At 39.5% G+C, this 67,498-nt stretch overlaps 2 protein-coding genes across 2 annotated transcripts in view; both read left to right on the top strand.

Annotated features, from left to right (window-relative positions):
• The first annotated feature begins 7,496 nt into the window (after positions 1 to 7,496).
• On the top strand, positions 7,497 to 39,463 carry stat3 (signal transducer and activator of transcription 3 (acute-phase response factor)). Its single transcript, XM_046866037.1, is given in 25 exon segments — positions 7,497 to 7,743; positions 17,696 to 17,829; positions 19,488 to 19,731; positions 22,317 to 22,409; positions 23,307 to 23,388; positions 23,517 to 23,617; positions 23,727 to 23,878; positions 25,269 to 25,427; positions 25,565 to 25,657; positions 25,764 to 25,823; positions 25,913 to 25,942; positions 26,139 to 26,232; positions 26,823 to 26,870; positions 26,980 to 27,063; positions 28,437 to 28,535; positions 28,646 to 28,781; positions 28,979 to 29,031; positions 29,175 to 29,269; positions 29,736 to 29,875; positions 29,985 to 30,113; positions 30,116 to 30,202; positions 32,912 to 32,954; positions 33,830 to 33,889; positions 36,475 to 36,578; positions 38,155 to 39,463. Coding segments are annotated over 24 exon segments (2,367 nt in total). The 5' UTR covers positions 7,497 to 7,743; positions 17,696 to 17,701; the 3' UTR covers positions 38,208 to 39,463.
• A 9,598-nt stretch (positions 39,464 to 49,061) lies between these two features.
• Positions 49,062 to 67,498, top strand: part of stat5a (signal transducer and activator of transcription 5a) — a 95,177-nt gene continuing 76,740 nt past the window's right edge. The window contains 1 exon segment of the mRNA XM_046866036.1: positions 49,062 to 49,450. The gene's annotated coding sequence lies outside the window, so the exon portion shown is untranslated.

Genomic DNA, 67,498 nt, shown 5'->3' with positions numbered 1-67,498 from the left:
GAAAATCTAATGATATGGCCTCCTTGTTCACCTGATCTGAACCCCATTGAGAACCTGTGGTCCATCATCAAATGTGCGATTTACAAGGAGGAAAACAGTACACCTCTCTGAACAGTGTCTGGGAGGCTGTGGTTGCTGCTGCATAATGTTGATGGTGAACAGATCAAAACACTGACAGAATCCATGGATGGCAGGCTTTTGAGTGTCCTTGCAAAGAAAGGTGGCTATATTGGTCACTGATTTGTTTTGTTTGGTTTTGAATGTCAGAAATGTATATTTGTGAATGTTGAGATGTTATATTGGTTTCACTGGTAAAATAAATAATGCTCTGAACATTGCTATACAGTAATCTTCCGTTTATCTCAGTGGTTACTTTCCAAAACTGCCCACGATAAACGGAATATCGCGATAAACGGCCGCCACCCCGAAAATGCTTATTTTTATTGTTTAAGCCGTAAATCATCGTCCCACACACTTTAAATACACACAGAAAACAATTGCAAGAATATAGCAAGATGAATTGTGGGTAAATTCGTAGAAATACAGTACACTGTATCACATTTATAGTGAGTACATGTACTGTATAGTATACAGTTCTGCAGTAGTCTATGCATTGTTTCTCTGCTTGTTTATTGGTTAAAGTGTCCTATGACATCAAAAAAGGGGCTGAGTTAAAGATATACGTCACCGCATTCTTTACTTTCTGTACTTTACTGTATTAACATGATACTACATTTTATGATTAATAATAATATTTTTATTAAGAAATGTCATTATTTCAACCTAAAACTCCATAAAAAAACAATTCCCTATACGTTTTTTGGTCTATCGTGCTATCCGCGAGAGACTGGGAAAATCAGCCAAACTAATTAGTTATGTGGCAAATGCACTTCCGTGATAAACCAGGGGTGCGAGATTCGAACCGCGGTAAAGCGGGTGATTACTGTATTTTATACACAATGAGGAATGGAAATATATCATTTGAAATGAAAAAGAAAACTTGACATGAATATGAGGAACAATATTTCAGAAAGGTTAAGACAGGGTGTCCATCAGGACTCAAATTACATTTCATAGTACATTTCATCCTTAGTAACTGCCGGGTCAGGGATATGAACCTGGTCAGGTTTAGATTTTTAACCACTTTTTTGCTCTCCTCGCAAAAAACTTTACAGTTTAGACCAAAGCCACCCACATACAGTATACAAATATTTGGAGCAACACATTGTTACACACACACACATCTGCTCTTTCTATCAGGCACTATCAGAAACTTTGCACAACACATACACACATACACAGAAGGAGGAAGGAAAACACACATAGCTTAAAACGTCTTTTGAATTTCTCTTGTGTGAAACAAAGCGCAAACACTTGTACACTCTCACAATTTACTGTATATTACATTTTCAGGATATTATCAAGAATGTAATTTATTATATTATGTACTATATAAATAAAGCAGGCACCAAAATTGAGCAACTGGAAATGCAATGGCTTGTTTTTTGGTTTTTGCTTTGCATAAACATGACTTCCAACAGTAAAGTGATAATGTCCTGAGAGTTTATTTTTCTCCCAGAACTCTGCAAGACACGACTTTTGTAAAAGCCCAAATACTGATCAGGGATGAGGTAAACATGTTTAGCAGTTGAAGTGAATTGGTGATTAGATGGTTCGTTCTCTTTTTATCAATTCTAAAAGACATAGACCCAATGTTTTTTTTTCTATTTAACATTTTAACACAACAGAAGTTCATTTGTTTTTACTCCTTGTATCTAGCTGACATCAATGTCCATTAACCACAAACAGCAACCACTCCCACACAGATTTGCATCATCGAACATCAGAGTTTAGTTTTGATGCTGAAACTACTTCGTGTGTGTGTGTGTGTGTGTGTGTGTGTGTGTGTGTTTGTGTGTGTGGGGGGGTGGGGGGTAGGTGGGGTCGGCTTGTCAGTGCTCAGAACATACGGTGCACAAGGCAACAAGTCTTTTGCATGGCCGTTGTCCGAGAAGGAAGCTACACAGGAAAGCAGACTAAATTACCGATTACATTTTCTCATTTAAGTTAAAGTAAAAAAGTTTGGACTTTGACATGTACTTAATTAAAGAGTAGCCATTACCACTACCTGTTTTAGTGTCATGCTGGTAACTGGACCTCACATCATATTAATATATTATTACAAAGGAATTTCACATTTTGCTATCTAATGAATGTATCCAGCCTGAACAACCACCATCTAGAACACAAAGATGATGATGATCAGGAATGTCTCTGGTCTGGTTAATGTTGCCTTCTGCCTTGCTCATTGTTAGCATTCTTAGGCTGGCCTACATCTGTGTTGTGTGAGAGCCAGAACATGATAAACCAGTGGTAGGTTGAAAAAGCCACGCATTTACAAGTAATAGTTTGATCGGCTGAAAATTTGAAGGGAATAAAACATTGGGCATGTCACCAAATAGATTAAAACTAAAGTATTGAGCCTGGTTTGAAAATGTAAGAAGTAGAAAGTACAGATATTTGTGTAAAAAAATATAATGAGTGAAAGTAAAAAGTTGTAAATAGTGATATAAAGTACTGATACCAGAAAAATCTACTTAAGTGCATTAACAAAGTTTTTGTACTTCATTAATTCCCATCTTTGCTGAAATTGTGAGGGGTGTACTCATGCTTGTGAGATGTATACATACTCTATTCCATCTCAGTACTAATAGATCTTACTTATGTTACTTATTGCTAGAAATTCAACTTATTGTCAGAAACGTGACTGGTGTCTTTGCAACTAACATTCATTAGAATTCATTTTCTCTATCACCACTATACTGTATCTGCTGTCACCTGAGACTAATTTCATACCTGCACCTGACATCCCTGCAGTATTCAAGTGACTGTTCTGCTCAAACTTGCTTACTTATTATGTTAATGTGTATATGGAGTCAACCAACACGTTTATGGCATTAAATATAGTTGAGGATTGGAAATATAGAACATGGTTCAAATTTATTCTGAAGGGATCAAATGTTGCTGCTGCTAAGATGAAAGACCTCAGAGTTGAATTATATATTAATATCTAATACATGTACTGGTCGTATCCTACATCAGCCGTCCCCAACCTTTTTTGCACCATGGTTTAATGTCAGACAATATTTTCACAGACCGGCCTTTAAATTGTGGTAATAAAAACAACAAAATTAAATGATATGACCGCCATAAAAACTGGTATTTTATACATAAACGTGAATCCACTGTGTTGTTTTTTGTTCATTTTGCTAGCTTGGGGGTTTCAATTTAGCGGTAATGTATTATGTGTTAGCGGCCGGAGCCCCTTTAAGAAGGTAACGGATGGAGGTTAGACATGTGACCGAGGCATCATGACGTGCATCAAGAGACAGATGTGGCGAAGAGAATCCGGTAATTTTCCAAAATAAAACATTGTTCATAATCAGATAATAAATAAAGCGGAAAAAATGTAAGTTATGTATTCTTTCTGTGTGGCCCGGTACCAATTGACCCACAGACCGGTGCCCGGGGGTTGGGGACCACTGCCCTACATTGTCAAATGTTTGCTGACACCTGGTCATAAATTTGAGCAGCGCATTCCACATTTAGTCCCAGTTTACTCTTATCATTCCCTCCACTCTTCTGGGAAGATGTTCCACTAGATTTTGGAGTGAGTTTGTAGAGATTTGTGATTATTTAAACACAAGGGTGTTTGTAAAGTCTGGTACTAATGTAGGTGAGGTGAGAAGTCCTGGAGTGCAGTGAGTGTTCCAATTAACCCCAAAGGGGTTCAAGAACTTTGAGGTCAGAGCTCTATAGCAGGAGATCTTTCACCCTAACTCATGCGAAGTATATCTTCATGAAGTTTGCTTCATACAGGTTTCGATCTCCTGGTTCAAGGGAAATTTCATTCTACTGCATCCAAAGACATCATATACAATTGTGTGCCTTCAGCTTCACGATAGTTTGAGAAAGAACCAGATGGCTGGGAAAGTCATGTTTTCCAATACATTTGTCCATATAATGTATATCCTTGCCACAGTCACCTCAGGCTTGCTCATAGGGGATAAATACATTTGCAAGTTTTAAATATAAGTGAATTTATTCTGTAATTCTTACTTTCTGGGAAGCTGCTTTGAGACATGTGTCTTTTGTCCACCTAATTGGCAGATTTCACACTTTTGTACTGCAAGTTTGATAACAATCATACACTAGCACCCAGACATTATCGTAGCCTGCCCAGTTTTTTTTAGTATTTTTTTTTATTACAGATTCAATGCACTGTTAACACACATTAAAACACTGTGCACTTTACTGGAGGCATTAAATAGCAATGACTTCCACAGTAGGAATTGCCTGCTCTTGTCTGTATGATTTAATATGTTTGAGCCCCCATTTGATTTAATAATGTTTCTCAAATGGTACTGCGTACCAGTGTAGATTTATTCATTGCTAGAGACTCAAAGCACTTTTGTATGTCGCTCTGGATAAGGGCGTCTGCTAAATGCTGCAAATGTAAAATAACAGTCAAACACATTTTTATTTCTCTATTTTTTTTTTTTTACTTTTGCCACCAGCTGGTGCAAAGTACTGAAACTAGAAACTTCTCAACAGAAACTCCTCACAGAAACATCCCCCATATCACCAATTACAATTTGTATGTGAAACATCTGCCATCAGAAGTCCCTGTGACTTAACAAAAGCACATTAATATAAAATGGTGAGTTTTCTTGCAATCTTTCCTCTGAGGTGCTGTTGTTGAAAATTCATTAACACTTTCTAACAAATGCGAGGCATCAGTACAACACGATTAAACAGTATATAAAAGCTTAATTATGGCATTTTATCTTTTCTATTCAGTTTGTAGATTCTATTTCGATTCATTTCAAGTTTGGACACTAAGTATGAAAGACAGTGCTATCAGACACCTTTGCGTTGTACTGTTGTAGTTTTTGCATTATACAAAGACCATGTGATATTTACATTTGCCTTTCTGAAAGAGAGTGAGTAAAATATGGATTTCATAATTTAGCTTTCAAATGATTTTTTCGTTACTAATATACACAACTGTGTTTATTAACACATTACACTAAGTGTAGTGTGAAAACAATCACATACTAACAGGAATATGTTTAAAAGAAACCATATGGCCAATTCCCATTTAGGGTTCAATTAGCTCATAAAATAGGGCCAAACGCTTATACCTTCACTTCAGAAATGAAGACAGCTTAAGTGGTTAACTTTGATATAGCAAGCACTGTACCTTTTATTAGCTGTTGGAATAAAGCTTTAAACATCCATAAATGGTCTTGAAGATCCATTTATGTGTCTCAAAGGTGAAGACACATTAAAGACATACCCTCAATGGTAAAATCCCAGCCACAAAGAAGTCACAGAGGATATTTTATGAACTCATTACCATCCATGGTTACACAAGTTATGGTCCTGTCACATCCTGTTTCTTCAATTCAGGGAAACAAGGAAGGATCTGTCTGTTTATTTAGTCTGTTATCGTCTCCAGTAACTTCAACGTCCATTGTACATTAATACTGAAGAAATCCAAGCTATGAAAGATTATGTCTGGAAAGTATGTAGCAAACAGAAATTTGTTCAACAATGCAGAATGTTTTATATTTTAGTATGTCCAAATTAGATACATTTAGCTTTGATGACAAAATGTTAAACTAATGGAATTCTTTCTTCAGATTTTTGAGGTAGTTACCTGGAATGGTTTTCAGTTCACCAGTTTTGTGCAGAGGAAAGGGTGTATACAGTCAATAGCCCTATTAGTGCTACTACAAATCTATATTGTACAACTACTGTACAAATTCTTTAGTAAAGAAAAGCGACAGTCCATCATTACTTTAAGAAATGAAGGTCAGTCAATTTGAAAAAACTCAAGAACTTTAAATGTATCCCCAAGTGCAGTCTCCAATACCATCAAGACCAAATGGGATCATCAATTGTTGTCAAATAGGACAATGACTCCAAACACATCACTAGGTTAAATAAGAGTTTTTGGTTTAAGAAGGAGAGTGATGGAGTCTGCATCAGATGGCCTGGCCTTCCCAATGCCCATATTTAAATCCAGTTGGGGTGATTTAGGATGACTTAGACCGGAGAGTGAAGGAAAAGCAGCCCACAAGCACTCAACACCCCTGCAAACCCCTCAAGATTTTCAAACTTCAAACCTTTCGAGCTGACTACCTCTGACTAAGAAAATGCCAAGAGTGTGCTAAGCTGTCATCAAATCAAATGTTGGCTACTTTTAATTAGAAATATAAAACATTATGGGTTGTTTAACACGTTTTTATTTACTACATAAAACCATACATGTTTTTTCAGTTTGCTTTATTAATAATGTACTATGTTGAAAATTATAAAAATAAAGAAAAACTACTCAAAGAGAAGGTATACGCACACTATATTGCTAAAAGTATAGCTTTCCTGCTATATGTGGTCCTTTTCCAAACTGTTACCACAAAGCTGGAGGCACTCACTTGTACAGGACGTCTTTAGATGCGCTTTAATAGAATTTTGCATTCACTTGAACTTGGAAACCCAAACCTGTTCCAGCATGGCAATGCCCCTGTGCACAAAGTGAGCTCCTTGAAGATATGGTTTACATGCTTTGAAGAGAAAGATCTTGAGTGTCCTGCTATAGAGCTTTGATCTCATCCCTACTGAACACTTTTGGAATGAATTGGAACAGACCCCAGGTCTCCTCACTTTAAGAACATCAGCACCTGCCTTGTGACTGATGAACACATCCATAAGGGCACTCTAAAATCTAGTAAAACATCTTCCCAGAAGAGTCTAGGAAAATATAAGAGCAAATTGAGACTAAATGTGGAATGCAATGCTCAAAAATCACATACTTATGACCAGGTGACCCAATACTTTTGGCAATATTGTGTGTGTGTATATATGTATGTATTTAAACAATAAGTATGTCAATAATTAGGTCCTCATGAGAACGTGTTCATTGTGTGGGCGTTTAGTCAAAAAGAGGATGTTCTCCATGCACTCACACTGCACACGACAGCAACAAGACATTCAACTTCGTTTTATTTTATTACGTAACCATCTACACTGTGTCCTTGCGCCATTAAAACGTCTCTCCATAAAGAATAAACTGCATCCTAACGCGAACCTGTCCAAATCTCTCACATTCACTGAGCTGAACCTGTGATGACGCAAACACTGCCAGTAATTCAGATGACTTCCAGCTGGGCTGTTCCGGGAACTTCCCCGCGCACCCTCCGCTCAACCTATTCAATTGCACAACCCTGAGGCGGGAGGAGACACGTTCGGAACAGCCACGCGACTCAGGGCCATAAACACAGGCGCTTACAACCGTGCTGGTTTGAAATCCTGCCTCTTGAAACATTTCAGCGATTTTGATTGGACAGATTTCAGCTCTCGCACGGTGATTGCTCAAAGACCTGTCAATCATCGAGGGAGTTCGGACGGCCCTGCCCCTTACAGACAGCACGCTGCAGACTACAGTGCTACTGCTGGTGCTGCTGCTGTAAAGTTAGGAGAAGTCTGGTGTCGTTTAGTTCGCTCTGTCCGTCCGTCCGTCTTTAATTTACACACTTACACGCACACAATATACAAAAGAGCAAGTTTACACGAGATTTTTCCAACAGAAGGAGTCCGCGGAGGAGTCGCCGTACTTTAACCGGGTTTTTTTTTCGCCCCCTTTCACATTTTTTTCCCTTCACGCCACATCCATAGAGGGTAAGTAGCGACAACCGAGAAACCACCTCTGTTCACTCAGCCTTCTTCTCACACTTCTCACTTTTATTATCTATAAAATGTACACATACACAGAATAATTGGCGTGTTTACACCTTATAAAGTGTCTTTAAAATCGAGCTACGTTGAATTGAATTCAAGTCGTGTGTATTTACAGGGTAAAAGTTGGACTGATGGCAGTGTAACAGTGATTAAATATACTATGTTTTATATCTAAATATAACATTTATCAAATGGTTTGCGATCTGAAACGCTTTGTAAACACCCAGGCATGTTTCTTTTCCTGTTTGTTTATTTACTATTATGTTTGTCGTTTTGTATTATGGCTCCAGTATCATGCAGTACATTTATGATGTACATATCTATACAGTAGGGGTGTGTGTGTGTGTGTGTGTGTGTGTGTGTGTGTGTGTGTATATAAAACGAGAGAGAGAATATAATTTTTTTTTTTCACACTTTTTTATTGACATCATACCAAAATCCCAATATTCTATTTATAGTTTTGTTTGTTGTTGTTTTTCTGATAAAACAAAAACAACAACAACTTAATCACGCATTTCTTTGTACCAAAATATATATAAAAAGAACCCCAATAGCACATGTCTTAATTGCTTCATCAATAATGCACATCTTTATAAATATTTCCTGACATGTGCTGGAAGGACAGCAGAAGCGCGTGCTTTTTCGTCTGCGTTCACCAGGGGGGGTAGTCCCTCGTTAAACACACACACACACACACACACACACACACACACACACACACACACACACACACACACACATACACACACACACACACATATGTACCTCCTACATTACGTCATCCTTCCAGGATTCGGACCGAGGGAATCCTCTGTCTGTTACGCACGCGCGCGCACGCGCTCTTGTCTTCATGGCACCGGGTCTTCTCGCGTTCACGTGTTCGGTTTCCGGTTTTGGTCGCTTTAGGGATGAATTGATTGGTTGATTGACTGATTTACAGTCATGCAGTACAGTAGCTTAATCTGGTAGAGTAGAGTGAGAGAGAGGGGGATTTTTTAAGTTTGTCGTCATCATGATGCTCTCACGTGCTACAAAGTTGGTGGGAGTGTGTGTTGTGTTCATCAGTAGTGTTTTGCCGTATCCAGTCATCATTTTCGGTGATCTAGAGTTCCAGCTTATGTTAAAATAAACATGTGTGAGTGATGTTAACCCCAGGGCTTATCATAGCAGCACTGATCATAGCGCCTAGGCTTGTGTTTTATGTGTTGTATTGTATTTATCATTCGTAATTCAGACTTTAAGTTGTACCTGACATTTATTTGAAGCCTACATGTGTCTGTAGGTTACAGTGAGAATCCCAAAGCCTGGAAACTTTAGGAAAACGGCGAGGCATAACACGCTTACTTGGTGCATTAAATGCGGCATGTGCATCTTACAGGACAGCTTTTAAAGGCGATGTGAAAATTAATCCATGTAGGCAGATTGCAAGTTCAAAAGATTACAATAAAAATGAGAAAATAGAAATAAATGTACATATTAAGGTGGTATATATGAAGTGAAACGAAATGTGTCGCAGCATGAAATGGACGTTGTAGCAGCAGTGAAAAACAGATGGCGGAAAAGTCACACTACAATTAATAGTTATAAAAGATATTGCACATGTAACTGATTTATTATTATTGCACTGAGAACAGGACGCTGCATCCCAGTAATGTCCTGTAACATTGGACAGCGACTTGCTGACTTTTTGTGGAGATCTAAAAGTGGGATAGATAGATAGATAGATAGATAGATAGATAGATAGATAGATAGATAGATAGATAGATAGATAGAGGTAAAATAAGAGGAAGAGGCAAATGACCAGGCTTGATTCATGATCATTCTCCACTCACAATAGTTTTTGAAGCTGCTTCTTGTAACAATGAGGATGTCTCAAATTAGAAAGTGTTTTTATTCAAGAAACCAAACCAGTTTTCTCACAAATGGGAAGTGGACTTCAAAGGTGCGAGTGCTTTTGCCGTTCTGGTTTTGTAACCCGCCAACACGAACTCGACACTTCAGAGATTATAGATTAGACAAAAAGTAACAATCGAGTGTGTTGCAGACGAGCGAGATGGCAGAACTGTAACATGACCCACAGGAACAGATTAGTAACAAACAAGTTTATTTAAGACTTTTGATCAAATCTCCGTAATGCTCCGTAATCTCTGCCTATATTCATGGTTCTCTTCCTCTTTGGTCACAGAAACAACAAATTAAAATATCTTTTAACATGATATGCATTTCACGCTCGCCTGGAAAGAGAAGAACGAGGAAGCACTTAGGGGGAAAAAGAACACTCCTGGACAACGACACTGACAAAACTGTAATTATAGTCGTACAACTGGATTCGCTTATAAATGGAAATTTCACAAAAAGGTCAGGTGACAAATGAAAAAGGGAATAACTGGTTGCTTGATTATGCTTTACGCGGTGGAGTGGGAAGGGTGGAGCGGATTATATTGCTCCGTGCACTCCTAATTAGCTATCATCAATAACCTCAAGGGGTGTGGTCTTATCGTCATCCGACTCCGCCCACATCAAGCAGATTTTAATCATTAGCTTGTAATCCAATTGCACAGTTCAGAGCGACGTATTAGACACTTTAAGGAAACTCTTGTAGGGAAAATAGTGTTTGTGTTTTATGAGATTTGTTTTAGTCTTCATGATGATGTTGCCTACATGTAATTGCTTTATAAGAAATAATTAGAAATTGGTAATTGGTAAAAAATAGAAAGGCACTGAATCACTGACTAGCAGGTATTCGTGTGACACGGCAACACACCCATACAGCTTTTCTTACATAATATCGCACGAGGATCAGGACCAGGCGGCAGCTTTGATCTCAACCTCGCTGAACGAGAAGATGAAACTTGCCAGTCATTTCACGGTGGTTTTTAAACAAGCTCACGAGTTCATGAGAGCTAGAACGAAAGAACATCGTGTACTTAACACGTCTGTGCGGTTGTGCACAGCCTCGCCAGCAGACCTCACATCTGTGGCTCACTAATGAACACTTCATTCCTGCTGAACAAACCCCGAGAAGCATCCGATTCCGATTGCAGGTAACTTTTCTGCAAAGACTTTGGAATTTTTTTCAAAGGTTCACAAGCTTTTTCCAGACGTCTTCCTAGGTATTTTGTAACCGTAGATCGAATAATAAAACGGATGATTTCCTCGCATGAGGCACCTGAGAGTAACACTCATTCTGCGTATTTGGCCTTTGTAACTATAAGAAGTGCCATTCTTCCGGGTAGGCTACACCGTGTTTTGAGTGGCTGTGCAGATTAGTGAGATCAGGAGCTGGTGGTAGGCGAGCAGGGCTTGGGTTCAGTCAGTGTTCTGGTGAGATCAGGGCTCTGGGTGTACAGGGAGCAGGTTTGGGTCTCTAGAGTTTCACTGAAAAATTCACTTTGTGGCAACTGATTGAAATTGAATTTTACACTCTTCATCTGCTTGAAAAGAATAAAGTTCTGAATGATCAGCTTTATCCTCAGAACCTCTGGGACATTTCTCTCCTGGATGAGGGTCTGAAGGTTTCCTGAATCATTTACAATAGATGAGAATATCGCAAAATTTTTACTAGACACAAGGAGGTGGATAGATGGATGGATGGACACGGAGATGGATGAATGGATGGATTGACATGGAGATGGATGGATGGATTGACACTGAGATGGATGGATGGACACAGGGAAATGGATGGATGGATGGATGGACGGACGGACACAGGGGGATGGATGGATGGATGGATGGAGGAACACGGGGATGGATGCATGGACACGGAATGGATGGATGGATGGATGGATGGATGGATGGATGGACACAGGGAGATGGATGGATAGATGGATGGACACAGATGGATTGATAGATGGATGAATGGATGGAAACAGGAGATGGATGGATGGATGGACACAAGGAGATGGATGGATGGATGGATGGATGGATGGATGGACACAGGGAGATGGATGGATGGATGGATGGACAGGGAGATGGATGGATGGATGGACACAGGAGATGGGTGGATGGATGGACACAGGGAGATGGATGGGTCGATGGATGGACACAGGGAGATGGATGGATGGATGGACACAGGAGATGGATGGATAGATGGATGGACACAGGAGATGGATGGATAGATGGATGGACACAGATAGATTGATGGATGGATGAATGGACACGGAGATGGATGGATGGATGGATGGACACAGGGAGATGGACGGATGGATGGATGGACACGGATGGATTGATGGATGGATGAATGGACACGGATGGATGGATGGATGGATGGATGGATGGATAGATGGATGGACATGGAGATGGATAGATGGATGGACACGGAGATGGATGGATGGATGGATGAATGGACACAGGGAGATGGATGGATGGATGGACACAGGGAAATGGATGGATGGATGGATGGATGGATGGATTGATGGACACAGGGAGATGGATGGATGGACACAGGGAAATGGATGGATGGATGGATGGATGGATGGATGGATGGGCTGGCAGACACCGGGAGATTGATGGATGGATGGATACAGGAAGGAAGGAAGGAAAAGAAAGACAGGCAGGCAGGCATGTGCAGGGAGATGGATGGATGGATGGATAGATGGGTATCTACCAGATATCTAGATGGGTAATAATGGCAAGTGTGCAGATAAATATGCACTTATATGTACAGCATCTAATATATAAGTGGATAAATGTACATCAAATAAATATAAAGGCTCTTACAGTGTAAAGTGTGCAGAAGCTGTTTAATACACTGAGATATATATATATATATATATATATATATATATATATATATATATATATATATATATATATATATATATATATACACACACACACACACACACACACACACACACACACACACAACTTTTGTAAGAAGTTGTATTAGTGCAGGATGTCTAAGGTCCAATATCTGTAGAGAGCGTGGGATATAAAAATGTACAATACAGAATATGTACACTGTACAAAGGTTATACACAGTGTATATACAGGTGATATAGATATGACTATAATCAAGGAATTCATCAGATGAATTCTTGTAAAATGTAAAAAACATGCATTATATTTTTTTTTTATTTATTTATTTATTTTTAATGAAAAGTAAAAAATCCACTCCAGAGTGTTTATCCACTCTGTGCTCGAGTTTCATGTAACCTCAATCTCTGTCACAATGAGAGAAATGCTGCCACACCTCTTATATAAACCCTGCTGTGACTTCTCACTAATAACACAAAAAAAACAGGTGTGAATGTTATATAATGCCTCCTACAGTTGCAAATTCACAAGAATTCCTGCGTAAAACAGCAAAAGTTATGGTTAAGGCGTCAGTGTGGTTTTTTTTTTTTGCGTTTTCATATGAAAATCCTTTCTTGCTCATTGGGGATTGTACAGAAACAACAGTGATGAAAGAAAGGTGTGAGAATTACTCAGTTATATCAGAGAGAGAGAGAGAGAGAGAGTGTGCTGTTTAGTATTTATTGGTTATAGGTAGGGCATCATAATGACTTAATACGAGAGTTTGCGTGTCTTTGTACAGCAGTTATTATTACAGAACAGCTGGGATGACTCTTGATTAGTCAGTGTCAAGGTGTTAATGCTAGTGATGATGAGAACTCGTCTCAAGGGCGTTCTACAATGTTATATGTAACTATAAATGAATGCAAAATGTGGTTCTTGGAATTGCTGTAGTGGACTGAAGAGTTTGGGACATGGTTTTATTGTAGAACGGTCAACTTTACTGATTGTTGTGATTTTATTCTTCACAAAGCAACTGCTGTTATAATGGAGATTTTTTTTTTAATGGCGCAAACAGGCGTACAGACTTTCCCGAACTTCTGCGGCTGCAATAATTACAGCATGAACTTTGCAGACTTTAGTTTATATCAAAAGGTTTCGAGACTGGCTCTCTTTTTACAAGAAAGTACTTTATTTATCTACGTATACACACCATCACATTAAAAAAAAAAGTCCCCTTGCACAGCAAGACAGCGCTCCCGGCGTTCCTGCCACTTCTGGAACGTGTTCTGGAAATCTTTTTTCCGACGATTCGCGCCGAATCTCCGCAACGGTGTCATTTGTTGAGCTGGATCTCTTCGTTTTTGGGAAGAGGGAGAAGTCCGCGAGAGCCGAATCTGGCGAGGGGGTGGGTGCGGACGTGAGATCGTGTTATTCCTGGCGGGAATCGCACGTGCACAAGTTGTCAGAACATCACCACAGCTCCCGATGTTCACAGGACGATGTCTTTCGACACACTGACTTATGAAGGTCGGCGCTCCCTATGACTGTGCATGCAGCCTTGTGCTGCCATCTGTTGGCGTGTTACGAAATTACTCATACTTTTTGATACCACCTCGTACTAGGAGTAAAACAAGGTTTGCGAAAACCAATGAAAACTAAAATGGAGGCAAATTTATAAGTTAAAATCGTTTCAGTAAAGTTCGTACGTCAAATGAAACGGTATGAAAATTCCGATCACGTGTAAAAAACATCTTGTATGTAGCTTTTCATCATTTAGTTTTAGCCATGGAGATACTGATGCAGAAATAGCATCCATGCTTCACCTATTGCCATTTTTTCAAATCAGTGTGACGCTTTGCCAAATATGCAAATGAGTGAGTGATGGAGCAGAAAAACCTGTTAGCCATTTTGTATGCACCGTTAACATACATTCAGTGCAGTGGAACGGAGGTTCCTTTCTCACCTCCTCCAAACACCATAACCTTAATAGAGTTTGAACGGGAAGTAAAGAAGGCTCAGGCTAAAGTATTTAAAGAGCCAACCACTTTAGAGATACGAGAGCCGACCTTCTTGTAGGTTCTTGTGCTCTTATGAAACTTCATGAAACCATAAGTCCTGGCTATCAGCTGTAATTTTTACGACGGTTGCGCCGATGCGTCGCTTTTGCTTCTTGCCGAAACTAAATAAACTCCGTGTGCGCTGATGTGGAAGGTTTCTATTTTGTTTCGTCAGTTCCTTGTTGAATCTTCCAAGCCAACCATTAATATTCATAGTTTTTAAAACATGAAAGATGATCCTTGTTGTTGTTGTTGTTGTTGTTGTTTTTGCCGACTATTTGATTTGTACAAATACTGATTAAAAAATATCTAATAATGATGGGGATCTGTTAATATTAATTCATATATGAATCATGAAGATTCATATGAAAGATTTTTCCGCAGTAACAGGGTTTTATTCCAATTGTTCCAGACACCTTTTGTTTAATTTACAGATACAGTGTTATGGGAGTTTTTGTGAAACAAGATTCTTCTTATCACTTTGTTGAAGCAGCTGTAAACGGTCATTTTCAGAAACTGCCAATTTGAGAAAATCCACGTTGGAAATGGTGCAATGAAGAAACCCCAGTGTAATAAATGGGTTTTAATTGCTGACTACCATTATGGACTAAAGAAGGGGAACAAGTGTGTGTGTGGGAGGGTTAGAAGTGGGGCATCAAGATCCAATTGTGTCTACAGAGTAGGAGGTGAGAGACAAAGCGGTGAGGTCACATAGGTTGTGATACCAAGTCAGGTGTCTGTGACAGAAACGAAAGCATGCCAGAGGTCAGCCCAGTGAGGGTGTGTGTGTAGGGGGGAATTTAGGGGAATATGGATGGATGGATAGATGGATAGATGTGTATATATATATTCTACCGATGAAATTGCATAGAAGAATAACCGAAACTAAACCCATTTAATGCATTTAATCGCCAAATGATATTCTCCATGTTCCTCCATTTTTCATTCTGCAGCGTCTTCTGTGTTTCCTGTCCAGAGCGTTCCTGAGTTAAGTGGGTGGTGCGTCAGCAATAATAGTCCGTGGGGGGGGACACAGTGCTCCGTGTGTAGTTAAATGGATTAAACGGGCAAATAATTTGTATTTGCATTAATCAAGTTACTCAAAGAATCGTTTCATCACCGTGTGTGTGTGTGTATATTATTGATTGATTTATTATTGATTATTTATTGATCTTGATCTGAACTGAGCCATTTGAGGCCGAGAGTTAAGGTTTTAAATAAACGTCAGGCAAAACTTGTACAGCCGAGTGATTTCAGTAGTGCAGCAGTGCAGTCATCTGTTCTCACCACCTCTGTGCTTTGGTTTTGCGGTTGCTTAACGATCATAGCCGTGGCAGCTGAATCTGCTAATACTGTTCCCAACCCAAACTGCCACTCAACTGGCACTCAAATTGCTCCTCGGGAGTGTTTTCTCCATCCACCCTGTCTCTCTGCTTTGCTCTAGTTTACCCTACTCCCACGAGGTCAGCAGAAAAAGCACTTTCATGTCACGGCCCGATTGATTTCTGTCTCTCCCTTTCACCTACATCGAGTTACATAACTGACTTTCTGAAACGCGAATCCGGGTCTCGTCTGAAACCGAGTCTCTGAGCAATCCAACAAGGGTTTAAGGTTCATTACAATCCCCCTCCGTTGTTCTCCTGAAGAAAGAACATTATCTTCCTGCTTGTGTTTCAGCCTTTGCTTTTGGTCGTAATATCAACCGACGACCAAAGGTCAAAAATAAAGATGATTCATCGAAGTTGTTTATATCAGAAAACCTGCAAAAGTTTTTTTTTTTTTTTTTTCTTCCTGTCATTAAAGAGAAGCAGACCTAAATAAGGCCACATCTGATAGTGATCATACTTAACCTCCTTCTTGTAACACGACACAGGGTTCCCGGCAGACCATTGCTCCATGAGTTCCTTAATCTGGATCTAGGACCGAGATGCCAAAAAAGAGCTTAAAGCATTTCTACAGCATGTGCTAGAGAACCAGGCTCTCAGAGGGCCTAGCGAAAGTGCTCTCAGAGCCCCAGAGTGGTTCGGCATTGCAGAAAATACGTGCTAGTGCGTTCTGATTTGTGAGCGTGTTTTTGTGTGGGAGGATGAGCAAACCTGCGAGCGCTGAACAGGATGTGTGTGTGTTGATGAGCACAGGATGAGGCAGACTCTCTCTGCCTTTGGGTTTCGAGGTTTTCCTCTGAGAGCGGATGCCATCGCTGCTGTCTGATAGATTGGTGCTCTGGTGGCGCTCGAGTGGTGTGGATATAGTTCTCTTTCTGCGCAGGCTGTCATCGTTTCCTCTCAGCACTGCCGGCGAGGGTTCAGCATCATGCCACAAACGGCAGCGTGCTAGAACGAGCTGACTAATCAATTTCCCTTAATAATGAGCATGAAGAAAAAAAAACGCACCGCTTTAAGCGGACCCTCGGCTCACATGCGAAAGTTGCCAAAAATGTGATTTCTTGTGATCGACACGAGTAGAAGTAGAATTTGGTCGTCCTGCTTCACATCACAGTGCAATTTCAGATCTTCTCCATGTTATTGGCTTGATGATTACCCTGGATATGTTGCACACCCTTGGGCTTTGAAATAAAGTTTATTTAGTTCACTTAACTTTAATTCAGTTTAGTGTAGTTTACATTCATATAATTCAGTGCAATTAATGGGAAGCAGTTGAGGGTTAGGGGCCTTGCTCAAGGGCCCAGTCGAGGTAGCTCAATAGTACTAATTCAACATCTTAGCCACTGAGCCACCACTTCCCTTTTCCCTTTAACAATAGCTTGATTCAGTTCTATTCATTTGAACTCCTTTCAGTTTGTTTTAGTTCTTCAGCTTAGTTCACTTGAATCGCATTTGATTCAGTGCAGCTGAATACATTTAAATTGAGTTAAAGCTCAGTCCTGTTCACATCAGTTTAACACGGTTTATTTCTGGGGGTTTGGATCATCATCCTTAAACGATAGCTGAATGGTGACATCCCCCCATTTACCTCAATTCACTTTTCAGAATTCTTCTATGACTTAACTTTACTCTAGTTAATTGCTACTATTTTGATGGTTTCCTCTCGTCCATCTCACTGCTTTCTGTCTCCTTATGTTCTCTTTCCTACAGGTCAGCATGGCCCAGTGGAACCAGTTGCAGCAGTTGGAGACGCGCTACCTGGAGCAGCTGTACCACCTGTACAGCGACAGCTTCCCCATGGAGCTCCGTCAGTTTCTCGCCCCCTGGATAGAGAGTCAGGACTGGTGCGTAACCGACTGCCTGAACGCCCTCGTCCAATTCAATACACAATTAGAAATTGTAATTGTAATTAGAAATACATAATTCGAAATTTTCGGAAGTTTCTATAAACTGTGCCATATGCAATCATAAATTGAAACATTATATTAGTATATTAGTATCATTTGTAATTTTTTTTTTGCACATGATCTTTTACACAGCACAAGGAAGTGTTAAACGTAAATGTGTTATATTTGTGATTTACGTGAATACTTTTTGAAATCATTGTGCCAGAATTTACTTCCTCGTTCTTCAAATGTTGCCACGCAGCTAAATTCGTACCGCCCGTCACACGTACGCGGAACAGTGCCCGGGAGGGAAAAAACAACCCTGGTGATTAGATTGCATAATAGTACATTAGGCATTCAGGCATTCAATGTTATGTATCTCAGGTCCCTATAAAACGCAGGTAGGAAGTGATCCAGAATAGGTGTGGACCAAAGTATCTTGTATCATTAAATGTGTGCAATACCCGTGATATCGTTTAGAAGTGTATTATGACCTAAATGATCAGGATTACAGATATCATATCGCCCAGTTTGGAAATCGTAGCATTATGTGTATTGAGAAACTGACTTACAGTTAGGATTAAATTAGCACAATTCCGGGAATTTTTCAAGACTGGCAACTTTTCCATGGGAATTAATGGGAATAAACTGGGAATTTATAAAAAATTGCACATTAACAGGTAAGTAAACTGTAGATTCAATGCGATTACAGTTAAATTTCCACCCTGCACATTCATCATTCACATGCACACAGCACACTTACTGCACCCTGCGCATTCCTCAGTAACAAAACACTGAACGTTTCTTGAATCTTGTGCACAAAATAACGTCACAAATTTCCATCTTTGTGAGTATTCACGTAAATCTCATAAGTATTACATACATTTGTTTAAAACTTCCTTGTGCTGTGTGTAAGATATTGTACAATAAAATCAAAATGTTATTAGTTTGCATGCAAGTCAGCTTATGACCAAACAAAACAATTTATATAAACTTATTTATTCCCATAAATTCCTGGTAAGTTTCACACTTGGAATATTTCCCAAATTCTTCAGGTGAAGTTCCTATAGAAAGTTTCCGGGAAATTTCTCGGGAAGTGTTCCGCCTCTTTGCATCCCCTAGTTAGGATACCACTCTTCTACAGAACAAGTACGTTTCTATGATCGTTAAAGGATGAATGTAACCGGACACGAGCAGAGCGGTGGTTTCACACGTAAGTTTTCACACGTCTGCTGGGCGGATGACGTGTCGGCGCCTGGGGCTGAGGTTTTCTGTGGGGTCTAACGAACACCGAAAAGCTATTTCTGAAGAACGATTCATTTCTGCTAAACAAGGTGCGTTGCAGAAGCACAATCTGGGAAAGCGTTAATGCGAAGTGAACTTCGATACGGCGCGTGAAGTCCTCCCGTTACGAGGTTTTCTCGGGGGAAGTCTGATGATGGATCCTGCATTCTTTTAAATTGACGTGTTTGTGGGCAGAGATGTGCATCGTTAGCGGGCAGCTGTGCACCTTGGACACACCGATGTTAACCGTGTATTAGTTAATTAGGGGGCGGATGGAAATGTCTTAAATAGAGTTTTCCTGTCTTTTACTCAAATGCCCATTTCCTTGGCAGGGCGTATGCGGCCAATAAGGAGTCTCACGCCACGCTGGTGTTCCATAACCTGCTGGGAGAGATCGACCAACAGTACAGCCGCTTCCTGCAGGAGAACAACGTCCTGTACCAGCACAACCTGCGGCGTATCAAACAGCACCTGCAGAGCAAGTACCTGGAGAAGCCCATGGAGATCGCTCGCATCGTCGCGCGCTGTCTGTGGGAGGAGCAGAGACTGCTGCAGACCGCTACGACTGCTCAGCAAGTACATACTCTCTTTCTCTCTCACACACACACGCACACACACACACACACACGCGGATCGACACACTTTGATACACGGTAAGAATCTTACGTTCCGATCGGGTCGCGAAACGATGTAATGTGTTCAGTAGTTATTGTTCAGTTACTTATGTCTGTCATGTATATCTGATACTGAAGACAAATTCAGGATGTACAAGATAGTTTGCACACCCTGATGGTTTCTTGGTGGAAAAAATAGCAAAAAAGCTCATCAGGACGATCACACGGCAAATATCTGAAAGAACAGACCCCTTTTTCACAGGCACAAATCAGATTTTCTGTCAGCTTCATTTTTCAAGGGTATACAAACTTTTTCACAGTACACAATCCCCGAGTCACGATTTTTTTTTGACTTACGATAGCGATACGACAAAACTGTACAAATGTTTTCTACAGTGCGGTATTGTATATTGCTCTGTTTTGCTAAATTATGTACGTAATTTGTAAATTATTAGTAGTATACTACCCCATAACGCTAGGCCACGTCTCAAATTCATTTTTAATTTTCAATCAATCACAATTCGAGCAATAAGTGAACTTCGGTTTGCTGATTAAATCACAATATAATAATGTTGGGAAAAAAAAAAACTTTTTTTCCTACAACAAATTCAGTAATTTTGTGTGACTTTAATCTCTACAAAACTGAGTTACATAACAGAGATCCCCCAACCACTGGGATTTGGTCAGACAGAAGAATAAAAAAATTACTTTTTATTTTATTTCCATTTTATTACCTCTTGCATATTTTGACTAATGAATTCCGCCAATACCAATTTCCTGCACTTGCTCCACGTTTTTTTTATTTTTGTATTTTATTTTTTTTCCTTTATGCACCAATAAATTAAAGCCCCCACTGATCCTGTATTATGGTGAGTTGTTACTATTTCGTATTTGTAACTGACAAATCATGTGTGTATATATGTGTGTATATATGTGTGTATATATGTGTGTGTGTGTGTGTGTGTGTGTGTGTGTGTGTGTGTGTGTGTGTATATATGTATATGTATGTATGTATGTATGTATGTATGTATGTATATATATATATATATATATATATATATATATATATATATATATATATATATATACATATATTTGCATAATAGTAATATTATAAGCAGTGGTGGACAGTAACGAAGTAAATTTATTTCGTTTATGTACTTGAGTAGCTTTTTTGTGTCTGCACTAAAAGTATTTCCATTTGTGGAGACTTTAACTTCACTACATTTCAAAGTCAAATATTTTACTCAACTACATTTTGAAGAATCAGTTGTACCTTGTAGCGGATAAAAGCTGAACTGGTCAAACACTAACGCCAATCCACCAATCAGGGTCTTGTTTTGATTGGCGCTTGGTGGAATTTACTGATCACCAACATACAGTTCAGCATCAGTTTAACAGCAAGCAGAACATTTAGAGAGGAATAAATGATGACTCGAACTCTCCACAACACCCGCGGCCTTATTTACATAATTGTATTGAAGTAGTTGAAAAGATCATTTTAGGTTCATGATAATTTTATTAGATATCAGTGTTTAACTCATTCATATCATTATATTAATAGAGCGATTTGCTCAAACAGAGTCTTTTCACATAAAGTGAGTTGATTAAGCAAAGAGTCTTTCCTTTGCTTTAGGAACATTATAGTCATAATAAATCATAGTACATTGGATGCTAAAGTGCATCTAAAGGCAAATACTTTTGTACTTTTTCCTCAAGTGAAAGTTTAAAGGGAGCACTTTAATATTATACCTACTGTGTATCTACTTTAACTCAAGTACATGCTTTGTGTGTTTCATCCACCACTAGTTATATGCACATTATTGTGTTTCGTTATATATGGTGGAAAAACTCTTGTTTGAAACGGGTCCACTGTTGTAACAATAAAAAGGAGGTCAAATAAAGGGATTGAGGCACAAATTCACTGAGAGCTTGAAAGTGCGAAACTCGTGAAAATGGTGTTGCGACACCTGCAAATGGAATTAGGTAAAACAAAAGAGAGAGAGAGAGAGAGAACTTTTATGACCTTGTCTTCCTCATAACATCTAAGGGAGTTTTTCTTTGCCACAGTCGCCTTGCTCATCAGGGATAAATGCACACCATTTACCTTGACTGTTGATTTCTGTAAAGCTGCTTTGAGACAATGTCTGTTGTGAAAAGCGCTATACAAATAAACTTGACTTGACCTTTAGTACACTGTTCAAATCAGGAAAGGAAAATAGTTCAAGTTGATTCTTCCTTGTGCGTTTCTCAATTTTGTCCTCGGTTAGACGAGCAGAGGAACTGGTGTTTTGAGACATGCTGCGTCACAACACCAATGATGTCTCTTGATATTAGCCAGTTTTGGATGAATTGATAATTAAAAAATGCTGAGGCATTTTATTCGGTTAATATGTGACGCACGCAATTCATTGATACATCGGATAGTCATTTTTTCCGTAAGCGCTATTGAATCAGTTTCAAATGTTATTTCCAAAGGAGTGGATCATCACTAAGCAGCATGGGTTTTTCTTTTTCTTTTTTTTTTCTTTATTTTCTCCTCCACAGGACGGCCAGGCTGCTCAGCACAGCGGGACAGTGGTGACGGAGAAACAGCAGCTGCTGGAGCACAGACTGCAGGACATCAGGAAGAAAGTTCAGGTGTGTCACTGTGAGACTTCTCCCTAGCAACCAGGTTTAGGATGTGCAAGTCACCTTATGATACGCCTACACTAATCCGGATAAATTTGAAAACGACGTTTCCCCCCCAAAAAAACCCCTAAAACGCTTACATCCCTGTTCTGCAAAACCTAAGACGCCGTGTTGTTGCAAGTAACAGGAGTATAAAGTTGCGAGAACGTAGACTGGGAGACGCGCCAAAGCAAATACTGGACCGCTTCATGGAACATTATCCTGCTAAGAATCTCGCTTCCCTTCCACAGTAAGGATGTGCTCACAAAACTCGGAATTTCTGTGCAACATCGTGCACCATCTTAGCTGAGTGTCACAGAAACGTCGTGGAAACAATAAAAAAAATCTAAGTTTCTTCGACTAAAATGGCGTCTCAGTGTGGTGAAAACAGAGAGAAGATGCGTTTTCAAATGAAAGTGTATTAGTGTGAACGTGGCCCTAGTAACTTCTGCAGATGTGAGACCATGTGTTCAAATAATTACTGTAGGTGTTCATTGTTGATGTTTCTGAGGGGAAAAAATCAATGTTGTGGTTTACTCTTAATAATCAAATAAAAAAAGAAGACACTTCAAATCTAGAATTATTTGAAAACTTTTTGAATAAAAAGCAGAAATCCTGAAATTGGAATTAAGACTGCAGATATAAAACACACAATCAGTTGAAAAAGCCTGAAAACAAACAGACCAATTAAAAAGTTTCAATTAAATATGCGGAACTTGTTACATTTTTGTGGGAAAAGTTTTTCGGTGCTCTTGATTGTTTATTTAATATGAAAAACCCAAGTGAGAAACGTGTTCCTCTAAAACGTGGCTTTGCAGGATCGTATCGTTTTCTGGCGCATCAGGTTTTTACACGATTGTATTTCAGGATATGGAGCAGAAAATGAAGATGCTGGAGAACCTACAGGACGACTTTGATTTTAACTACAAGACCCTGAAAAGTGCCGGAGGTAAGAATCAGACGGTTTGTTCTTCAGGCGTTGATTTTCCTCATCGCACATGCAGATTGTTTAATGCGATGATCCGCTTTTGTTCAAGCGCTATAAACACGCTCATGCCAATTTAATTATGAACTCAGAGCTGTCTCAGGACCTGAATGGGAACAGCCAGGCTACAGCTACCAGACAGAAGATGGCCCAGCTGGAGCAGATGCTGAGTGCCCTGGATCAGCTCAGAAGGGTGAGATGCACTCACTATCAGACGTTGTGTTGCACTGCATTGTAGATGCGCTTAGGTTTTGTGATTCATCTCCAGATGTCTTTGGTTTTTGTTTTGTTTGATCTTGCAGCAAATTGTGACCGATATGGCAGGGCTGCTGCAAGCCATGGACTTTGTGCAGAAGAATCTGACTGATGAGGAGCTGGCTGATTGGAAGAGGAGACAGCAGATCGCCTGCATCGGAGGACCTCCCAACATTTGCCTGGACCGGCTAGAGACATGGTACACACTGAGAAAATATACTACAAACTCTGCCCTAGCATGAATATCGGTCATCTAACCGAAAAGAAAAAAATCGGAATCATAATTACGAGCAGAACAAGAAATTCGGGACTTTTTGTCTCCCCCCCCCTCTTTTAGCCTTAAGGATAAATCACTGTTGGTACTTTGTATCCACTTATGGTTACATTTAGATGTTGTGGAAAATCCTCAAAACAGTTGCCAAGAAACTCAAATTGGTTGCCAAGAAACTGGGAAATGCAGCTTCCTCTTTCCTCAATATAGCTTGCTACGCTTTTACTTTTGAATGTTATAAAGAATCGACACTTGATTACTTCCATAATCCATATAAAGTAATCCCTCGGCTATCTGGAAAAAAAAAACACGATAACATGACAGGGCCCCCTATAATGTACCATATACCTAAACTTTACTTTATAAACCTAAAATTAACCGGAATCGCACACTGATGCCCAGAGAAAAATGATATAAAATATTTGTATTTCGTACTTTTGTAACATTTTTTTGAAGCTGGTTGAGTCCTGATTTCTGGTTCTTTCTTAAAACCATAGAGTTCCCTGCTCTCATTCGCCTGTAATGGCAGCCAAAAGCAGCACAACTCTTGCCACTGCGAAGCACATCCAGAAGTTCACTCTCTTCTTGATCTCTCTTATCTGCCACCTAGTTTCGTTACCAGACGCTGTTTATGGTGCTCTTTTTACTCTACAGTACAGATACTGTATAAATTCACGACAGTAAAGGTTCCGCTAAACAACACGTTATATCCGCAATAGTCCGAACCATGTTCCATATGAGAACCCGCGATATTGCTGATGCGCGAGGTCCGATCCGGGATATACCGAGGGATTACTGTGTAGCATTTGCGTATTAAAATTGGTTAGATTGAGATGCCTGTGACTGAGCTGTTGGAGATACAGTTGATGTAAAAACAGACACTAGAGATACAGTAATATACAACTCGTTGGGAAGGTGGTAGTTTAGTGGTTAAGGCATTTGGTTTTGGATCTGTAGGTTGTCAGTTCCCATTCCAGCCACACCGAAACTCCAGGGCTCGTGACCAAGGCCAAATGGAGTCAATTTAAATGTAAAATGATGCCCCTTACAGCCAGAACTATGACCTCTAGCTGCTTTTATAGAGACTTCATCTACACAGAAACACTTCTGGACCAATCAGATTTCAGAATTTGGAACAAAGTACTAAACCAATTCATTTGAAGCCTTTGTGGAAGCCTTTATGTGTGAGCTAGAGATTTATATCATGACCATTTGCACAGGCCTATTGATGACTCGCCCGTTCCTGAACTGCATCTTAAATCTCGTTTGACCGCAGCGGCGGTGGTGTTTTCTTTATTGTGCATTTTGTCTCTTTCAGGATTACGTCACTGGCTGAGTCTCAGCTACAGATCAGGCAGCAGATAAAGAAACTGGAGGAGCTCCAGCAGAAAGTCTCATATAAAGGAGACCCCATCGTTCAGCACCGCCCTGCCCTGGAGGAGAAGATCGTCGATCTCTTCCGCAATCTCATGAAGAGGTGACACACACATACGCGCACTGAAAATACTTCATAATAATCAGGAAGTCCGGTATAAATAGTTTCGTTATTATGCAACACAGCTTTAATCTCGTCAGCTTTTTGAGACCCCTTGTGGTGTGTTTGTGTCACTGCAGCGCGTTTGTGGTCGAGAGACAGCCATGCATGCCGATGCACCCTGACAGACCTCTGGTCATAAAGACCGGTGTTCAGTTCACCAACAAAGTGCGGTAAGATTCCTTTAGAATCCCAAACACACCCCGCTGATTGTTCAGAGGGAGAACATTTGCTGGGAAAAAGGAAATGAATCGTTATTTTCTTTCACCTCTCTCTAAGGTTGTTGGTGAAATTCCCTGAACTGAATTACCAGCTGAAAATCAAAGTTTGCATTGACAAGTGAGTACAATGCTTCTAGTGAAACTGAGAGAAAATTACATTGCACAATAACCGATGATTTATTTACTCATCAATTATTTTTACTTCAGGGAGTCTGGAGACATCGCAGCCATTCGAGGGTGAGTCAGTAGTTTTATTCTATTTGTTTATTCTGATATAAAAAAATATATAAGCCATATTTATCTAAATATTCATTATAGTTCTGTAGATTCCTGAAAGAGAAAGAGGTTTTTTTACTTGTCACATATACAATAAATTGTAAATAATTTCTTCTCAGTACTTCATATTCACTTATACATTTTCTTTCATATCCAGTTCACGCAAATTCAACATCCTGGGCACGAACACCAAGGTCATGAACATGGAGGAGTCCAATAATGGCAGCCTGTCAGCTGAATTCAAGCACTTGGTGAGCACCCTAAATGCACCATGGAAACATTTTCGAAAAGGTCACTGCACCCTGCAATTGTGATCCAGTTTCAGGGTTTCCAAGGAAACAAAAAGTCTGTAATTTAAAAAAAACAAACAAACAAAAAAACCCCCGCAAATTCGCTGTTCTAGATCTTAAATCATTTTAAACGGGTGTTCATTTTCCGATGTTTGTGCCTCTAACGCTTATTGAAATGCTCCTGCTGCACTTTAGCATGTTTTGTTAGTTAGTTTCCGTGGTGTTTGCGTGCTTTCTTTCGCTTGTCCAAATATAATTATCTGTATTACGACTACAATTGAGTCCAACATGCAACAGCCTATCAGCTTCCTGCTTTTGACGCGACTCTCTCGGATTGTACCACAGACGTAACACATTTTATTTTTTAGCTATGGGGAAGTGTAAGTTTAGCGAAACTTGGCTTGAATAAAAATTTATTTAGGGCTGGTTACGTTCAGTTGCTAACAACGTACGTGTGTTTTTATTGTTGTGATATTGGTTTTAAATAAAAAATTTATGTTTTTAAAAGGTCTTGTAGGTTTCATTACTTGTCTTTGTTTTTTGTCCCCCAGACTCTGCGAGAACAGAGGTGTGGCAACGGTGGCCGCACCAACAGCGATGTAAGTGGCTACTCTGTGACGCATAGTTAGCCAAGTTGCTACGTCAGGGTGTGTGAATAACCAAAACTCAACAGAACAAGTGCTTATGAATTTGTCCTCTGACCCACAGGCCTCTCTGATTGTCACTGAGGAACTTCATCTCATCACTTTTGAGACCGAGGTCTACCACCAGGGCCTTAAAATCGACCTTGAGGTCAGAGAAATGCAGATTTAACCAAAATGGAATGTTTTAATATAATCCGGATGAGGAAAAAATGAGAAATTGGGACAGATGTTTGGATCAGGGCCATTTCATAAATTCATATCAATGTCCAGCCAGAAATAAAGTCAAATTATTAATCATGTAATTAAGTTAAAGCTGATTAAGTAACTGGTTATAAAATTCTTTTGATGGCTCCTGATGATCGGTTCAGTCCTAATGGTTGTCGCTATGGTGCCCACCGTCAGGAAGTCAGTGATGTAGAGCATGAACATTAACATGCAGCACAAATCCTTTGAAAGACTTGTTTTCAGAACTATAGAGGTTTTGTAACTTGGCAGCAAAAGCTTTTCAGCTCAGATACGAGGACGACATAGATATTGGATTAGTATTAGGTTAAGACCGGTACTAGCCAGTAGTTTAGTTATATGTAACCCCCATGTTGACCGACTAGGCATACCATTAAAACTTTATGAATGGTGACAACAATCACACTGATGATCTCTTCATCACGGCACCTGTTAGTGGGTGAGATATTTCAGGCACCAAGTGAAATTTTTTCCTCAAAGTTGACGTGTTAGAAGCAGGAAAAATGGGCAAGTGTAAGGATTTGAGTGAGTTTGACCAAAAAAAAAAAAAAAAGTGGTCTAAGGAAGGAACAGTGGTGAACCGGCGACAGGGTCATGGGCGACCGAGACTCATTGATGCACGTGGGGAGCGAAGGCTAGTCCGTGTGGTCCGATCCAATTGACTAGCTTCTGTAGCTGAAATCGCTGAAGAAGTTATTGCTGTTGATGCTCGACAGGTCAGAAATGTTTTGGCAGCCAAAGGGGACCAACACAATAATAGACAGGTGGTCATAATGTTATACCTGACCCTCGGCCATGAAGTTATGGATGGTCATTTTATATGTGAGTGGTCTGGGGAAAAGAAATAGTCAATTGTTACTGGCTAGAATCATCAAAGTTTTCTCATATGCATCTCAACATAAGAAGCCATTAATATATTCCATGAAAGTCATATGGTGTAAACAAGAGTACACCATATGACTTTCATGGTATATATTTATGGCTTATGTTGAGATGCATATGAGAAAACTCGGTGCCACCCAGATGAGGATGGGTTCCCTTCTGAGACTGGTTCCTCTCCATGTTTCTTCTTCATGCCATCACAGGGAGGTTGTCTTTGCCACAGTAGCCACTGGCTCGCTCATTAGGGGACAAGCCTACAATTATACGGCTCAAACGTATACATTCTTTTATCTCTCCTTTAGACGATGTATATTCTTAAAAGTACCATACAATAAAATGAATTGAAATGTAATATTACCCCTTTATGTTTATTTTTTCCCCTTTTATTTCCTACAGACACACTCTCTTCCTGTTGTAGTTATTTCTAATATCTGCCAGATGCCCAACGCCTGGGCGTCCATTCTGTGGTACAACATGCTGACTAACCATCCCAAGGTGAGTAAAAAAAAACAACAACACTGCCCTCTATGTTCAGCTTATCTTGGCCAAGTCAGGGAAGAACCAATTTAATATGCTGTTTAAAACTTTGTTCTTTCTTCTTTCAGAATGTAAATTTCTTCACCAAACCTCCTGTGGGAACATGGGATCAGGTGGCCGAAGTTCTTAGCTGGCAGTTTTCTTCCACAACTAAGAGAGGCCTGACTATTGAGCAACTCACCACACTGGCTGAGAAACTGCTTGGTATGATGAAGCCGTGTGTTTGGGTCTGAGACAAGGCTGTTAGAATTTAGCAAATCCTTTAATATTACACTTCAAAAGTTTTTTTTTTTCTCATTTTTTCCCCATAATATTTTGTAAAGATTTTACATTCGGTCTATTAAGCAGGTTCTACAATGTCTTTTTTAATTTACACACTGATCTTTTTTGCTTGCCTTTAGGTCCTTGTGTGAACTACTCCGGTTGCCAGATCACTTGGGCCAAGTTTTGCAAAGTATGTTTCAGTTATGTGGATCTTGTTCAGTTTGAAATCTTTGCAGGCTTCACTGGTTTAACTTTGCTATATATATGTGTGTGTGTGTGTGTGTGTGTGTGTGTGTGTGTGTGTGTGTGTGTGTGTGTGTGTGTTTTATACAGGAAAACATGGCTGGTAAAGGGTTCTCATTCTGGGTTTGGTTGGATAACATCATTGACCTGGTGAAGAAGTACATTTTGGCTCTGTGGAACGAAGGGTGAGTACTTTCACTGTCTTGATGCTCACATACTGTAATTTTGCTGCACCCCACCAAACACTTCAGCCTCCTTTGATCTCACTGTCCTCTTTACCAATATCGATAGCTAGTTTAGACTGTAATTGTCGTTACTGGATTAAAAAAACAAAACTTTATGTAAAATAGTACTGAACTTTATTTAAACAATTTATTACAGCATCATGAAAATTTAATAAATTATATATTATGTTGATATAATCGAAGAAAGTAAGATGTGCCAATAACTCCAAATAAATTAAAACATTTGCAACCAAAATGAATTTAAAAAGACACGGCATGTGGCATCAGTGATTTGACTCTAGAGCTGCTCTCGTACTGTATAACGCAACCCGGAAAAACTATCGTTATGGATCAATGCGATTAATCTATACATACTATACTCAATTCATTTTGTGTGTGTGCTTATACATGTTGTTTTGTGTAACAGTTATATCATGGGCTTCATCAGTAAGGAGAGGGAGAGGGCCATCTTGAGCCCCAAGCCTCCCGGCACGTTTCTTCTGCGTTTTAGTGAGAGCAGTAAGGAAGGAGGCATCACATTCACCTGGGTGGAGAAAGACATCAGCGGTGAGTCAGTGTGTGCGACGCTGTGTGAAACCACCATTGTAGTGGTCTTTATGCACAGCTGCAGCTTTCAAATTTTAAAAGCGACACTCTTGGGGTGTGTGTGTTTTAGGTAAGACACAGATCCAGTCAGTGGAGCCATACACTAAACAGCAACTGAACAGCATGTCCTTCGCCGAAATCATCATGGGCTATAAGATCATGGACGCCACAAACATCCTGGTGTCTCCACTCGTCTACCTGTTCCTGACATCCCGAAAGAGGAGGCTTTTGGGAAGTACTGCAGGCCAGAAGCCCAGCCAGATGTAGACATCCAGGATTTAACCGGATGTAAGAGCTTTTACTTTCTGACTGCATCAAACACACACACACACAGCTGGAGTTTTTTTATGAAGGTATTTCATAAGACACCTGTACAGCGCTTTATAAATTAATATTATAGATAAATTAATTTGTATATGATCGAGTGAATAAGTATTTGATCCCCTACCGACCAGCAAGAATCCTGACTCCAGTACACCCAAATTAGTCCTGTCCCTTTCGAAAAGAACTCCGAATATAAACTCATTGTGTATATAAAAGACACCAGTCACTGAATCAACGGAGGTCAGGGACAAGATTGTAGACTTGCACATGGCTGGAATGGCCTACAAGAATGCTTGGTCAGAAAGAGATCACTGTTGCCACGATAATTCGGAAATTGAAGAGAAGTTAATCGCCCTCGCTCTGGAGCTCCATGCAAAATCTCTCCTCATGCGGTGAGGATGATTCTGAGAAAGGTGAGGGATCAGCCCAGAATTACACAAGAGGAGCTGGTTAATGATCTCAAGGGAGATGTGACCAGTCACCAAGAAAACCATTGGTAACACACCAAGGTCCTTCTGCTCAAGACTGCACATGAACAGGCTGAAGTCTGAAGTTTGCCAGTGAACACCTGAATGATTCAGGGAAGGCTTGGGAGAACATGTGGTCAGATGAGACCAAAATTGAGCTTTCTCTCATCAACTCAACTCCCCGTGTTTGGAGGCAGAGAATTGCTGAATATGACACCGAGAACACCATCCCCACTGTCAAACATGGAGGAGGAAACATTTTGCTTTGAGGTTGTTTCTCTGCTAAGGGTACAGGAAGACCTCACCTCATGAATAGGGCCATGCACCTTAAAATCTTGGCTGAGAAGCTTCAGGCCTCAGCCAGAACACTGAATATGGGAGGTTGACGGGTCTTTCAGCATGACAATGACCAAAAACATATGGCCAAGGCAACAATCTGATGGTCTTATAGCCCATTCCAGCCTTTTACAGATCTACAATTTTGTCTCTAAAGTCCTTTGACATCTCTTTGGTCTTTCCCACGGTGGTGGAGAGGGATGAAAGAAGAGCTTGATTCTGTGACTGGTGTCTTTTATGCAAGTTGATATTAAGAGTTCATTCGTAAAGGTACAGGACTAATTTGGGTTTGTGGGATTCAGACGACTTGCTAATTTGGTACAGGATTAAATCCTTATTTTACTTGATCAAATACAAATTAATTTATAACCTTTCTTTAATGTTTTTTTATATAGAATTTTTTAATATATTGTGTCTTTCTCAAAATAAACTTACCATAAAAATTCTAGACTGTTAATTTCTTTAATGGGTTAAAATCAGCAGGGGATCAAATCATTATTTCCCCACTGCACATTAAAGGTCCATAAATATTCTCTAATTATCTGTACACATATTTCACAGTTCGGTACGTAGCTCAGTTTTTAGTCACTGTTTGGTTCAATTTTGGTACGGTTACGGGGAAGAAATGCAAAACATAAAATTGTCATACAATTTTTTTTTTTTTATTGATTGTCATTTATTATTATTATTATTATTATTTTTGTTATTATTATTAACATTTCCGAACATCACATTTTTTTTATGATTTTAAATAAAATGCCTGCTTGGTTTGAATAAAAAATTTATAATAGAATAAAAAGAATACACTTCTATTATTATGATTAAATTTAGTAATTGATGTATTATCATTAACATTTCTGAACAATCAACATTTTCTAAAACGATGCCTGCTTGAGTTTAATGAAGAAAATAGAACAAAAAGAATACACTTTTATTATAATGATTAAATTGAGTAATTGATAAAACCCACAATAAATAAATTAAATCATATTTCAAGTGGAAAAATTCAATTAGTTTGTATTTATTTAACCACATTTAGTTACTTGTGTGTGTGTGTGTGTGTGTGTGTGTGTGTGTGTGTGTGTGTGTGTGTTCTATTTAGTTCAGCATACTTAAACAAATGTCCACGTTTAAGAAAAATGTAAGATATTTATTTATCAATGTATTAATATATAAATAAATGAATTACTTTTATCCTTTATAAATTCATTCACATCCTTAATGTACGGAACATGCCATAAAAACACAGGCTGAAAAAACAGCTAGGAATGTTTTTTTTTTTTTTTTTTAAAACAGTAAAACGAAATTAGTTTTGACCACACGGTCTTTTTTACTCTCCAGAGAAAATAAAATGTGAAGTGAAAGTATTTATAGAGAAAATAAAAACCTGATTTATGTGCTCGCAGTACCGAGAGTGCAGTTGAAACTGTTCGGTGGGAAAGACATCGATTTTATTTATTAAACCTTGTGTTTTAGTAAATGGAAACAACCTGTGTTATTATAATGAGGAATTTTTTTTTTAAAGAAATATTTAAACCCTTGTACAAAATATCAGGAACATTTGGTTTAGTCGGAATTTTTTTTTTCCTTTTTCTTAAAACAGTGGAAAATTCCATTTTTGTGGAAAGTGCATTTATTTTTTATTAAAAAAAAAGATACAATGTTTACAGACAAACCTCTATTGGCGCTGTAGTGTTTTCTGAGAATATCAATCTAGACTTGACAGGAATTTAGCATCAACAGGAAAATTTGTGTGTGTGTGTGTGTGTGTGTGTGTGTGTGTGCGTGTGTGTGTGTGTGTGTGTGTGAGAAAGAGAGGTGAGGGCTTGTTTCTTAACGATTCTCATTTATATCCATTTTATTTTTTTAGTCACTCAACCGTACCTGAAGACTAAGTTCATCTGCGTCACCCCGTAAGTGGCCATTACTCTTCACTGTGTGTGTGTGTGTGCGTGTGTGTGTGCACGCGTGTTCGGGTGGGTGGAAAGCATGTCTGGAATCTACCATTCACCTTTTCACCCTTTCATACACTTCTCACCAAAACAGAAAGATGTTTCCCAATGGAAGCCAGAAGATGTTTTCCACTTGCCACCTCACCACAACCTCCTCTCAGCTCTTAATGCATAAAGACAGCAGAGAGGAGCGAAATACATATCGGATAGACAAATTAACTTTTAATATGTCGCACAACTGCAGTGATTGTGTTTTATTATCATTAGAAGTAGAAGCTTTTTGATGGGACAGGAATCGTGACACATGGCATTCTGAATCATCCAAACGAATGCCAAAGGAGTAAATCGGTTTCTAAAACAATCTTTTCAGAAGTATAGCAACAGACAAAACCATATGTAACTGCTTGGGGGTTTTGATTTGTAGTGTGGAACACAGCTAAAACTTTTCAAAAACATTTTCTAGCTATTAGACTGAAGAAAATACGAGCAGTGCAACATAAATTATACCAAATCATGTGACCAGACATACATTTCAGAGTCATGTGACCAGACAGGGGCCAGACAATATAACATGTATATTAAGTACACTGGAGGATTAAAAGCAACATCTAACATCTGGATGGCACTTCCAAGTGAAATCCTCCTTGGGTCTCAAGTTGAACTGTAATGCAATGCACAATGGTTTTAAACCCGCTGGCCAACTTTGTATCCGTGTGAGGTGTGTGAGGCAACATGTTGCACGTGTTTGTGTGTACACTTATGTTTGCGTGGCTGTACGTGGTGTGGTGTGCGCCTGTGTGTGTGCGCGCAGGCTGTAAACTGACCTCTTTCCGTAGGTGTCCTTCCATCTTCATGGACCTTCCGGACAGCGAACTGCTGGCTAACGGCTTCCCTGGGTAGGCACTAGGGAGCTGGTGTGTGTGTGTGTGTGAGAGAGCAAGAGAATGTATTTTGCATAAAGATAACATCATTGATAAAACACTCCCACAGCGTGTGTTAACACAGAAATCGTGCATTTAACTATATGTAAAAGTTTTGTTTTGACCTGTGTAAAAGGAACTTCCGGTCTATGCCAACACTTTCACCTCATCAGTAAAATCACAAGAACACAGAGCAATGAGAGTGTGTGTGGCTTTGGATTTGGCTTTTTGCAGGACCTGGTAACAGGGTCTTATTTATACTGTGCTCCAAATACTTAAAGGAAATCGAGACTTAAAGGACTTATTCTAAGTAACCTAAGCTCACTGGAAAAGTAGATTTCATATCTGGGCTCTTTTTATGTGGTCTATATAAGAGGCCGGCTGATTTTCTACCGATCCCTAGGTTGGATCTTACTTGCCGATAACCGACTATTCGACCGATAGTTTTTAAAGTGATTACTGGATAAAAAACAAACACTCCATGTAAAACAGTATTAGACTTTATAACAAAAGTTTTTTAAAAAGTACTGAATCATGTAAATATGCTAAATGTAATAGATACGAATAATAACTATAATTATATCATTAATCAATTTTAATGACATAGCGCTCTCTGTGCAGTCTTGCGCGTAAAAACAAACAGAACCTGGTGTCAGTGATTCGCCTCTAGAGGCCACTATCATAAAGATTGTGGAAAACTACCCGGAAAAACTATCGGTATGGATTATATGTGGGTATATTTGATCCCAAATGGGTTGAGGTCAGAGCTCTGTAGCTGAAGATCTTTTGAATCAAGGAAGCTCATGGAAAGCGTATCTTCATGGAGTTGGCTTTGTGCACAGAAGCCTTATCCTCAAACAGGTTTGGGCCTCCTAGTTTAAGTGAATGGAAAATGGAATTCTATTGCCTCCAAAGACCTGATATACAATTCCAGCTTTTCTAGGGAACAGCTTGGGGAAGAATAACATATGGCTGGAAAAGTCGGGTTTCCCAATTCTTTTCTCCCAATAGTGTGTAGTGTGTGTGTGTAAAAATAATGATAAAATATATTCAGCATCCTAAACCTTTTTTATATCCGTGTGATTTGGAGCACAGTATAATAACAAACTTCTGCATTGTAAAACATTTGTAATTAAAAAAAAGTACAGTTTAGTACAGTTTAAGATTGCAAAGCTCACCCTCTCCTCTTTATTTATTTATTTAATTTTTCCTTTCTCTCTATGCATTGCTGTGTGTTTTGGTTTCGATTTCATTAACCGTATGACTAACTCTCAGCAGGGTCACTCTTCCAGGAAACGAAGACCTGACTAATTCTTATCTTTCATTCTGACCTTTTAACTCATTTTTTTCATTTGTTGACCATCGAGGGCCACTGAGGTTCTGTTATCACATTTACTCTTTCTGAATGTCTGTGTGTGAGACTTTGGGCAGTAAAGGTAAAGGAGGCTCATTCAGTAAAATCAGTAGATGGATGGGTGTTAACTCTTTCACTCCTTTCGTTATATCTGTGCTGTTGTAGAAGGGTTTCCCTCTCCATAGTACGGTGGCCGAGAAGTGAAAAACACTAACAAATCCGAAAACAAATTAACAAATTAGAAAACACTAACACATCCGAAAACAAAATAACAAATCAGCAAACATATTAACAAATCTGAATTGTCGTTGTGTTTTGGGATTCGTTATTTTGTTTTTGAATTTGTTAATTTGTTTTCCGATTTGTTAATGTGTTTTGCACTTCTCGGCCACCGTACCATAAGGTTGCTGGACACCTGATTTTTTTTCCTCTCCCATCGAGCAATAAATTAAGCCCCAGCTCCATCTTTTCCACCAGCGTTGTCTCGGCGGCGAGGGTCGTTTCTCGTAGCTCGAGCGAAGGAGATTACAATTTGCATTTCAGGCAAATCCTTTCAACATAACGCACATCATCACGTGTTCATTCCTGTTTATCCGATGTGGCTATTTTCTTCTAACGCCGATCTCTGATTGACTGTAATACAAATTTAGCTTCCTAATCCCCCTTTCACAAACCCGTGTGCTGTTCAAGTCAGATATAATAACAGTCATGAAACGAACACGTTGTCGTGGTGACAAAGGACACAGTGTCCAGACCAGCATTATACATTTTTTTTTTTGTGCACGAAGTGAATGCATTTACTTTTTTTTTTGACAAAAGAACCAGCCATAGAAAGGACCACTTTTAAAAGTAGCTTAATTCAGACTCGACCCTCCGTGTGTGGAAAAGTTTTGCACAAAAGTTTTCTTGGGCTTTTACTGACTCGGCCTCCTGTACCACTTCTGACTAACCTTCATTTCCTTTTTTTTTTTCCCTCTTCTCCCCCTAACTAGTGTGTTTAAATGGAAATGTGTTGCAGGCATTCTGTACATGACCGTGATGCACTATACGTGGGGTTTAGGGAAAAGAAGAAGCTTCTTATGAGACGTGTGTGTGTGTTTGTGTTTGTGTGCTGTTGCACATGCATATATATGTACTGTATACAGTTCACTGAACCTCTGCTCTTTTTTTTCTTATCAGTGTGTGTGTGTGTGTTTTTTGTATTCAGGACGAACTCGGGTAACACAAGCGACCTGTTCCCCATGTCTCCACGCACTCTCGACTCTCTGATGCAAAATCAAGCTGAGGCTGAGGCCAATCCGGGACCTCTCGGTATACCCACCCCCCCTCCACACACACACACACACACACACACACACACACATGCTCTCACACACTTAGGCTGATTGATATTAGACTGAATGTATAATAATATACATAACAATGCTTCATCAAAATTCCATTAGTGTTCCACTGATACCACAGCGATTTCATATGAACGCTCAAGACTTCATGAAAGTTGCAGCTTTAGCTTTGGTTATGACACTGGAGACTCCTTTTAAAAACATCATTTAAATTTGATTACTCTTAAAACTATTCTTTTACACTTATGGCATTTGGCAGCCGCCCTTGGGCAATTCAGGTTAAGGGCTTTGCTCAAAGGCCCAGCAGTTCCAACTTGGTTGTGCTGGGAAATGAACCCATGACCTTCCGATCAGAAATTGAACATCATCTCCACTGAGCTACCACAGATCCCAATGATCAGATCAGAGGTGTAGAGTAGCTGAAAATGTATACTTGACTAAAAGTAGATACTTCAAAACGTCGTCGCCACTTCCAATATGACTTGAGTAAAAGTCGTTGATTTGATCAGTATTATTAACAGTATTTTTTCTGTCATTGGACGTAGGCTCAAAGATGCACTGGTCTCTTGCACTAACACCTAAGACCCCCCTAAAGTACAAATCAAATTGTACACCTCAACACTGCATTAACCTTCAACACAGCAGCCTCTTTACCATGCCGGAATCAAACAAAGATCGAGTCGTAAAGCAATTTGTCAAAAAGGGATCTTCAGTTAACAAATACAATAACAGTGTCGTGTAGTAAAACCATTAGGATGCAATGGACAAATAGGTAAATATTTTTTACGATAAAGTAAAACGAAATATTTAGTCTGGAATTGAGCTTTTTTATTTTTTTGGACTGAAAATGAGGCCAGCGGCAGATGCGGGTCGGGGAGTGTTGAGAATAATGCCATCTTCGACAAGGTGCAAAATGCTAACAGTGATTGTCGATTGCAATATTGCTGAGTAAAAAGTTGTATTGATTCACAAATGTAGTGGAGCAGAGAGTAAAGGTTCATATCTTTTGATGTTCATTGAAACTAGAAAGTAGTCAAAAAAACGTACAGTAACAAAGTGCATTTACTCAAATACTTAAACCCCATTAAACACATTTTCTTAACCTGTTCATCTGCTGCCGGTCATCGACCATCCAAACCTCGAGCTGTTACTATATAAGAGGAAAGGGGAGCTCAGTGGGCTTCTGATCAGCGTTCAAATCCCAAACATCACTAAGCTGCTACTCCTGGGCCCTCGAGCAAGGCCCTTAACCCCTTAACTGCCCAGGTGGATGAATGAGACCGTTGGAAGTCGCTCTCGAAACCTGCTAAATGGCGTGAATGAACGTCTCGAAATTTCAATTGAGTTCTACAAAATGAAAAAAAAAACATTGCAGTCAGAGGTATGGATGTTCTAGAAAGTAATTAAACACCTTCTGACCAATCAGTGTTCAGAGTTTGTGTTTATGTATATATAAAAAATATGATACTCCTAAAATAATCATGCACACACTGGTTTTTATTCGAGTCTCACAACCAGCTTTTGCTCATTCCCTCCCCCTCCAGACTCCCTCACTCTGGACATGGACATGAACACGGACGTGGCCTCGCCCATGTGAGACCTTCCACCGCGTATCGACCCGAGAAGCATCTAAACCTTTCACTTCTTAGCTGTTTCTTTCGTTGCGGAGGGAGAGAAAGACGGCGACGTCTCGGATTCTCTTTCCGCATCGCTCTCAGATAGCTGCTACTCCTCGCACTGTCCACTCTGTTTTTTTCTTTTTCTTTCACTAGGTCTTGTACTCACCATGTGCTCCTGTGAAACTCTCCTAACACTTTCCTGACTTGGATCCCAAAAAAAAAAAAAAGAACGAACTAAGTAATCGCTTTGTACTTGATTGTACGTGTTATTTTAGGGTTTTAACCTATGGATTTTTCGTATTATACAATACGTTTTATGCGCTCTTATAGTATGATCTAATTGTATTATGTTCCCATTGGCTTTGTGCAGGTTTTTTTTTTTCCTCTGTGTAAGCTAATGCTGCATATGAGTCATGGGATAAGTGGCTCCAGCTAAATGTATTATATTTTCTGTACGTCTCTCCTCCTGTTTCTGTTCTCTAGATATAATCTTGTCCCACACTATTCCATGCCTATTCTCTATATGTTCCTACATATATATGTGTGTGTAAGAGATAATCAGAGAGACGGATACGGAGCTCAGCGATCTGTCAATGTCCAGCATCCAGGGAGTAAGATTTATTTAGATCCATGTTACTCAGGGTGTAACACTCACAGTTGTGCGTTAAAGGAAGCATCTTGGTCCTTCCCTGTGGCCTTATTTAACCAGCAGACCAAGACGTTTGGAAGGCGGGAGAACCCGATGACACCATTTCGATACTTCCTTTCAGACTCGCCCCGTCTCGTATTTCCCGCAACACGAAAACGCACGAAATTACAGACCCTTTACGCCGGGAAAAAAAAAGAGGACTAGAGTAGACTATTATGTTAAAGCTAGTATTCCAGCCCCAGATGAAGATATGCTCCACCTTTTTCTTTTGCTGTAATTGTTTTCATCGATGCCGTTGTTTGAACGAGTTTCAGAGCTTCTGTGCCATTGTCTGAACGAGGGCTGTATAATCATATCTGTATAATCATCATCATCTTCTATTGTTCCATTTCTTTTTTTTCTTTTTCTTTTTTTGTAATTTAAAAATGTTTAACATTTGTCCTTCCTCACTAATGATTTTTGTCCAAAACTGCCCTGTGCATTATCCTGGTCATTGGAGTTCCTGTGTTGTAAATGTCCCTGCCTGTGAGCTCTCTGTACAGTGGCTGCATTACTTTTCATTAAAAAAAAAAAATCAACACCCTACATTAGTTTTGTCTTCTTTTCAGTCAGAAATACACTCAGCATCATGCAGGAGGACTGTTTCTTTTGTATTTTGTTTATTACACAAAATTCTAGTAAGATCTTGTTATTTCAGTCTTTTAGACAGTGATCTTTGGTTTAATTGCATTTATCCAACTCCAAGAAGTGTTTTAACTCAGTCAGGGTCATGATGGGATTTAATTACAGGTATTATTACTAAATATTTTGACTGATGGATTGGGAGAGAGAGAGAGAGAGAGAGAGAGATGGATGGATGGATGGATGTGCACAGGAAGTGCTTTAACTCAGGCTCATGATAGGATTTAATTACAGGCATTATTTCTGCCTATGGATGGATGGGCAGTGAGATGTATGGATAGGTAGATGGGCACAGGGATGGACAGATGGAAGGATAGATGGGCACAGGGATGGATGGATGGGTAGATGGGCACAGGGATGGACAAATGAATAGATGGGCACAGGGATGGACAGATGGAAGGATATATAGGCACAGGGTTGGACAGATGGGCACAGGTATGGACGAATGAATAGATGGGCACAGGGATGGACAGATGAATAGATGGGCACAGGGATGGAGGGATGAATAGATGGGCACAGGGATGGACAGATGAATAGATGGGCACAGGGATGGACGGATGAATAGATGGGCACAGGGATGGATGGATGAATAGATGGGCACAGGGATGGACAGATGGAAGGATAGATGGACACAGGTAAGAATAGATGGGCACAGGGATGGACGGATGTATAGATGGGCACAGGGATGGACGGATGTATAGATGGGCACAGGGATGGACGGATGAATAGATAGGGACAGGGATAGCCAGATGGAAGGATAGATGGACACAGGTAAGAATAGATGGGCACAGGGATGGACAAATGAATAGATGGGCACAGGGATGGACGAATGAATAGATGGGCACAGAGATGGATAGAGACAGACAGATATATAAATAGATCGAACTTTGTCACTGCATAGTGCAAGTACACAGCAACAAAATGCAGTTTAGCATCTAGAATGTAATGTGTAGTGAAATCAATATAAAGGCTCAGCTAGTGAAAATGTGTGGGAGCTGGTGAGCAAGTACCCTAAGAATAAATATAAACATATATATGAAATATGAGTAGTTATATTATTGCAGGATTTGTTTAATGCACAATACAGTATGTGTAGAGAATGTGGGATATGTACAGAAGTTACACAGTGTATATACAGATGATTCATATAGATATGAGAATGAGCATCATGCTTTAGCTGGAACTACTAGGATCCTATTTATCGTGTACAATCATCATGAAAACTACTGTGAGGACGTCATCTAAAAAGTCAAAGTCAGTGCAGATTTCTTGGCTACAGTTGCTCTGGTCATCACCACCACCAGCCATCAATAACTCAGGTTTGGGTCTCCAAGTTCAAGTGAAGGGAAACTTTAAAGCTACGGAATCCAGACATCTTGTACTATTGTGTGTCTGGATTCCGTAGCTTTAAAGTTTCCCTTCACTTGAACTTGGAGACCCAAACCTGTTCCCCTGTGCATATAAAGTGAGCTCCATGAAGATCTCCTGCTATAGAGCTGTGACCCTCAACCCTACTGAACACCTTTGGTATGAATGAATGAACACTGACAGGATAAAATGCATGGAAAAAAACAATACAGCATAATCTATTCTCAACATCTAACGTACCTGATGAACAGTATCAGAGATCAAAGTTTTTCCACCATTAAACCTGCATCAGTTGCTTTCATTTTTGTAAGGGAATAATTTTCTGGTTTCTGTGGAAATGCAGCTGCTGTTTTGATGAAATCCCAGAACAGACTTCAGAATGCTGTTAAAGGGGAAAAAAAGGCCTCGATTTCTCAATACTGCTTACTGTTTTTTTTTTTTATGGGGATTTTGCGCAAGAAATGCACCTACGCCAAAATTGTTGTTTAGGGAGTATATATAAAACAATATATATTTATTTGCTGAAATCCTGTGCTTAGTTCCATATATTTAATGCCTCTTTAGGTTTAGGACTGCTTGGACCTTCTGAGATGGACAAATGAGGGTTCTAAACCTTTAGCCTTTAAATATACAGTATATATAAGAAAACAAACCAGGTTTCAAGTTTGTCATATGTACAGATGATCAGTGACGGTTTGTTCAATGAAATGTTTAAGTGAGGCTACAGGCAAACTACAGCAAATATTCAATATTAAACAGTGAAGAGAGGGACAGCGCATGTAGGACGTTTTGGAGACAAGGTGAGGGAGGCGAGATTGAGATGGTTTGGACATGTGCAGAGGAGGGACATGGGGTATATCGGTAGAAGAATGCTGAGCCACCAGGAAGGAGGAAAAGAGGAAGACCAAGGAGGAGGTTTATGGATGTGGTGAGGGAAGACATGCAGGTAGTTGGTTTGAAAGAGGCAGATGTAGAGGACAGGGGGGGTATGGAGACGAATGATCCGCTGTGGCACCCCTAATGGGAGAAGCCGAAAGAAAAAGAAAAAGATAGAGCTATATATTAGCATGAGGTACCTTTTATCAAATTTGAAGATGGAGATGTACAAGGAGAGTGTATGTCTTTCAGTAGGTGTGCAAAAATACACCGAGTGGGAAAGTAAGATGCTCTGGTTCTGAGTGCAGTGGTATTAAGAGTTCTGAGAAGTGAGGATTGTGCAGTCCCAATGTGTTAAGAGAAATAAAAAAAAATCTTAACAGAGCAAAATGACTTGTTACAATGGCACCAGACAATAGATTATTTATATTAAGCAGCAAGTGAAGAGTCAAATCTAGAAATTGATTTATAGGAAGCAGGAAAAGTGGGCAAGTGTATATTGACCTTAATGATTTTGTAGATTAGACACTCCAGGTCTAGCAGCTCATTCAGAGAGATTCAACTCGAGAAACACTGTCTGCTCTTGCACTTTGGATTTGTTTTGCAGATCTGTATTCGAGTCATTAAATGCCAATGAATGCTTTGAAACACGTTTAACATTTTTTTTTTTAACTACTAGAATCTGACGACAAAAAAAACAACCTTGTCATAACCTTTCCTGTGTGGTGGTGTTTCTCCCTGAATATTTCCGTAGAATGATCATTGGGGCAGTGTGAACTCTGTCCCAACGGGCCTCTATTAGCACTTTATCTTATTTTTATCTACTAGGTACAGTATTAATAATTAATAATAATTAACCCTACAGTGTGACACTGCCCTAAAAAAAGAGTATGAGCTGTCAACTTTCTGTAAATTGCTGGCTACTCAGAAGAGGTTATTAACTTTTCAGTGGAATCTTAAAGGTGTAAATTTGTGTGTGCAACTGAACGTCAGAGTGAAAGCTCTGACTCAGTCTCCGGAGTAACACCATTAGCTGAGGGGAGATGAGGAGAAAAACTAACAGGAAAAAAAACCCTATGTGGTTGTGAAATGTTTCATATTGTGTAGATTCACGAATACTCTGTAGTTACACTGGATAACCAGCAGGGGTCGGTAATGTATTGTAATGCATTTTCACACCATGCCAGAATCTGGGGGAAAAAAACCCAAAAAAACTACTAACTGAAATATTGCAAAAAAGAAAGAAAAAGGAGGATTAGTAAGCTGAAATCAGTCCAATGTCCAAATGCGTGACTTTGTAGTTCTGTGGCAGGTGTGTGGCAAAAAACAAATTCATACAGGTTCTGTTTACAGCACAGTGGTGGTTTACCTCATGCACCATGCATGTGTTTTGTGTGTGTGTGCAAGTGAGGGACTCTTGCCTGAAGAGGTGGCGTGAGAGAGTTGTACGAAGATCTCTGAAAGCATTGCAGTTCATAGATGAACTTTTGATTAGCACTTGATTTATTTCTCGCAACGCCACTTATCGATCCCAGACATCTGCACCCAATCAGCATTTCATAATGCGAGACCGTGTATGTGCTTGTCAGAGTGTGTGAACACTTGCAACATCCTCCAAGAGGCACCTTTATAAACGGCTCAGGAAAACAGAAATGAGCTTTGCGTCCTTTTTTTTTAAACCATTACAATGAAACAAAATATTTTATTGATCCCACAGGGAAATTGTTAGGTTGCAGTTGCTCATGGTACGATTAGAGTCAAATAAAAGATGAGAAATTTATAATAATATACATCTTAAGATATATATTAAGTATAAAAACTGTGCAATCAATACATTTCCAATCTGAAAATAGGGTTTGTGATCTTTAAAATGTCTTTTGACCTACAATTATGTAATAATCATCAAAATTTTAACACAAACTGGAAGATTTAGTGTTCACACATTTGCTCAGAAATCTCAGGTTTCTTAAGTTGCCCTCGATGAGCAGCTCTACACCATAGCAGGGTTTTCCATTACAAAAAGTTTTGAGTCTCTGTTTACAAGAAAGTGCTTTATTGATCTACTTTTCCACAATTTCGCCTTCAAAATTGTGCTCCAGGTGCTCCCTGTGACTGTGCGTTCTGCCTTGTGCTGCCATCTGTTGGCAGGTTACAAAACTAGTCTTAAATTTTTTGATAGCACCTCGTTTTCTTTGGTTGCTTTTGTGGATTCATGCAAGTACACCAGGCCAGAATGGCAAGAGGGCAACTTTTCTCTTTTCCTGTAGGTGCATTTCATTAACATGTGCAAAGCAAAACCTGATTCCAGACCAGCACACTAAACCTGAGGAATGTTATACAGAGCTTCAAGTCTCTCTCTCTGTCACTCTCACACACACCCATGAATTATGTGAACTTTCTTTTGTGTAATCTTTTAATGACTTTACTGTTTTGTTCTTACATTACTTACATTTACAACCTCATATTTATCACATCAACCTCATATTTATCACATCAACCTCATATTTATCACATCTAAACTCATGTTTAATGTTTACTCCGGCTGTTTCACAGTCTATATGCACCTCGGTCCTTTAGTAACAACATTTTGTTCTTTTGTATACTGTGTATGTGGAAGAATTAAAGGAAAACCTGAGTTGATTTGAGTTGATTTGAGTTGAGTATTAGCTTTTGTGTAGCCTCAGCATGTATTTTGTAAATGGCCTGACTGGATTTTATTGTTACTTTTATATTTGTGGCAGACACCTGTATCCAGGACAGGTATTTTCATAGAATGAGCTTGGGGCAGTGTGAGTTCTGTCCCAACGGGCCTCTATTAGCACTTGAGTGTGCCTTCGGTAAATTGTTTTAGTGTCTTGTTAAGGTTTTCTTGTTTCTTTTCTTTTCTTTTTTTTTTTTTTGACAGAAGTGTTTCTGGTTAGTAATCAAAAATGGTTTATAACTTGTATTATTTTTTAATTTTTGAGGATAAAAATAATTGATTTTTTTTTACTACAAAAAAAAAGCATCAAAAGTAAAATGGAGGTGAAAAGGTTTATTATCTCTGATTTCCAAAATATGTCCAAATTATAGACAAATATGATTTATTGGTGTACACAATATTTGTAATGCTGCTGATTAACAGTATGTAGTGTGTATTAAAACGTAAATGATTTCTTCATTTGAAAATCTAATAATTATTACCAGATTCCAATGTTGAGTTACAGTTGTTTTTTGTTTTGTTTTCATGGCCATAAGAGTTTCTTCTTGATGTATAGTTTCCTTTACCCTTCAACAAACATGCTGTTGGGTTGGCTAAGATAAATCACTCCTGGGTGTGAATAAATAAGATAAATGCAGGTTACAAGAAGGGAGTGAGTGAGGAAATGTAGTAATGTTTGATCAGAAGGTTATGAGATCAAATCTCATCACCGCCTAGCTTCCATTGATGGGCCCTTGAGGAAGACCCTTAACCCTGAACTGCTCAGTTGAAGAAATGAGATAAATGTGACCCGCGTGGGATAAGGGGTGTCTGCCGAATGCTGTAAAGGTAAATGTTTATTACAGCCTGATGCACTACTTTCGGCCATGTTGGATTAAAAGACGCAACAGTTAATGCGTGAAGAACATGGAGAAGAATAAGATTAAAGTGGTCTGAAGGTGCTTTACATTGAAGAGCACCGTCAGCATACAGTGGGTTCAACCACTATAAACTACTGTGGATTAATCCAAACAGAAAACAATTACAGTTGCATTCATGGCATTTGACAGACACCCAGGTCAAGGGCTTTGCTCTGGGGCACGTGAGTAGCAGCCTGGGATTTTAACCTCTAGTTAGAAGTCTAACACCTTATCCACTGGAGGGGTGAGAACAATATTAACCTACCTCAACTCTTCACCTCCATGTGTCACCTTGGGGCAACTGTAGAAATTGTGGTCCCACTTTACCCATTACATCTCTTCACTCTCAGGGGCCTGCTGTTTTTTCCAGTGTGCATGGATTCATCCCCATATACCTGATTTCTTTATTTAGCACTTCGATCACATGACATGACTTCATTCAGAAGACACTTTAATTCAGAGAAAAGGCAAAACGTAGCCCCTACGTTTCGCTGAGCGATTTACGGTTAAGGGTGTGGATTGCATCTGTTTCTTGCTTTGTGTGGTTTATACAAGACGAATTGCCTTTCCTTCTTATAAACATAACCAAATATCCGCGTCTCTCTGGTAGCAATCGGTGGACTAGATTTATAATATCTGTGCCTAATTTGGGAAATAAACAAAAAAACAAACTCAGGGTTGATTGTTTTATCTTTCCTGAGACTCGGCTCTTTGAAATGCGAGTCTCGGAAAACCGGGTTTGCCGTGCCGAGGTCAAAAATGTTGAATATTTGAACTTTGAGGGCGCATGGGTGTGTGTGTCGGCGCATGTCTAAACTGATGACATTCATTTTAAGTTTGAAAGGCTGAAGGCAGGAAATTTGTCTTAAGACTGACTATCTGAACGACCACATGAATTGTACGTTTGCGTTCTACCAAAGACGCAAGCCAGATGAATCCATGGCCAATTCTAACAACAACAACAAAAAAAAAGCCTCTAGGGCCAGCTAATTGACTTCATTAGGCTAGTGGTTTACAATTTAGTCCTTGGGTCACTCAGTTGGTCCACATTTTAGCTTTATGAAGCTGTCGCGTGAGTGTAGGGTTGAAGACTGGTCCAAGAACCACAGCATGTAAACCACAATTAGGTCAAAGGTAATGACAGTGGTGAAGGCTCACTGCTGAAGGCTCTGGGCTACTGAGCAGGAGGTCAGAGTTCAAATCCCAGTTCCTTCAGGGTGTTACTGCGGAAAAAGAAAATGCTGTAATGTATATGAGACAAATGATGCTTTAATCTTTTTTTATTTATTTTTTTATTTTTTAAACTAGTAATAATCCTTATTCAATTCCTAGTACTACATACACCAAATGCACAAACGCTTCATGCACATGACCACTCAGGTACAAATAAATAAATAAATAAATAAATAAATTGAGGCTTAACAGCTTAAGTAGCTAAACTGTTTTGCTAAATTTCCAAAATATCAAATTTTTCTAGTGCCCAATACTTCTGCCTTTTTCTACCCAGCAGCAAGATGATGCTGCCTTTACACTATCTTTCGATATGCAAATTAGATAAAGTGAGACATCCATGTGATTGGCTCAAACGTTTCTTTCAATCAATCCTATGGTGGTGTAATATACTTACTGAAAATTAATGAATGAATAAATTGATAGACAGATGGTTGGATAAATGAATGAATGAATGAACTGTTTTTTTCCCTTTAAAAGTTCAAGCCTTAACAGGCACTGTGGCTTATTAAATAATAAACACATGTCAGCTCAGAGGCTCTTCAAATGAATTAGAAGGACGAATTTGTGTCGGCTGTAGTATGACAGGCTGAGGTATGTCTACCCTGAGTGTAAATGAAAACCTTTAGAAAGAGCTCAGAGCTCAGACAAGTGCAATGTTCAGTTGTATAATGTAATATAAAGTTGTGTGTGTGTGTGTGTGTGTGTGTGTGTGTGTGTGTGCATACATTGTCAGATAAGTGCAATATTCAGCTGTATATATATATATATATATATATATATATATATATATATATATATATATATATATATATAAAAAGTGTGTATATTAGGTGTGTATATGTGCATATGTGTGATTTATGTGTGTATATATATATATATATATATATATATATATATATATATATATATATATATATATATGTATGTATGGCAGTGGCAGGCTTTTTTTACCATTTTACTAAAGCAAGAAACACAGTTAAGACTCCAAACCTCTACACTACAACCGCAACTGTGCCACCTACATCATCTGGAGCAGTTCAGAATCAATATTTATCTAATAACATGACAAAAACATAAAAATGTAAATAAAATACAACCTACTCACCAGAGATTCAGACTCATAATGTGCAGCGCTCCTCAGAGGCTGTAATCCAGTGGTACCGCTCGTATTCACTGGTCTGGAAGTGGTGAACAAACCCTTTCCCGGGCTGAGATGAGCTAGCTAGCCTCAGGGTTGGCCGACCTCCTCACGATGTCTAACTTTTCTGGAAAATGGATTTTTAAATATGTCCAAAACCAAATCAATTTCTCTTCCACCATTGGCATAAAAAAAAGTCTAACTCATATGTATCAATGTGTGAAGAGCTACACATGAGTTTTGCCAGTCGAACTTGGCTGTAACAGTTTCCCTCTGACCAACCAATCAGAGGATGGAAAAATGCTGACACTATTCTGGGCCAGCTAGCTGCCCTGTGGGGCGAATTTGAAATTTAATTAGTTAAAGAAACAGACGCATTGATAATATTTTCTATGGTAAAAAGGCCAGCAGTACTGACTTTGAAGGCCCTGGGTAGATTAGATTGACATGGCAGCACATAGAGGCTGAAATCTGATTGGACAAAAAAATCTAACATCCACTTACATGTAGTGGAAGCAGTGCAGCCACAAGAAACACTACGAAATGAAGAGAATAAACTGTTGGGAATAAATTAATACAAATATTAGAATTTAGGTTGTAAATGTAGGTCTGTGCTTCTGATAGTGTTTAGGGCAGCAGAGAAGGCCTTTGATGGCCCTGACCGCCCGCCACTGGTGTATGTATACACACTGTACATATGAATGTGTATGTATGTATGTATGTATGTCTGCGACGTCCAGACGACTGGGTCAGAGCGTCTCCAAAACTGCAGCTCTTGTGGGATCGTCCTAGTCTGCAGTGGTCAGTGTCTATCAAAAGTGGTCCAAGAAAGGAACAGTGGCGACATGGTCATAAGCGACCAAAGCTCATTGATACATGTGGGGAGTGAAGGCTGGTCCGTGTGGTCCGATCCAAAAGACGAGCTTCTGTAGCTCACATTTCTGAAGAAGTTATTGCTGTTAATGCTCGACGGGTCAGAACTGTTTTGGCAACACAAGGGGGACCAACACGATATTAGACAGGTGGTGATAATGTTATGCCTGGTCATGTATATCTGTGTGTATGTATGTACTGTATGCATGTATCTGCGTATTTCTTTGCGTGTGCATGTATGTATTTCTGTATGTATGTGTATATGTATATACGTGTGTGTGTGTGTGTGTGTTTGTCAAAGTGTCTGGAAGCCTATGTGTATCTGTCAGTGAGCGCGCGTGTGCGTGTCTGCGCGTCCATGGCAGCGCGCGCAGTCGAAGGAACATTTGAGAGAATGTAATTAGGGAACGCGCCCGCGCGCGCATCTCAGGTGAAGAAGCCTCGCGTGCGTCTCACGTGGTACCGGTCATTTAAATCATCCGGAACAAACAAAGAGAGAAAGAAACAAACAACAACAAGTATCGTGTGCGTGTTTATAGACGTGTAGCCGATACGATACATAAATAGGAGGAGGGAAAAAAAAAGAAAAAACAACGGCGTGGAAACAACACCGGAAGTGGGCGGGTGAGAGAGAGAGAGAGAGAGAGAGAGAGAGAGAGAAGCAGAGGCAGGCAGGCGGATGAGACAGCGCACAGCCCGCTGCTGGAAGCGGACACACGGGCGGCTCTCTGGAAGATCTTTCCCGGAGCTTCGCGTTGCACTTTTTCCGCAAACCAGACTGCGTGTTTCAGCTTCCTGCCCCGGTAAGTCTTCCTGCTTCTGCCAGAGATCATTCACTAGTTCATTTCTTTTTTTTAATTTTCTTTTTTCTAGCACAGCGGCTTCGTAAACAAACTAACTGTCTAAAGCCTGTGTGTGTGTGTGTGTGTGCGCTTTTTTAATATCTATTTGACGCAACTTTAGAGCGGAATTGACGCAACAATTAAACCCAAACACTCCGTCTTATTTTCCAATTTCACACCAGCGTCAGGTTTAATAACACGAACTAACACCAGGTTCCTCCTTGAACACACTTTGTGCAGTGTTGATTCCGGAGCTGTCAAAGCGCCACGGCCTGCGCACCGATCGGCACTTGCGCACTCGGCAGCGCGGCCATGCGGTCCGGTCCGGTGCGGTGCGGTCCGGTGCCCTCAGCTCTCCCCGCTGCTCCACGCGTAGCGCGCGCTCTGAAACCGAGCCTCGCATTCCTCTCCCACCCCCCCGGAATAGCAGCGTTCATACCGTCGGGAAATGTAACCTGGGGTTTTAGTTTTAATTATTATTATATTAAAAAAGGTAATAAATGTTTGAAAAGTGAGTAGAGACCCCGAGCGTCTGAGATGAACTTTGTAACGGGGCTGAGTTACACTGTGATGAAGTGACGCTGGAATTACGACACTTGTCACTCGCGTTAAAAAAAAAAAAAAAAAGATTGTGTGTGTGTGTATGTATGTGTGTATGTGTATATATATATATATATATGTGTGTGTGTGTGTGTGTATGTATGTTTGTGTGTGTATGTATGTATATATGAGTGTGTGTGTGTGTGTGTATATATTTTACATATATCATATGTATAATATACTTATTACATTATTTCTATGTATTTGTGTGTGTGTATATATATATATATTTTTTATATATATATATATATATATATATAAGTTTGTATGTATGTGGGTGGGTGGTGAGGTCTCACGCTGCAGCAGCGGCAGGACTGTGAGATGATCTGAGATCAGATCTAAGCAGCTTTCTCTCCCTTCTCTGTTCTTCTGACTGCAACTGGAGTTCAGGATCAACCTGCCGACTTCATTCACTTTCAGTTTCATCAAAGTGTGAAGAAAGAAAGAAACAACCGAAGAAAGAAAATGAAATGGAGAGAAAGAAAGAAGGAAAGAAAGCCTGTGTTCCGATTTGATCTGGTTTAGAGGTTTTACACCTGTGTTTTGAAATAAAGTGATTTTTAGGCTTGCAGTGTAAAATCAACAGAAATGTTTCCCAAGACAAGAGGAAAGTGTTTTGGTGCTAAAGGACAGCGTTTTTTTGCTACAGGACAGCGTTTTGGTGCTGCAAAAAATAACGGTAGTAGAGGAAAGTGTTTTGATGCTACAGGAAAGTGTTTTGATGCTACAGGAAAGTGTTTTGATGCTACAGGAAAGTGTTTTGATGCTGCAGGAAAGTGATTTGATGCTACAGGAAAGTGATTTGATGCTACAGGAAAGTGATTTGATGCTACAGGAAAGTGATTTGGTGTTGCAGAAAAGCATTTTGGTGTTGCAGGAAAGCATGGAAACGTTTGGTACTATAGGTGTATACTGAAGGTAAGCATTTGGTGCTGCAGAAATGTTTTTTTTTTTTTCCTACGCAAAAGCATTTTGCTGCTATACGAAAGCGTTTTGTTACTACAAGTAATTTTTGTTGTTGTTGCTTTACAGTATGAAAGTGTTTTGGTACTATAAGACGGTACTAGACAAACTACTAGTACAAAACTACTAGTTTATGTTTTAACAAGGAACCAGCTCACCACTACGATAAGCATTTTATTATGAGAAAACACGTAAGAAAATCTTGTTAAGAAAAGGATTTTTTTTTTGTTTTGAGATTAACATTTTCTTGCTAAATACAAGAGAACGTGTCATTAAAAGGAAACCGAGATCAAAATGTCATTAAAGCAACATAATATCTATTGGAGGCTGCAGTTTTTAAGACAGTGCCTGCAGGGTTGGCAGTACATCCTGCCCAAAGTCACAGCTGACAGGACAAATCGGATTTTACTTTACCGAGGGCGACTTTGTTCCTGCCGTATTCAGAATCCTCGCCTTTTACAGAAACGTGCGGTGATAATAGCTGCCTTCTAACCTTCACAAGCTTTACACTCCTTCATCACAGTCCTTACTTAAAAAAGAGAACACAGATCCCGGAGATGTTAGCAATCACACTAACTTAATGGCTTCCTCTCAGCATGTCGGGTCGTTCTGTTGCAGTGTCTATGCCCCCGAGCAGACCTCCAGACATAAAGGCCATGGAGGAGAGGGTTACTTCAGAGGTTATCTTTTTCTCTTTTTTTTTTTTTTCTTTTTTTATCAGTTTTGGCCAGTTCACTGACTGCTGTGCTGAGCCCTTTTTTTCTTCAAAAAAAAAAAAAACGTCCATAGGAGCATTTAACCGAGCGATATTCTTATCTGCAAACACTGATAGATCTGTTGTCATACGTGTCTGATGACCTGGCTAGCATCAGCTGTCCTGAGCGTTACACAAGTGATTGTAAAAACGACTCAGACAAACTGCTAATATGGGCAAATTATTAATATGTCCTGCTACGTCATACTGTCGCAGTGTTCACACCGTTTACACAATACAGAAGCCTAAGGTTTGTTGTGTTTTATTTAGACATCGAGAGAATTGCTAATCTAAAACATCTGTAATGCACTCTCTCTCTTGATATAATCGAAAACTAAGTTTTGGTATTCGTGTGTGTGGGTTGAGTCAGTGTTCTACCCACCTTGAACCCAGAGTAATCAAGCATGCACCCAACACCATGTGTTTATTGCTTTCAGACTGCTATATTTAGCGCTCCTTTGGTGTGTGTGTGTGTGTGTGTGTGTGTGTGTGGGAGGGAGGGAGGGAGGGAGGGAGGGGGTGTAGAGGAGTGGTGCTGGGGCAGGATTGTCATAGGTGTCAAACTGTAGACCACACATGAATTCATACGTCCATCCTGTCAAAGCGAAACAATAAACAAACAAACAAGGGTGCAAACTAGTGCATGCTGGCGTTCTCGTTCTTCACATTCACACACGACTCACTCGGAAAGGTTTTTAGGACCTGCGGTTGGTGCAAGAGGGTCTTTGTGGTCTGCTGTTGGTGTTTTTTTATTTTTGTTTGGTTAGCTTTTTCTCTCCAAATGGTACCAGATGCATATCAGTGTTTTGGTTGTTTCAGCTGCGCAAACGAAACTGAAAATCCTTAAGCAACTTTATCTAGATTATATGGGCAAATGTTTGTGCACATCTGAGCATAAGATCTGAATATGACTTTTGAAAATCCCATTCCCACATGTAGTCACTATGTGCTGTTAGAATACCCTTTAATCATTTGGGAAGATGTTGCACTAGAGATCTTTTTTTCTTCAAAGCATTGGACTTTGGATCCAAAGGTCATGAGTTCAAATCCCAGGCACAGTAAGCTGCCACTTTTAGGCCCTTGAGCAAGGGCCCTTAATCCTGTAGCTGCTCGGTTGTATGAATGAGATAAAAGCCGCTCTGGATACGAGGGTCCTCCAAATGCGTAAATGTACACCTACAAGGGTGTTATTAAAGTCAGGGTACTGATGTAGGTGAGGTGAGAAGGCCTGCGGTGCAGTCAGCGTTCCAAATCATCCCAAAGATGTTCACTAGAGTTGGAGCTCCATAGCGGACCACTCAAGATCTTCCACTCCAACTGGCTGGCTGTGTACAGAGGGGTATTGTCATGTTGGAACAGGTTTGGGTCTCATAGTTCAAGAAAAAAAAAAAACTTGTGCTTCCAACTTTGTGGTTACAGTTTGCAGATGAACCACATATGGCTGTAAAAGCCAGGCGTCCCAATACTTTTGCCGTTAACACTATACATTTGTCATGCAGAAGCTAAACATTACAAAAGTACACACTGTGAATGTTCTGTCACCTCTGTTAAGACGCTGGAGGCTCGGGCATGGCTGCAGCTCGCGTTTGGGGATTAGTAGGCTTTATGTAGCGACAGTGCTAAGAAGAGAGTCTAACGTTTTGATTTAATTGCCCGTGCATTCCTACGTCGTCGTCACGTCACTAATCACCACCTGTTGTTTTGTTTTTTTCTCGCACAGAAAACGGACAGGTCTGCGCCTCAGGTGTGCAATTCTGGTTTGTGTGGTGTGTGTGATCCACTACGTCTTCTGCTCGTTGTGCTTTATTTTTATTTTGTATTTTTTTTTTAGTGACCTTTTGTCCTCCTGGCAGCCGGGAGCAGAAAGGCTCTCGTCCAGCTCATCATACGAGAAATCAGGAACCTGCAAGCTTTGGCAAGGGATCCAAACATGAAGAGGTCAAGGGTGACTCCTCACTGAAAACCAGAACCATAAATACTCCCGATCATTTTTCACCCGCAGACATGCTGAAGCTGCGTGCGTTTACACGTCCCTGCTCTACGCACGGACACGCTTAGGCTTCTCGGTCGAAAATCACCACAGAACTGTAGTTAATTATAATAATTCAAACCTGAAAAAAGGAGCTGAACTTCAATATTTTTGTTATATTTGAAAGATTTTAACACCATGATAACAATATAAATAAATTGAATACTTATTTATTATGTATCATGTTCCTTTTATTTATATGCAACGAACTAGGTGATGACACTTTACTTTTACTAAATGTGTAAATGTACAGATGTTAAACTTTTATTTTCGTTGAAAAATCCTTAGCATGATTAACAGCTTTACACACTCTCAGCATCCAGAAAGCTATTTCCCCCAAACACTTAGCTGAAATACTGTGCCATGCTTCTTCTTCTTTTTTCTTTGTGACCTGGCGATCCAGTTCATCCCAGAACAGTTCAATATGATTTAGGTGCGGTAACTGGGCAGGCTGCTCTACGATGGATAACGCTCCGGCCCACTCTCTAAATAAGCTTTCAGAGCTTGGACGTATGTTTCGGGTCATTGTTTTGTTGTAAGGCGAAGTCATTTCCAGTGAGCCACAGTCCAGATGGAATTGCATGGTGTTGAAGTATGGAACTGTAGCCATATTTGTTCAGGATTCCTCTTACCTGGAATAAGTCTCCAACTTTCCCTGTTCCAAAACAACCCCAAACCATAAACTTTCATCTCCATGTTTGAATGTGGGGGTGAGGCAGCATGCGAACTCAATTGATCCTCTTCTGTCTTACATGAGTTCTTTTGTTCGAGCCAGAATTGTCACATTTTGACTCGTTTGTCCACAGAAATGTTCTTCCAGTTATTTACTGTCCTGTTATGTTTTTGCCTTTTAATGAGTGTGTTGCATAGAAACAAATGCATGAGTCTCAAAAACAATGAAAGAATGGATTGAGATATAGGTGGATATCTGTCTGTCTGTCTGTCTGTCTGTCTGTCTGTCTGTCTGTCTGTCTGTCTATCTATCTATCTATCTATCTATCTATATCTATCTATCTATCTATCTATCTATCTATCTATCTATCTATCTATCTATCTATCTATCTATCTATCTATCTATCTATCTATCTATCTATCTATCTATCTATCTAATCTAATCTAATCTAATCTAATCTAATCAACAATATGGAGTGGAAGGCGGGGCCGGAGGGTTGGGGGTTGGCAGGGTGATGTCTGTGTACTTAACCTGAAAGCAAATTTGTGTTCCATATGGACTGTGTGTGTGCTGTTTCTCAATAGGAAGCTGCTCTGTTCTCAGCATGATGTCTTGTTGCTTAAAAGTCAAGAGCTTGAAAGGGAGCTAAAATGGAAGTCAGGAGTGATTGATTGACTTGCCCACATGATGACATGCATCTGTTTTATTCTAAAGGCCAATTCAGACCCTCAGTCACACCTCTGACAGGTTGAATAGGCTCCTATTTGAGCTGTTGCAGCTCGGAACAACATGACATCTTGTCTGCTTTGCGTACCCCCAGTCGGGTTAATATTTTTTTTTGCCTTGCGTGCGAGAGTGGTGTGTAAACCCCAGAGAGATCCTTTCGCATCACCTTCTCTACACACCGTAAGCTTGAAAATGATAAGCGATTGTGCAGCAAGTACGTACCGTAATGATGCGCAGAATGAACCCTGTTCCAGCTCTCTTGCATCAGTTTTGTTACCCTTGTGTCAATTGTGTAAGATATTAGCAACCATTCTAGTTTTCTACTCTTAATTTGTTTAACACAAATTAAATGACATACTGATTATTGTTTGTGGGCGGAGCTTTGTTCTAGCTTTGATTGAAAGGCAAGGAAACTGTACTAGCTACATACACTCACCAGTAGCACCCATTATCTCGGCTGCTTCTGCGTTAAGTTTTCCACGTTAATATTTACAGTATATGATGAAATGCTACAATGTTTAAGGTTTGCAAACTAACTGCAGAAATGAACTACATGCAGCGTTTACATTTGGGGGGTTTTGCAGACGCCCTTATCCACAGCAAATAACATGTATATAATTATATAACTGAGAGCTATGGGGTTAAGTGCCTTGCTCAAGGGCCAACTCCCAGTGTAGAATTTATCCAGCCTGAAGATCCATGAAGTTACTGAGCAACTTTGAGGATGGATTTGGACTGTGATTCAGATTCATTGGTTTTGCAGATTTATCTACACTGATAGTTGATTGCTTGAATTGTTGGATATCAACAGAAATCCATACCGATAGTTTTTCCGGGTTGAGCTATTCAGTACAAGAGCGACCTCAAGAGGTGAATCACTGATGCTATGTGAGGTTTATGTGAAGTGTTCGTTTTTTTCTTTCTTTTTTTCTTTTTGTGGATGTTTTGTGTTTTTATATTTATGGAGTTTAACTTTTTGTTTCAGTTTGATACAAGTCTTTAACAATAATTATTAAAATAATGAATATGTTAATATTTATTTCATTAAGCAGATTTTCATGATTCAGTACTGTATTTTAAGCAGAACTATTTTACATGGAGTGTTATGTTTGTTTTCTTTAGCCAGTATTTAATTGAAAACTATTGGCTGATTGATTAATCATTGATCAGCAAGTACGATTCATCCTAGCTATCAGTATCAGTAAAATCCACTATTGGTTGAACTGTATTAACTGTCACATTTTGTATGAATTTTTCCGCATTTTTGCATCCAGCACTGGACAGCACACCTGAACAATGATGGGACTGTAATGAATAGACATTTGGTGCCACCCAGATGACAATGGGTTCCCTTTTCAGTCTGGTTCCTCTCAAGGTTTCTTCCTCTTGCCATCTGAGCCAGGTTTTCCTTGCAACAGTTGCTACTGGCTTACTTATTACGGATAAACCTACAAGGAACTATTAGGCACTAAACGTTTACATTCCACCTTTATAACCTCTCTATCTCTGTAAAGCTGCTTTAGGACAATTATCATTGTTAAAAGTGCTCTACTAATAAAACTGAATTATATTGAATTGGTTTGTCAAGCGGTCACTTTGACAGTCACCCCTTAGTTATAAATATATGTAGACAAGTACAGTATGTAAACATAGGGATAATGATGTATGTCTATTTTTGAACAGAGGGTCATTATGATTATGAAAGCATGACAATTATGTACTGTAACACAAATTCCTGTAGAATTGTTGTAATCTGGGGTCAGAGCACAGGGTCAGCCGTGATGCCCTAGAGCAGAAAGGGTTAAAATCCTCATTCCAGGTCCTGACAGGTGGCGGCTTGGCCATGTCAGGACTCTGAACTACTGACCTTTTGATCAGCCTTAATCGCTGAGTGGCTGCTATTACAAAAGATGTAGTTCCACTGAAACCTTAGCAGAACTAAACATCATGATGACGTGTTTATGTAATGAAAATGCAGTCTGAAACCAGACATTTGCCTTATTTATTTATTTACTTTTTGCTTTTGTAGTGTTACTGCTTGAACTCGTCTTTTATACGAGTATGTGCTTCCAATGTACCAGGGGAGGGTCTTGTTCTTGGTTTGTTGGTGTGTTGTTGGGCTACTGAGTGTGTGTGTGTGTGTGTGTGTGTGTGTGTGTGTGTGTGTGTGTGTGTGTGTGTGTGTGTGTGTGTGTGTGTGTGTGTGTGTGTGTATGTATGTGTGTGTATGTGTGTGTGTGTGTGTGTGTGTGTGTATATATATATATATATATATATATATATATATATATATATATATATATATATATATATATATATATATATATATATATATATATATATATTTATAATGCTCTATTTTTATTTACATGTGATATAATAAGCATTTTACATAACTGTCGTACTCTGTATGAATGTGTTTGTGACATAAAATTTTATTAGATTTTTTCCCTGGTTGCTGTTCATGTCATTCGACAGAAGGTGGAATTTGTGAATGTCTGTGTTTTACTAAAACAACACTGTTTATTGCCAGAATGTTGCTACTCCCATTTTTTCACACAGCTTTTTTCATTAAGAAAAAGATTTAAACCCTGTTCTTTTTGAAAATCGGGGTTCAAGAATACCCTGAATACCTTGACTGGTTTAACACTTCATGGGAAGACTTGTTATGGGTCTTGGTATACAAAACCAAACACTCATAAGACTGGAGAATTGTAATTCATTTATTTTTGTGGTCTGACTGCTTGAATATATGAGATCTGCTGTATGTTCATTGGTACTATTGCAAGGTAACATGCCATGCATCTAAGAAGTGCTGTTCTATAGTTGAATGCTGGTATAACACTGATAAACACTATAAAATAAAAAAGGGTAACACTTAGGGGTATAATAAAATATTGTTTGAATATTGTGATATTTAGTTTGATGATACTGTATCGATTCTCAAAAACACAATATTTGGAAAATAAAATTCATACTTGATTAATGGCAGTTGTTTGGTTTTGAGTTTATATGCTTAACGCTGGATAGATAAGTCTTATCTCTGAACTTAAACAGTGACAGGAAGTACTAGCATAAGGGCATGTCCTGATACTAATGGTAATACTAATACTATAATACAATAATCATCATTAACAATCCTACTTCCTATTAGGACCAAGTGCAAATGTTTAAAACAAAAATGTATAAAATGACTGTTAGGTGCAATAATGTTCATGTATTGCCATTCACTTGATGCCACTGAGGTGTGATATGATTAAAGCCGGCACAGGTTTCATGGTATGGGTAGGTTTAAGGGTTAGCAGTGTCATTTTTAGACAATTAATTCAAATGCAGATCCCAGTGTGTTCTTACATACTTTTTTCTTTGCTGTAGTTTGCATATAGAGGTGTTCTTAATGACAGATTTCCTAAAATAAAATCCCATTCCTAAAATAAAAAATATTCCAATATATCGTCTTGCTTTTAGAATCGCAATGCATATCGTATCACAATCTCTGTGACATGATGCGTATCGTATCGCCAGATTTTTGCCAATACACAGCCCTAGTCATTTTAGCATTCTGCAAACCTGAGTGCACAAAAGTGACCTATGAAATTGTGCAGTCGAGCCACAGTTTGGATGAAAGGTAGTAGGACAATGGTTAAGACAATGGACTTTTTGTCAGAAGCTTCTAAATTTGCAAGATTGAGAGTTCAAATCCCAGCTCCACTAAGCTGCCTCTGCGAAGCAAGGCTTTAACTCGGTTGCAGAAATAAAATAGTTTGCTCTGGATGCCAAATGTCATAAAAATAACTAAAATCTCCTTTCTGAAAGCAAACCTGTGATGAAACCCCCTTGAACGAACACCAGAATCAGTCTTGGTGCAGATGTGTGTCTTTAGGCCAAGTATTAAAAGCGCAAATGTAACAGTTCATACTGAGGAACATCATATGGTTTGGAGGAAGGAGTCCTGCAGCAGTTACAGTATTGTTCCTTCAGCCTTCTTTCACTCAATAAAGTTCTTTGTTCAGTGTGCGGTTTCAGGCAAATAGATTCCAGAGAATTGAACTTATTTTAAATATGCTTCATGTAAAAAACAAACAAAAAAAAAGGCAATTGCATGGAAAATCGGCAAGAAAAGTCCTGGTACATCGGATTGTCAATGAATATAGTGGGATCTTATTTCAGACTATTTATCAGCTGCACCTTCTTATACTGTACGTCCACTGCTGATACGCTCATTTATTACCACATACTGGGTACAATGTAAAGTGACCATGAAACTTTGGGGACAGCCAAAAAGTATGAATACATCACAGCTCAGTTCAGACATCGACTATATGGAGTTTAAATTGTGTGGCTTGATTTGATTTCCAAAAAGGGTATTCTTCTGTTCCCCAGGGTTTAGTCATGTTCTTTAGAGCCAGCATGAACTGTCATGCTGGCTCTACAGTCTTTGAACTGGAGGAGGAAACCCCTGATACACAGGTTCCCCTTTTACTTAAACAAAGTCAAAAGAAAGGATTGAAGTCGGCCATTTGTAGTTAAAACAAGGCTCTAGAAAAAAACTCTTCTGTTTATATATTAGCTAGAACGCTAAACAATCTGATTTGGTGGGTGTTTGAACACCACCAGTGGTTGCGTGAGTCAAGTGTTTCAGTACGCCGATACTCTTCCTGTTGTAATAGGAATCGAATCTCGGCCGTCACGAGAACAAAGAACAGAGTTATGGTTATGGTTGGTGTTCTGGTTAGTTGAGTTAATGCAGAAATTCCCCAAAGGAAGTGACACGTGTCTATCACTCTCTGTCTTTTTTTTACTCTCCAACTGACTTCCAGACTTATCTCTTTTCACTCTCTGATCCTGCCGTGTGTGTGTGTGTGTGTGTGTTTGGGTGTGAGAACGAGAGACAGATTCTGGGTTTGCGCTTTATCAGATGAGCCATGTTTGTTTTGTCAGACTCTTTTGCAAGTGACCTTGACTAAAATCCACTCACTCATACAGTATAGACTCGTTTTCTCAACCTCGTTCTCTCGCTCGTTCTTTCCCACGTTATCACACTGTATTTCATCTCTCTCTCTCTCTCTCTCTCTCTCTCTCTCTCTCTCTCTCTCTCTCATTCTCTCTCCCTTGCTTCTCTTTACCCTCACAATTTTCCCAGCAGCGAAACAGAATTAAGATAATCTACATACAGAAACCCAACCGTGTTCTGACTAATCGTATATCAGACTTGCAGCCATAATAGAATTTATTTCTGGACCTCGATTGTAACTGTTTGATGAGTCACAGTTCTTTAAGTATCTCGAACACCACTGGTCACAGGCCTTTGTATTTTCTTCCATGAACACAATTTTCAGATTATTATACAGACATTATTATATTAGAGAAAGATTCTTGTCACACAGTCAAATACACTGTGTTCAGATAGATGGTCTTCTTACACAGTCAGATATCACTTTACTCAATTCCACAGTTCCAATGATCTCCATTTTTGAGGACCACAAGGCAGATAAGTATTCTGTATATGTAATACAGGCACTGTATTCTGCTACACTGTATTCTGGTATTGAGATTATGGAGATATAATGATTATTCTGTAAACTGTAAAGAAGCAGAGTTGTTGTTCATGCAATGCAGATAAATGTTTGGGCACTACTATATACACTGTATGGACAAAAGTATTGGGACACCTGACCTTTCCTGCCATCTATGGATCTCCAAACCATTACCACAAAGCTGGAGGCACACAATTGTATAGAATGACTTCAGATGCGGTATGTTGACATTTTGCGTTCACCCGAATTTGAAAACCCAAACCAGTTCCAGCACGGCAATATGCCTGTGCACAAAGCGAGCTCCGTGAAAATATTATTTACATGGTTTGGGGAGGAAGATCTTGAGTGGCCTACTATAGAGCTCTGATCTCAATCCTTCTGAACACCTTTGGGATGAATTAAAATGCTGAGTATGGCTCAGAGTTAAAAAAACCCAACAAAAACAAAGACATTTCTACCCATGAAGGATGTTCCTTGACACTTCAATCCACAAGTATGGAACAGCAGAGCAGAAACATTTTTACAGAAGTATTTCAAACATCTTTCTAGTGAACATGCTACTTTCTTCACTTGCTTCTGATTCTTGCCCCTTCTCACATCACCTACATTAGTACCTGACTTTACTAACATCCTTGTGGCTGATACACAAATAATCACAAACCCGCTCCAAAATCTAGTGAAACATCTTCCCAGAAGAGTGGAGGGAATTATAAGAGCAAATTGGGACTAAATGTGGAATGCGATTCACAAAAAACACATACCACATCCTTATGACAAGGTGTCATAAGTATAGTGTGGTAATGCATTTTATCATAATTATCATTATTTCATGTTGTAATTTGATTTGCCATGACGGAAGGGCAGTGAGCAGCAAAAAGAAAAAAGGCTGTGGATTTTTACGACCGCTGTACTTACAGCACATAATATTCGAATTTTTCGAACGCTGAAAAGCCACACCTCGTAGAAACTATGGTTTCAGCTAGAGTTAGCATGCTAATTAGAGTTAACTTAGCAAAAAAGATGAAAATCATCAAGTGCACATTGGTTATTTACATTTCCAATTCTGAAAAATGTTGGGAACAATGCTAATAAAAACGCACGATTTGCCAAACCAAGAAAGCGTGCAATCCAACTTGCATTTATATACCTGCCTATGATGCTAATTTTACAGTCTTTCCTTTAACTAGCCATAAATAACTCCCATCATGGAAAAGCACCTTCACAGTTCCTTCTGTTTTTACAGCCTTTCTTGTGATTATCTGCGTGCGTCGGGGGCTAAACGCTATGTTTCCCAACAAAACGCGATAGGGGTGGAGTGAAGCGCCAATAGGTTATGTGTATGAAAATAGGACATTGTAAGCACACAAACACTACTTCAGATTCTAGAGTTTCCTCAACTCTTCCACTGGTGCTAGGTACACAAAATTCCTCAATTTTTCCTTCAAAAAACGTAACATTACAACATTATCAACATTTTACATTTCCTAAACAGTTTCATGTAAAATGCCTGCTTGTTTAAATGATGCATAAACAATATATTTTATAAAAAATGAACTAAAAAAAAAATTAAGTAAATCTAATTAATGCAATTAATTATACTGATTAAATGTAGTAATCCATAAAATTGGCACAAATAAAATTAAGTAAAATGTAATAAATGGAAAAATGTAATAGTTTACATTTGTTTAATATTAATTTTCTAAAGATATCATATGATAACTGTTCTACTTATTTTAGCAGACTTTTACAAATGTCTTCATTCCATCCATCTTTCACTCACTCACTCCCTCGATATGTGGAATTGTCAGGATTTTGTCCTTGTAAGATAAGTTCTTGAGTTGTAGGCTGATTTATCTTAAGTTGTATTCTAGCGTACCCGTGTAGATTTATTCGTTGCTAGATACTCAAAGCACTTTTGTACGTCTCTTTGGACAAGGGCGTCTGCGAAATGCCACAAACGTAAATGTATATTTCACTGTACGCAGCGAGTAGCCACAGTGACACTGCGCTAACTCTATTTAATTTTTTTTTTATATCCCTGGCATTGTTGTGCATGTTTTCACGCTTAGTAATAATAATAAAATAAAAAATACAGTGACACCGTGCGAGGTGAAGACTAAACAAACCTGCAGTCCTCCACTTAATACGTTGCCATGGAAATGTAGATTTTAACTATGTTTCGCACGTAAAAAGGATTGCACGGACTTAAAGCCCTGTACTGAAACATTTTGTTACGAATACAAATATACCTAGATGCTATAGTGGTGTTTTTTTATTGATCTATTTGGCATATAGTTGTTTGTTCAAGTAAAAAAAAAATTACAAATCTATTATCTAGTTTAAGGAGTAAAGGCCAAACGTCCTGGTTGTCTTGCACAATTTGAATGCAGTACCGCTGAGGTAAATAACTACCCTAACTGTCCACTTAGATGCCTCCATGGGTGCCTGAAAATGCAGAAATGCACACCTAGCTGCGAATTACCTCTCTTATTCTAGGATCATTTGCAAGCATTAACATCTCACAGCTGTCATTGATGTTTGCTGACTGCATTGATAATAGAAGCGAGTCATTTCCGTTACTTTTCCTACGTCAGTAGACGATTTTTGCCAACTCTAAATCAAATATTTAAAAAGAGAATATATATTTGAAATCTTTGGCATCTTTCCTGCAACTCTAATAACGAGGCTGTCGGTGTTAACTCCTTGTGCCCTTTTTTTTTATTACATTTCTCACGATAACACAATTGCGCCTCAGCCCATTGATCAAATTCGCCGTATTTCCCGAACCAGTTCATTGACACGAAATAATCGTCCGTTTAACTTACAATACCCGCCCGTCTCACTCCGAACAACCGTATGTTACTATGGTTACAGATGTTCCATAGACAGCGGTCCAAATTTTTTATTTTTTTTCTTCCACATCGTCGCTGTTCTGGAAGCTTCCTTGCATTGTTTTCCCCCGTGCCCCCACACATGCCCTCTTCACCCTCTCTCCTGAGGGTGCACGCTTCCTCCTACGCTCAAACGAATCCATTTTCACAAATCCCTTTTTCTTTCCGACTTCAATTTCCTGCCTTTTATTCCGATCCGCGCCGGATTATACTGTCAGACACGCGAGCTGTGGTACTCCATTGTAGCTGTTACTCCATCAGGACTGCACTCTGTTCTGGACATGTAAATCACAGCAGCACACCACTTTCCACAGCTTGATTTGTGCTCATGAATCTGGGCTTTTTATGCTCTCGTGATTTTTAGAGGAATAATAAAAAAAAAAGAATAAAAAACAAAAAAAAAGTCTTCGTCGGCTTTTTCTTTCTCTCAGAGTGTCTGTACTTTAATGAATGTGCGTTGCTCAGTAATCTGCAATAAGCTTGAGCAGGACAGAACCACTTCTCTTCCTTGGGCTCTCCAGCCTAATGATTTATAATGAGAGAGAGAGAGAGAGAGAGAGAGAGAGAGAGAGAGACAGACGAGGAAGATTTACAAATTCATCTCAAGACAGCAGTGCAAAACAGATCTGCAATAGTAGCAACACACACCCCGGCTTCCAGCTATCATTTTATCCGACGTGAAGCAGCTGAAATCAGCAGGAACTTCTGCGCTGTTTTTTTTTCTCTTTCTTTTTTTTTCTTCTTTCAGTCACTGCCATCAGCTGACCTCTCAGGTGAACTCTTTCCATCTTATCACTGACCAGGTTCCTGAACTCTGACCCCTGCCCTCTTTTGCAATCAGGTAAAATATGTAAGTGAGCTAAACAGTGGTTCTCCGGGCAATAGACAGAGGACTGTGCTGAGTTTTCTTGGTCAAATAACAAGGTTCCAGCACAAACTTGATTCATGGACATACCACATGTACATTACGTGTAACCATGAAAAAAAAAGGTCAAACGTACAGGTGGTCCCCGACTTATGATGGCTCGACTTGGCGATAGCGATACGAAAAGGTAAAAATTGTATAAATATATGTACTATAGTTTAAATTATTGACAGATTACAGTGTACTACCCCATACTGATCACCACTCTTTAAGACTCCTGAGTAGGCTAGGCCACGTCTAGACACGATTTTTGTTCAAGTTACAATGGGCTCATGGGATCACGCCCATCGTAAGTCGGGGTCTACCTGTACAATGCTGGTGTTGAGAGGAATAAAGCTAACCGAGCATCTTATGGGGTCGCGTCACACCATCGTGTCGTGGATCGTTTTGCAACATGGCCCATAGAGCGTTTAACTGACTTCCTGTTGATCTAACTTTCAAGGTTATTCAAGAAACTGTTGGACATGAACACAGAAGCTTGGGGGACTTTTACTTTGTCTTTGAGTGTCAGATTGGTTTTACATTTATGCCAGTTGGCAGACGCCCTCATCCAGAGTGACTTACATTGATTTTATTCATACAGCTGAGCAGCTAAGGGCCTTGTTTAGGGGCCCAGGAATGGCAACTTAATATGGCTGGGATTTGAGCTCATGACCTTCAGATCCAAAGACCAATGCCTAAGCTAAGCTAAGTGCCCAGTGGTTTAAAAACACTTTGCTATAAAGAGATCTAATCGATTGTGTAACCTCCTGTTGTTTTTTTTAGGTACTTTCTCGTCTCGATTGACAACAAACGCTTAAACAATTGCAGCGGGTCTGCACATTAAACTGGCAGCGAGCATTTTGCACAACGCGGAAAAAGAGGTTACAGTGCGTACTGTGTATTTGAATTTGCTCTTTGGAATCCCTTGATAGACTCACAGTCATTAGCCCAAGTCTCTCTCTCTCTCTCTCTCTCTCTCTCTCTCTCTCTCTCTCTCTCTCTCTCTCACACTCACACACACACACACACACACACACACACACACACACACACACAAAGGCAGATTGTTTATCACCAGCTCTATAGTGTCGTCTAGGCTATAATTCTCTAACCTCTGCTGGGAGTTGTTTTTTTGGGTTAGGGGTCCGTCTGGGATCTGTCTGACACTACTGGATTGAACCTAGCACTAGGATGATGTCGATACATCTGCGTGCTTTCTGATGATGTAGACGTTTTCTTGTGGTCTTGTGGATTGTCACTGAACAAAAGTCAACAGATTAAAACCAACATGAAAGATCCTTCCGTGCTACTGCGAACTTATCTGATTGTCTAACTTTTGAGTCCATTTGCAGAGTGCAAACCAGAATTAGGGGTGTCCTCAAATGTGTGTGTGTGTGTGTGTGTGTGTGTGTGTGTGTGTGTGTGTGTGTGTGCACTGAAAAACAATCGAAAAAATCACTTTGCAGAATGAAAGTAGAAGAGAATATACCTTTACAGAATCTCACAGACATCGTTAAATATCGATTAATATGGGTTGGATTTATTTACGCTTGTTAAAAACATAGATTTTTATCATTTTTATTTACAGCAGTATCATAATAGGCTGTATATAAACCTTTTGGGGGAAAAAACGGGAGTTCAATGTTAAATCGGATATTGTGCACCCCCATTTTCTTTGTTTTAGTTTGAAACTAAACTTTCTGGTGTTTTCTTTGGCCTGAATCTTCTCCTCCCCCCTCTCTGTTTTCTCCCAGTTCCTGCATTTTTCATCCTTCAGCGTCTTCTGTGTTTACCTGTCCAGAGCTTTCCAGAGTTTAGCAGGTGGTGCGTCTGTAATAATGGTCCGTGGGAAACGCAGTGCACCGTGTGTCGTTAAATAGACCAAATGAAGCAAATTTTTTATTCGAATCGCTCGAGGTATTCAAAGGAATCTTACAGCCCTAGTCTAATCCGACTCCTTCTATAGAAGCATCGAATCTTCTACCCCCATTTTTTTTTTTGGTAAGATGTATTTATCTAAGGGAAATTTTGAGTATCTTGAAAGATTCCTGTAATCTGTAGTCCTAAAATTTGTAGTCTTTGATCGCTGGTTTGACATTGTTAATGGCCGATTCATGGCCGTTGCGATCATTCTTTTCCTCCAATGAAATTCCTGCCAGTGTCAGATCTTTCCTGCAGTGCGACGGAATTTGTTTGTTGCCACATACCGTTGTGTGTGTCACATTTCGACTGTCGTGTCGTTTGACATTATGACAACTGAGATCCTACAGTGTGACATGGGGATCATGTACAGTCTGGCAAGCAACAATCGCAAAGGACTATTAGAAATCGCACAGTGTGAGCTCAGTGCTTCGCGGTCTCCTGTCAATAAATACATCCCAGCGCTGGTTCTGTAGGACACAGTAAAAATCCTATCAGTCTAAAACCATGTGGGAAAGAAGATAGTTAGGAAGAAAGAAGTTGTTTATTTTTATAGTGTTAATTTAAGTATTGCTGGAACATGTGCATTGCCTGTCAAAAGTTTGGAAAGATCTATGGTTTTTGAGGGGTTCTCCTGGAATAAATCTCCAACCTTCCCTGCTCCCAAACAAACCATTAAGCTCCTATAAGTTCCTCTGAGCTGCAAATGTCAAAATTGTTCTAATCTATCTACAGAACTTTCCCCAAGTTTCCAAACTTTTGACAGGCTCTATAAGTCTTTGGACGGTTGTTTAAAGATTGCTAGAGTGAACTGTTCAGACATCAAGCGATAATGTGTTCTACCAGCTCAGTACCAGAACAGAGAAGAGTCTGGAAGCATGTCTTCCTGAGAGATGGTAGTACCAGTTGAGCAGTAGTTAAGGCTTGGATGAAGCATGGTGCAGTGCAGCATGAGATAAGTGCTGAGAGTTTGAGGGGTGCTGGACCGTGTTTGGCTTTGTAGGTGAGC

Source organism: Silurus meridionalis, chromosome 14 (genome assembly GCF_014805685.1).
Source record: "Silurus meridionalis isolate SWU-2019-XX chromosome 14, ASM1480568v1, whole genome shotgun sequence".
In the NCBI taxonomy this organism is placed as follows: Eukaryota; Metazoa; Chordata; class Actinopteri; order Siluriformes; family Siluridae; genus Silurus; species Silurus meridionalis.
This window is presented reverse-complemented; position numbering and strand designations above follow the sequence as displayed.